Below are 72,089 nucleotides of genomic sequence, written 5' to 3'. Positions count from 1 at the left end.
TTAGATAATTATATCAAACATTTTTCTCAATTCAGAGTATTAGATATGCAATGTTTTTATATACAATTTTTAGTATAAAAAAATTTGTTAATTTTCATATAATTTATATTAATCTCTTCACTAAATCTCATAATATTTTTAAAATTTATTATAATAACGAACTAATTAAACTCTTACTATTCACCTAAACTTGAATGAATGATGTATATAATTTAAAGAGATGATTTTTTTTTTTAATATTAAGAAAACTAGTGATTTAGTAGAGACATTCAACCTTATAAAAGTTGACTGTCGGCATGCGCTGCCCTGCCGTCTTGCCAAATGGTGTCTTTTTTTTTTTTTTCTTTCTTCTTTTCTTCTTTCTTGTTTATTCATTTATTAATAAAAGGGTTTCCACATGCCTATTGATAGTCTTACAAAAAAAAAAATCAATAATAACTACATTTAAAAGAGTTGTATTAAATTAAGTGATTAACACATAACCATTAATTTTAAATATTAAAACAAAGATGAGTATTATGAAGAGTTCACCAACTAAAGCAAAGTTGTTAAGCATCATAGATGCATTACTCTTTATTAAACCTTCCCTATTGTATCAGTCATCTTTATTCTTGACTAAGTAGTAGTCTTAAATTTATCAAACTTGAATTATGACTAAGAATAACAAGGAATGAATATTTGCACATAACCATGCATTCAAATATAAACATGAACTTTATCAGTTTGTAAGTTATAAGTTTTTTGCATGTTCTAGTTTTTATTAGTGCATTTTAAAATAAACCCAATTTTTATGAAAAGTGATCTCACTATCACACTCAAATATGTAATATATATAAACAATACTCCATTACTTATCATACCTCACTCATGAGAGTTATAAATTCCATAAATAATAAATTAAGGAAAAACTCAATCTCTAAAATATTGTAAAAAGAATGCACTCCGGTTGTAGGAATTGAGAACAAATCTTATTTGTTGTTAAGTTTTTCAATCATCAACAAGAAAAACTCAATCAATGAAAATGATAAAGAGGAGCTTATAAGAGTTGAGAAACAAGATAAATGCGATATCCTCATAAGCATAAAGATCTTGAGGTAACTCAAAGTCTTTTAGTTATTAAAGAGAGTTGTAACGACCCCGAAAATACTCAAAGAAAATAGATAATAACTTAAGTGCGGAAGTGAAATAAAATGGTTAAAATTTACATTCTTTACACAATAACTTAAAAGTATTAAACAGCATTACGAAATTCACCATTTTGAAAGAAACACAAGAAATAAGGAAATAAACGGAAAAGAAAAAATATCTAGCATCTACTCGCAATATTCTTGCTGTTTGGGCTCTGAAACCTGATCCTCTTGATCTGAAATGGTTAAATAATGAATGAGCTACACTAGCCCAGTAAGGATATCACACTATATCACGGATACATAAATAAAAGAGGGTACAAAAATTAAAATAACTAATGGAACACTAAATTTAGTAAAGTCATTTATCAATTATAAAATCATTTACCGTTCACTTACCGCAGTGGAATTTATGAAAACAACCTATACAGATAATAATATCATACGGATCATAATTTCATGTAGGATTAGCAACATAACACATATCATAAATCTATACACATCGTCAAATAACCAAACAATAACTGTCATATTTTTACCAGCCTACTAGTATCCATGGGGGTTCACAGGGATGTCCCTGCTACACGTGACCCCTTTCATTTAACAATCTCAATTACGGGCCGTCCCCATACCCCGTCCGGTATGAGCACCAAATTATAAAGTCTCCATACCCCGTCCGGTATGAGACAGCGTTCACGGTAGGGTTTTTTATGTACCCGGTCCGTCCACCATCTCCCAAGATATCTAGTAAGACTGTTGTTCCATCTGTTTATTTAATCATACAACTTTCCTATTTTTTTTTAGTCTCCATTTTTCAAATCAACCATGATCACATAAGCAAACAACCATGCATCAGGGAATACAATCATATATCAAGTTTTCAATCAAATAGTAGTCATGTAAGGCAGCAATTCATAAATTTAAACCATAAAATTAATAAACCAGATAACATCATATTTTTAAATTATAAAATAAATCAATAAAAATTAACAGAGAATAATTTTCAGTTCGGACTCCATTAGCAATCTGTAATTAATTATGCACATTTATTTAATTTGCACAAATACCATATTATTATTTATTTAGACTTCAATTCTATGATAGAAAATATGATGAGAAATTCTTACTTGATTTGATGCCCGAAAATTTAAACTGTTTGACTGTGTCTATGGACGATTCCTAGGTTCCCTGAATTTTTCGTCGGGAATAAAAACATGCTAGTAGTACCTACAAATGTCTCAAAATAACCCAAAATCAGTCTCGAGGCCCACTTGGCATATTTCAGAATTCCGACACGGCAGCTCTGCCATGCACCGACAATGGTGTCGTCACCCGCGGCGGCGGTCCGCCTCAGATCGGCTGTTTTCGACCGATTTTGCATCGATCCCTATGAGAAAATACATTAAAGTGCCTCGGTTGGCCCAAAAAAATATAAAAAATCGAAACTTATCGGCGGCGGGGCTCTTCGGTACGGCGACTCCTCTAGCTCACGTTGTGGTTGGATGTTTTGTTCTGGCCAACCTGTAGAGAAGAACATGTTGATCACAACGATGAAAAAATTACACAGAATGGGAATCGGAGACGTTTTGTGAAATTCCCCGCGGCGGCGCTGCCGGGCTTCACCGGCGTTTTTTGGCCAGTTGGCCAGTTGGCCAGTCTTTTTGCTCCGATTTTGTCATTGGTGAGCTTAAAATTTAATTTTGAGTAAAAAGAGAAGTTTTTACCTTTTTGGAGATCTAAAAGGGTTCCGGTGCGGCGGGGGGTGGCGATGGCTCCTTTCCGACGGCCATGTCTTCTTCTTCGGCGAGGGGTTCTGACGGCTAGGGGTTAATGTTTGGTGCAAATAAGGGTTATTTATATATGTCCGCTTTTGATATGAGTCGTCCATCGTATTTGATCTGGACCGTCCAATCGCGATTAAATAGGGAGTGAATCTGGACCGTTCATCGCGATCCAATCTGGCTCGTCCATCGCGATCCACTCTGGACCATCTGATCGTGTTCAAATCTGACTGTCCAATCGTGTTTGGGGAGGGGACGCATCTGGGCTGTCTGTGCGCGCGAGAACGGATCTGGGTTGTTCGATCGTGGGCAAGCGAATCGTCTGCGTGGCCTCCCGCGTGGCACCGCGTCAGCGTCCGCTGCCACACTGTGCGTCCTGATTCATCGGGCCTACTGATCGGGTGTCTGACGTGGTGAAACTTTTTCAAATTTTATTTTGGCCCCTGCTTTCTGATTTTTCTTTTAAAAATATCGTCATAACTCAAAATTTCACCATTTTTTTCCAAAATTATTTTTAATTTGATTCTCAATCAATTTTACTTCATTTTTATTCTAAATTAAATGAAAAATAAATTATAAAAATTATATTTATAAATTTTAAATTATATGCAATTTATTTTGGGGTGTTACAAGAGTTCTATAAAAACTCAACTAAAGAGGAACCTAAGCCAATAATTGAATCTTATGATTTTTAACTCAAGGATGAAGTTGGTGTAATTAATTTGTATTAACATTTTTCTGTCTTTTAGAAATGTTGTGTATGGGTAGCTTAGTTGTAAATAACCTTTTTATTTCAAGAGTTTATTATTTTTGTTATTATTTTTACAGCTAAGGTAACATATGACTCGTAACAGCTGTAGCTAGGCCTTGTATATAAACAATTATTTCACACATTATTAACTAGATTTTGGTGGAATAGAATAGAAGATTCATTCATTCTCTCAAAATTTCTTTCTCTACATTAGTCAAACATGGTATCAGATCTACATTTGATCCAAACGCTAGTTCTATTCTACATTTTTTAGTCATTTTACCATTAATACAGTAAATTTTTTTATTCTGTTCATCATGCTAGACAATTGGAGAGGTAGTTGGATCACAATCCTTGCAAACACAAGGAGTAAATGTAATTGCAAATCATGATCCATTATTTTTGCAAAGTTCTGATCATCCAAGTATGGTCTGAATTACCTCACCTTTAACTGAACATAATTTCTTGTCATAGAGTAGATCCATGAAGATTGTGTTGAGTGCGAAAGTGAAATTGGGTTTTATTAATGGAAAGTGTCCCATGCCAAAAAAAATGCTCCAGAATATGAGAAGTGGGTGAGAGTTGATTGCATGGTTACTTCCAGGATCCTTAATTCTATTTTAAAAGACATTGTTGACGCTTTTCTGTATATCACAAGTTCTAAGGAGCTGTGGGATGAAATTGTTACTCATTTTGGTGAATGCAATGACATAATGCTTTACAAATTATAGAGAGAAATTATTTCTTTATCTTAAGGAAATTTATAAGTTATACAATATTATACTAAGTTGAAAAAATTATGGAATGAATTGAGTTGCTTAATGCCTTTTTTTGAATGTACTTGTGGAGCACGAAAATTAGTAACAATATGAATTCATTTAATAGAATTATGCAATTTTTGATGGGTTTAAATGAGTCTTATGATAATATTTATAATCAAATACTTGTGATGAAACTGTTTCCAAGGGTGAACAAAACTTATTCAATGGTGTTAAGGGTGGAAACACAAAGGGAAATTCATACAACATTAACTGATGTTATGGAAAATATTGCACTGTTAGTAAAAAGTCCAGCTAGTAGAGGAGATGAGAACCTGATAAACAATTATAAAAGAGAAGTAACTTAAAAATTTGATAAGCATTGTAACCACTGTGAGAAAAATGGGTATACTATAGATAATTATTTTAAGTTAATAGGGAATTTTACTCATTGTGGAAGCGAGAGTCATGCTAGAGAGAATTGTTTCAAATTTCATGGATATCTGGAGTGGTATGAAGAATATAAAGGAATAAAAAAAGGAATGTTGGAAATAAAGTGGCCAATTTTGCTGATACTCCATTATAGATGAATGTTGAGCTTAAAAATGATTTCTAGTGGAATACTACTCTGTCTGATATGCTGCAAAAATAACTAACAAAGTTCAAGAAGGGAGAGCAGCCACAAATGGATGTTAACCAAGTTAATTTTTCCCATTTCAATGAATCTGCAGGTTCAACTCTCCATCATGCTTTCAATACTACTTGTTTTATAGTAAAATGATCATTTATTGTGAATACTGGAGCATCAAGCCATATGTGCTCAAAAATATCTCTCCTAAACAACTATCAAAAAATAAATAACCCTTCACCAGTTTATTTACCTGATGGTACGGTGATAATGGTCCATCATATAGGCACAATTCTTTTAAACCATAAACTACATTTGTTAAACAACCTAAATATACCAGAATTCAAATTTAACATTCTTTCAATGAACAAATTGACTGTTGATAATCCACTTAAATCTATTTTCTATTCTGATCATTTTATTTTGTAGAACCTACATAATGAAGAGATCTTGGCAATTGGAAATGTCGTAGGCTGTTTATATATTTTAGATAAACCTTGTTTTTGTAATAAGAGAATTTCTACATATGCAAAATCTTTACAATACAGTCTTTTCAGTTTCTAATTGTACTGATTCAATTTATATCAACAATGCAATAGAAATTCCTTTTTTATTGTGGCATCAAAGGCTTAGACATGTTTTTATTAATGTTTTGAATCATATTCCTGGTATTTTTAGATCACCTTTTACTTCTTTTGATCATTGCCCATCTAAACAAACTAGACTCACATTTTCTACTAATGTTACTACCACTAAAAAAAGCTTTTAAATTATAACATATTGACATATGGGGACCCTATAAAATACCTTCCAGAACTGGTGCACATTATATCCTTACCATTGTTGATGATTTTAGTAGGACTCTTTGGACTTTCCTTTTACAAAATAAATTTCAAATAGTCACCTTTCTACAACAGTTTTTATACATGATTAAAAATCAATTTCAAACCCGTGTCAAAGTGATTTGAACTTACAATGGAACTTAATTCATTAATCAATCTATTTGCTCTTTACTTCTTCAACTAGGAATTATTCACCAAAGGTTTTGTGTTTATACCTCTCAACAAAATGGGTTAGTTGAGAGAAAGCATAGACACTTACTTGAAGTAGCAAGATCTTTAATTCTCCAATCAAATTTGTCTTCACAATTATGGGGTGGTTTCATCTTGATGGTCATTCACATTATTAACAAACTTCCTACATCTATTTTATGTTGGAAATCACTTTATGAAAAATTTTATGGTAAACCACCAAACTATCACAATTTAAGAGTGTTTGGTTCACTTTTTTATGCCACAAATCATTTTTTCATAAAACAAAATTTACTCCCAGAGTCTTTCAATGTATTTTTCTTGAATACGATGTAGGACAAAAAGCCTACAATTTAGCTGATCATAAGATATATTTCTCTCGATGTTATCTTTCATGAATTTATTTTTTTATTATATTCCCAATCACATTCTTCATCACCTCAATCTGTACTACCTAAACCTATTGATTCTATTAGTGATTATTTAAATACTTCATCTCTTCTCTCTACATCTGTTCCTTCTTCTCTTATCATTCTTATAGATCCAACTTATTCTGATCCTTCATCACCTCTTATTCAGTCTCCAACAGTTCAGTCACTAAGACACAACACTCGAGTCAAAAAACTACCTGTATGGCTTTTAGATTATATATCAAATGTTTTTCAATTTAAATGTCATATGATTTCTCTAATGACCTATAACACCCATATTTTAATATTTTTATTTTTTAATTTATTTTAATTTATATTAGAATTTTAGTTTAATTTTTTAATATTTAATTTATAAGTTTTTAATTTAATTTAATAAAAATAAAAATAATAATAATGATAAAATATGATAAAATTATTTTTGGGACTTAATTGAAATTGATTTTGGAAAAAAATGGTGAAATTTTAGATTCTGGGGATGTTTTTGCAAAGAAAATCAGAAACCGGATGTCAAAACGCAATTTAAGAAAGTTGTGCCACGTCAACAGCCACGTCAGTAGCCCAGTCAACAGCCCCGACCAATCAGAACACGCCGCGTGGTAAGGAAGCTGACGCGAGAGGCCATGCGGGACGGAGCCACGTGGGCGATCCGCGTACAAGCGATCAAACGGTCCAGATCTCACGCGTGCGGATGGCCAAGATCTCACGCGCACGGACAGCCCAGATCTCACGCGTGCGGACTACACATATTGAATCACGAACGGACGGCCTAGATTGCATCGCGATGGACGACCCAGATTTATTCCCATTTTAATCGCGACCGGACAACCCATATTAAATCGTGATGGACAGCTGAGATTAAAAGGGAAAGATTATAAATAAACTCACCCACACCTGACCCCAAACCCTAGCCGTCAGTACCATCGCAGGAGAAGAAAACTAGTCGCTGGAGGAGCCGGCCGTCGCCACCTGCCGCCGCACCGGAGGGTTTTTCGACCGCCAAAAGATGTAAATTTTCTCCCATTGGCTCGTTTTTTTATGCTGAATCTGCCTATGGCCAAATCGGAGCCAAACCACCGGCCAATTGGCCGAAAAACACCGCTGAAGTCCAGCAGCACCGCAGCGGTTTCCCTCCATTTTTGCCTCCAATGAGGCCCTTTCCGGTTCCCGTTCGATGTAATTTTTACACCACTGTGATCATCGTTCTTTTCTCTACAGGTTAACTGGAGCAAAATACCAAATCACGACTCGTGCTGGAGAAGCCACTGCACCCGAGAGCTCCGCCACCGGTAAGTCTCGATTTTTCATGATTTTTTGGCCCACCGAGGGCCCTAGGGTTGTTTTATCGCAGGAACCAAAGCAAGTTTGGCCGAATTCGATTGAAAACAGCCAACCCGAGGTGGATCGCCATCGCGGGCGGCGGTGCCGTCGCCGGAGCACGGCGGAATCGTCGCTGGAGCACGGCGGAGTCGCTGTGGCAGAATTCTGATATTGGCTAAAAAAGGGCCTTGGGTCTGATTTGGGGTTTTTTGGGACACGTGCAAGTACCAGTAGTGTGTTTCAGTTTCCTGAAAAAAATTTAGGAAATTTAGGGACAGCCTGTAGGCACATTGTAGAGCCGATTTCAGATCCCGAAACAAGTAAGGATCTCTCACCCTATTTTCTATCACGGCATTAAAGCCTAATAAATGATAAAACGGTATTTTATAACTTAATAGATATGTATAATTGATTAAGGTTGCCAATGAAGCCCAAATCTGATATATTTTTGGTCAGGTGTTGTTTAATTTATTTTACAGTTTTGAATGTAGTATAGTGTCTGATGCGTTTATTCTATGGTTTCTATACATGAATCACGGTTTCATTTATTTTGCTTTGAATTATTGTGAACTCGATGTTATGTTGCCTTTGTTTGATGTTCATTACTGGTTTACGTGTTTATATTTGATTTGATAATTAAGACCAAGAAAAATGGAAAATGGTTATGTGAATTGATAAATGGATAATGTGGACAGCCTGACTAGATATCCTAGGAGATGGTGGACGGACCGGGTCCGTAAGGAACCCTACCGGGAATGTGGTCTCTCATATCGGACGGGGTATGAAGACCATATATATTTTTGGTGCCCATACTGGACGGGCTATGGGGACGACCCATTTCACCCTCATACCAGACGGGGTATTGAGGGTTATGGTTTTGGCACCCATACCGGACGCGGTATGGGGACGGCCCTGGAATCAGATTTTTAATGTTAATGGTTCACGTGTAGCGGATACCTCCTATGGATCCCCATGGATACTAGTAGGCTGGTAAAAGAGGAAATTTATTGTCTGATTATTGAAGTGCAAAAGTATAACATGTGTTATGTTACAAAGTGTGTATGATTTTATAATGGTTGTAATGTTATTATTTTCATATATTATTTTCACGAATCTCACCGAGGTAAGTGGACAGTAAATGTTTTTATCATTAATAAATGAGTTTGTTATAAATTATGCTTAATTGGTCGTTTTTATTTTCTACCAACTTTTACTTCTGTGGCAGTGAGATAGTGTGATGTCTTTACTAGGCTAGTGTAGCTCATTCCTTACTTAACTATTTCAGATCAGGAAGACGTGGTTCCCGAGCCCGTTATGCAGGAAGACGGCGAGTTAGACGCCTAAAGATTTTATAGTTCTATTTATAGTTTTTATTTCGAGTATTTCTTTTAATTAGCTTATTCTTTCATACGTTGAATACGTTTATGGTTATTGTGTAAGAGATATTAATCAGAATTTTTATTTTGCTTCTGCATTTAAAATTTTTAATACATACATCTTCATTTAAATTTTCGGGGTCGTTACATCACCAACAAGGTCTCTACTTCTGTAACTTCCCCTTATACCCCAACTATTTATCGTTTCTCCCATAATATACATATTTTTTATTCATATATAGCATTTCTTGTTAACGTATCTTCCATCAAGGAACCTTCCTCTTATAGACAGGCTAGTGTTCAAGCAGCATGGGTATATGTTATGCAAAAGGAGTCAATCTACCCGTTGGTAAGAAACCACTAGGTTTGAAGTAGATTTACAAAGTTAAGTTGTAATGGCTCTGGAAATTTAAAAGGAAATACATATAATAATCTGAGTGCGGAAGCGAAATAAAAAATTAAAGTTAACATCCCTTACACAATAACTTAAAAGTACTAAACAATATCACAGAATAAGTTCTCTAAAGGAAATACAAAAAATGAGGAAAATAAAGGAAACTATAAAGCATCTAGCATCTACTCGCCGTCTGCTTGTGGATCGAACTCGGGAGCCAAGTCCTCATAATCTGAAATGATTAAATAAGGAATGGGCTACACTAACCCAGTAAAGACATCACACTACGTCACCGTCATAGAAGTAAATGTTGGTAGAAAACTAAAAATAACCAATGGAGCACAAATTTTAAACCAATATATTTATTTAAAATAAAATTATTTACCATTTTTCTTACCCTTGGAGAACCTGTGAAAACAACCTATAAAGACAATAACATCATACAGATCACAATTTCATGCATAATCAGTAACATAAAATATATAATAAATCTGTATTCATTAACAATAATTGAATATCACCGTTTTTCATTTTTATCAGCCTACTAATATCCATGGGGATCCATAGGGGTGTTTCCGCTACACGTGAACCATTCTCCTTAACAGTCAAAATTCCAGGGTCGTCCCCGTACCCCGTCCGATATGAGCACCAAGACATTAAACTTTAATATCCCATCCGATATGAGGGTGAAGCGGGCCGTCCCCATACCCCGTCCAGTATGAGCGTCAAATGACCAAGTCTCCATACCCCGTCCAGTATGAGACGACATTCATAGTAGGGTTCCCTATAAACCTGGTCCATTCACCATCTTTCAGGATATCTAGTGAGGCTGTCACCTTATCTATTTTTCCTTAGTCTCTGTTACCAAGTTGAACATAATCACATAAACAATAAACATGCACCTGGTAATACAATCATGTCGTAAATTCCAAAATCACACAGTAGTCAAGTAAGACAGTAACACATGCATTTAAAACCATAGAATAGATAAACCAAATACCATAATGCATTTAAACTGTAAAATAAATCAAGTAGGAATCGACAGAGAATAATTTCTGGTTCGGGCTCCATTAGCAACCTTAATTAATTATGCATATCTATTTAATTTGTACAAAATACAATATTATTACTTATTCAAACTTTAATTCCATGATAGGAAATAGGGTGAGGAGTACTTACTTAGTTCGACGCTGAAAACTAGATTGTCACTGCGCCTATGGGCGGTCCCTGGGTTCCTTGAATTTTTTTTCGGGAATTGAAACGCGCTAACGATACCTATATATGTCCTAAATAACCCAAAAATCAGACCCAGTGCCTACTCGACCAATTTCAGAATTCCAGCAAGGGGGCTCCGCCGTGTTCCGTTGACGACGCGACGGTGATTCACTTCGGGTTGACTGTTTTTGGCCCTTTTTTATCGAATTCAGCCAAACTTGCATTGGTTCCTATGAGAAAACACACTTAGGGCCCTCAGTGGGCTGGAAAAATATAGAAAACTAAAACTCACCAGCGGTGGGGCTCTCTGATGCGACGGCTTCTCCGGCTCACATTGTAGTTGAGTGTTTTGCTCCGGTCAATCTGTAGAGGAGGAAACGGTGATCACAACGGTAAAAAAATTATATCGAACGAGAATAGGGAAGGGTCTCATCGGAGGCAAAAACCGAAACACCTTGCGGCGCCCAATGAGTTTCGGCAACGTTTTCTGGCCAATTGGCCAGTTCTTTCACTTCGATTTGATCATGGGTGGGTTTGGAATCAAATTTTGAGCAAATGATAAAATTTTTACCTCATTTATCGTCTGAAAATTGCTCTGGTGCGTCGGCGGATGGTGGCGGTCGGCTCCCCAGCGGCTGGGCTGTCTTCTCCAGCGAGGGGCTCTGACGGCTAGGGTTATGGTTTGGGTGCGGATGAGGTTATTTATACCCATCCGCTTTTGATCTGGGCCGTCCATCACTTTTAATCTGTATCGTCCAATCACGATTAAATAGGGAGTGAATCTGGACCATTCATCGCGATTCAATCTATGTCGTCCGTGCACGATTCAATCTGAACCGTCCGTGCGCGATGCAATCTGGGCCGTCCGCACTCTTGAAAACGGATCTCAGTTGTTCGAGTGCGCACACGCGAATCGCCCATGTGGCTCCCTTCCACGTGGCCTCCCGCGTCAGCGTCTCTGCCACCTAGCGCGTCCTAGTTGGTCGAGGCAGCTGACCGGGCAACTGACGTGGCGTAACTTTTTTAAAGTGCGTTTTGACCTCCGATTTCTGATTTTTCTTTCAAAAATACTCATAGAATCCAAAATTTCACTCATTTTTCTCAAAATTATTTTCAATTAAATCCCTAACTAATTTTTACCCATTATTATTATTATTATTATTATTATTGTTATTATTTTCATAAAAATAAATTAAATTCAATTAATACATATTTATATTTATACAAAATTAATAAAAATAATAAGAATAATTGGGTGTTACATAAGCTTAATCCAGATAGAGATGTTGATAGATTGAAAGCATATCTTATGGGAAAGGGATACAATGGAGTACTTGGTGTGGATTACTTTGATAGTTTTTCTCCAGTTGCAAAACTTGTCATTATTAGATTGTTTTTTGCTATCGCTACCATTAAATCCTGGCCTTTACACAAGTTCAATATAAATAATGCTTTTCTTTGTGGTTTTGTCCATGAAGAAGTCTATATGCTTTCCCCAGATGGATACACCAAAACTAAATCAGGTCAAGTCTGTAAGTTACTTCGTTCCCTCTATCGCCTAACATAAGCATATAAATAGTGAGATATATAGTTTACTACTCAATTACATTGTTATGGTTTCAAGTAGTCTCCACATGACCACTGTTTATTCATTAGATTCACTGATACTTCCTTCTTAACCTTAATAATGTACGTCGATGATATTTTGCTTACAAATAGCCATGAATCTGTTATTGTTGATGTTAAGAACTTTCTGCATTTTCAATTCACCATAAAAGATGTTATATATGCCAAATACTTTCTTGGCATTAAGATTGCTCGTTCAACCATTGATACTACTTTCAATAAAAAGAAATACACTCTATATATTTTACCAGATGCTAGCATGTTTAGTTTTAAACCTGCTAACACTCCCCTTCTAAAGAATTTTAAAGCTACTGCTATTGATCCTGAACGTTATAGAAGATTAATTAACAGATTATTGTATCTTAATCTCACACGTTCAAATATCAACTATGTTGTCTAACAGCTGAGTTAGTTTATCAATTCATCACCACAACAACATTGGGATGTTGCAATCCATGTGCTACATTACTTGGAAAGATGTCCCTCAAAGGGACTGTTCTTCCTTGCTATAGTTCTCTTCATTTAGCACCCTACTGCAATGCAGATTGAGCTTCTTGTGTCGACACTAGGTGTTCACTTACAGGTTATTGTATTTTTCTTGGCCACTTTCTCATTTCATGGAAGACAAAAAATTAATCAACAGTTTTAAGATCCTTCGCAGAAGTAAAATATTGGAGCATGGGCTCAACCATATGTGAATTATTATGGCTCTCTCATCTATTTGAAGATTTTAAGTTGCCTCTCACCTCTCCTACTTCTCTTCTCTATGACAACAAAGCAGCAATACACATTATAAAAAGCCCTATCTTCCATGAACACACTAAGCACCTTGACATTAATTGTCTCTTGTGTGTGACCATTATAAAAATGGATTCATTCAGCCTCAACATGTCTCCAGTGCTGCACAGCTCGTTGACCTTTTCACGAAGTCATTGTCAGCTCCCTTTTTTCATAAGCTATTGTCCAAGTTGAACTTGTGTGATATTTATTAAGCTCCACCTTGAGGGGGAAATGTAGAGTAATTACTTTATATTAGCATTTTTCTGCTTTTTAGAAATGTTATGCATAAGTAGCTTAGTTGTAAATAATCTTTTTGTTTTGAGAGTTTATTATTTTGGTTATTCTTTTTTTTTTACAGCTTGAGGTAACGCATGCATCATGACAACTGTAGCTAGGCCTTTGATATAAACAATTCTTTCACACTTTTATAAGTAGATCTTAGTGGAATGGAATAGAGGATTCATTCATTCTCTCAAAATTTCTTTATCTATATTAATCGAACAAGGTACAACTTTTCATGTTGCTTCAACAAAGTAGAGATGCAAGTCCTCTTTAGCATTGCCTTTCTTAGTCCTATACTTCCATACAATTGTATCTCACATCAAACATTGACCTACAAATCCTATCTCTAATTAAATTGACTAATAAAAAATTATCATCCTCAGGTTACCTGAAGTCTTAAGGATTGATTTGAGAAAATTATCAAAAGTATTTAAACTAAATGGATTTGGGGAATAAAATCTAGATATTACACATAATAGTCATCCTTATTTTCAATTTCAAGGGATTGCATTGGTTTATTTTTAAGTAAATATTTATAGTTATTTTTTTAACAAAATCATCGACTAAAATGATCAAAGATCTATCTACTCAAAAAGCTAAAACTCCATCAAATTCACAAAATATTAATGTGAATTAATTTTAGCAATTTATAAAATAAATAAATTAGTTTGACTTATGTAAATTACAATTTTACCTATCATTAGTCCAAATTTTTAGTTTATCAGAAAAAAATGGGATAGCAATCACTTTCCATGTTATCTCAATTTTTCTTTTGATGATTCAGAATTAGTGTCTTCTTCTCTTTTGACTTTCTCTCTCTCGTTGTTGATGTAACACCCAAATTTTTATTTTATTTTATTTTTATTATTTAATTTATTTTAATTTTTATTAGAATTTTTATTTAATTTTATTCTATTTTAATATTTAATTTATAAGGTTTTAATTTAATTTAATTTAATTTAATAGAAATAAAAATAATAATAATAATAAAATAGGGTAAAATTATTTTTGGGATTTAATATAAATTGATTTTGGGGAAAAGGGGTGAAAATTTGGATTCTGGGGGTGTTTTTGAAAAGAAAATTGAAAATCAGAAGTTAAAACGCAATTTAGAAAAATAGTATCATGTCAACAGTCACGACAGCAGCCCGGTCAGCAGCCCCGGCCAACTAGGACACGTCGGTGGCAGGGATGCTGACGCGGGTAGCTACGCGGGACGAAGACACGGAGATCCGCGTGAGCACGATCGGACGGTCCAGATCCGTTCCCGTGCGTACGGACGGCCCAGATCAAAGGCGCGCGTGCACGGCCCAGATCTCACACGTACGGACAGTCCAGATTTGATCACGCACGTACGGTCCAGATCACATCGCGATGGACGGTCCAGATTTATTCTCAATTTAATCGCGATCCGACGGCGCAAATTAAATCATGATGGACGACTCAGATTAAAAGGGGAGGGTTATAAATAATCGCATCCACACCCAACCCCAAACCCTAGCCGCCAGAACCCTCTTCGGAGAAGACGACCCAGCCACCGGAGGAACCGGCCGCCGCCACCTGTCGCCACATCGGAGGACTTTTCGGTCGCCAAACGAGGTAAAATTTCTCCTCTTGGCTCGTTTTTCGATGCCGAACCTTCCTGTGGCCAAATTAGAGCCAAACCACCAGCCGATTGGTCGAAAAACACCGCCGAAGTTCAGAGGCTTCGTCACTGGTTTCCTCCGTTTTTGCTCCGATGAGGCCCTTCCCGTTTCCCGTTCGATGTAATTTTTATACTACTGTGACCATCATCCTTTTCTCTACAGGTTGACCGGAGCAAAACACCGAATCGCAACTCGTGCCGAAGGAGCCGCCGTACCCGAGAGCTTCACCGCCGGTAAGTCTCAATTTTTTGGAATTTTTTGGCCCACCGAAGGCCCTAGGGGTGTTTTATCACATGAACCAATGCAAGTTTGGCCGAATTCGGTCGAAAACGGCTAATCCGAGGCTGATCACCGTCGTGGGCGGTGGCACCGTCGCCGGAGCACGGCGGAGCCGCCGTGCTGGAATTCCAAAATTGGCCGAAAGGGCACTGGGTCTGATTTGGGTTTTTTTGGGGACATGTGCAGGTACCGGAAGTGTGTTTCAGTTTCCGAGAAAAAATTTCGAAAATCTAGGGACTGTCCGTAGGCGCAGTGAGAATCCGACTTCAGACTCCGAAATAAGTAAGGATCTCTCACCCTATTTTCTATCACGGTATTAAAGTCTAATAAATGATAAAACGGTATTTTATGAATTAATAGATATGTATAATTGATTAAGGTTGTTAATGGAGCCCGAATCTGATATATTTTTGGTCAGGTATTGTTTGATTTATTTTACAGTTTTGAATGCAGTATGGTGCCTGATGTATTTATTCTATGGTTTCATATGCATGAATCACGGTTTCATTTATTATGCTTTGAATTATTGTGAACCCGATGTTGTGTTACCTTGTTTTGTAGCACCCGGAAAGGAGGAGGGGAAGAAAAAAAAAAAAAAAAAAAAAAAAAAAAAAAAAAAAAAAAAAAAAAAAAAAAAAAAAAAAAAAAAAAAAAAAAAAAAAGGGGGGCCACGTCAGCAGCCGCGTCAGCAGCCACGTCAGCAGTCCCGGCCAACCAGTGCCTGCCACGTGGCAAGATCGCGTCACTCCGAAAGGAGCCACGTTGGCGATCCGCGTGGGTGCGATCCGACGGCCCAGATCAATCACGCGATCGGACGGCCCAGATTCAATCGCACGGACGGCCCAGATTCAATCAAAAACGAACGGCCCAGATTAAAACAAAATGAACGGCTGTGATCAAAAGGCAAGGGGTTATAAATAGAACCCCCACACCAGACCACAAACCCTAGCCGCCAGCCGCTCGCCGGAGAAGACGAACCAGAGGCCGACCGCCGCCACCCGCCGCCACTCGCCGCCGCACCGGGGAAATTTCCGACCGCCGATCGAGGTAAATTTCATACCCCCGACTCGTTTTTCCGCACTGATTCCTCCTATGGCCAAATCGAAACCGAAATCCCGGCCAAACGGCCGGAATACGCGGCCGAAGCCCAGCGGCGCCGCCGCGCCCCCTCTCGGTTTTTGCCTCCGACGAGGCCCTTCCCGGCCTCCGTTCGATGCAATTTTTATATCACCGTGATCACCATTCTTTTCTCTACAGGTTGACCGGAGCCGAATCACCAAAACACGAACCTCGCCGGAGAGCCGCTGCACCCGAGAGCGCCGCCGCCGGTAAGCTCCGTTTTTTCCGTGATTTTTGGCCCCCCGAGGGCCCTAGGGCTGTTTTCTGACAAGGACCAATGCGAGTGTGGCCGAATTCGGCCAAAAACGGCCGAAAACAGTCAACCCGAGGCGACTCGCCGCCGCCAGCGGCGGCGCCGTCGCCGGAGCACGGCGGAGCCGCCGTGCCGGAGTTGCGATTTGGGCCGAAAGAGGCCCTGGGCCTAATTTGGATTTTTTTGGAACCCGTGCAGGTACTGTGAGCGTGTTTCAGTTCCCCGGGAAAAATTCAGGGGAAAATTAGGGACAGCCTGCAGGCGCACTGTGAATCGTATTCGGATCCCGAAAACAGGTAAGGACCCCTCACCCTATTTCCTATCACGGTATTAAAGTTCAAAATGATAAAACGGTATTTCTTGAATTAACGCATGTGTGAAATTGCTTAAGGTTGCTAATGGAGCCCGAGTCTAGTGTGATTAATGATTTACTGTTGTTTGGCATGTTTTACACTGTTTTACAGCTTTAAATGCATTATGGGGTTTGATGTGTTCATTTTATAATTTCGAATGCATATATTACTGTTTTATTAATTATGGGTTGAATGACTGAAGAACTGATACTGTATGTTGTCTGTTCGGCATGAATTACGATTTGCTTGTTTAAATGTGAATTGATGATGCTTATTGAGGAAAAGGAAAATGAAAGATTGTGTAGACTGATAATTGTATGATGGGGTCAGCCTGACTAGATATCCTGGGAGATGGTGGACGGACCGGGTCCGTAGGGAACCCTACCGGGATTGTGGTCTCACATGCCGGACGGGGCATGGAGATCTTATGGTTTTGGCGCCCATACCGGACGGGGTATGGGGACGGCCCGTTTCACACTCATACCGGACGGGGTATTGAGGTTTATGGTTTTGGCGCCCATACCGGACGGGGTATGGGGACGGCCCGTTTCACCCTCATACCGGACGGGGTATTGAGGTTTATGGTTTTGGCGCCCATACCGGACGGGGTATGGGGACGGCCCGTTTCACCCTCATACCGGACGGGGTATTGAGGTTCATGGTTTTGGCGCCCATACCGGACGGGGTATGGGGACGGCCCTGGAAACTGATTATGAATGTTAAAGGTTAACGGGTAGCGGAACCCCTATGGACCCCCACGGATACTAGTAGGCTGGTAAATGAGAAAAAGATATGTTGTACAATGATTGAATTACAAGAGGCGTGATAAGTGTTATGTTTTACAGCTTAGATTATTCAATGATTATGATGATGTTATTGTTTTTCTCATATTGTTTTCATAAATTCCACCAAGGTAAGTGGATGGTAAAAGTTTTATTATTGATAAAAGGTTTTATTGTAAATTATGCTCCATTGGTCTTTTGTGTTTTTCTACCCACCTTTACCTCCGTGACGGTGAGATATCGTGATGTTCTTACTGGGCTAGTGTAGCTCACTCCTTATTTAACCATTTCAGATCAGGAAGACATGGTTCCCGAGCCCGTTCCGCAGGAGGATGACGAAGGGGATACCTAGAGACTCTGTAGTCATACTCATAGTTTTATTTTCGAGTTTCTCTCTTAGTTAGTTTAATCTTTTATATTTTAAGTACGTCTGTTTGGTTTTTTCGTGTAAGGGATGTTAACTGAAATTTTGATCTCGCTTCCGCATTCGATATATTTAAATACTCATTTCATTTTTATATTTTCCGGGGCTGTTACATGTTTGGTGTCCATTACTGGTTTACATGTTTGTGTTTGATTGGATTATTGAGATTAAGAAAAATGGTAAAAAAGTATGTGAATTGATAATGAATAATGACTATAGCCTCACTAAATATCCTAGGAGATGGTGGACGGACCGGGTCCATAGGGAACCCTACCGGGAACGTAGTCTCTCATATCGGACCGGGTATGAAGATTTTATGTGTTTTGTCGCTCATACCGAACGGGGTGTGGGGACGGCCCGTTTCACCCTCACACCGGACGGGGCATTGAGGTTTATGGTTTTGGCGCCCATACTGGACGGGGTATGGAGACGGTCTTGGAATTAAGTTATTAATGTGAACGGTTTACGTGTAGCGGAGACCCCTACGGATCCTCATGGATACTAGTAGGCTGATAAAGAGGAAAATTATTGCCTGATGATTGAAATACAAAAGCATGATATATGTTTTGTTGTAGAGAGTGCGTGATCTTACGATATTTATGATGTAATTGTTTTCATGAATCTCATCGAGGTAGGTGGACAGTAAAAAGTTTTATTATTAAAGTTTTATTATTGAGAAATAAGTTTGTTATAAATTATGCTCCATTGGTCGTTTTGTTTTCTACCAACTTTTACTTCTGTGAAAGTGAGATAGTGTGATGTCTTTACTGGGGTAGTGTAACTCATTCCTTACTTAACCATTTCAGATTATGAGAATTTGGTTCCCGACCCCGTTCTGCAGGAAGATGGCGAGTAGAAGCAAAAGAATTATTTAGTTTTCCTTACAGTATTCTTTCATAGTATTTCTTTCAAGTTAGTTTATTTTTTCATACTTTAATTCGTTTTGATTATTGTGTAAGGGATATAAATCATAATTTGTTTTATTTCGTTTTCGCACTTAGAATAAATATATATACATTTCTTTTTAATTTCCGGAGCCGTTACAGTTGACTTTTTGACTAAAATCATTACAAGTTTACTACTTCTCGCTGGTGGATTATATGGATATCAATCTTTTCATTTTCTAAAAAACAAATTAAAATAATGAGATCATTTTTAATGCTTTAAAATTATAACTAAAGAATAATTTTAACTAATTGATTAAATTATTATTAATCTATTCATTTAATTAATTACTTAAGTTTATTTTTAAAATTATTTAAATATAATTTAATCATTTATTTTTTTTTGTTTAAAAATAAAAGAAAACTAAAAGTTTCAAATAAATATAAAATTTTATGGACCAAATCATGACAAACAAATATTATAAATTAAATTATAATAATTGTCAAATTTCAAAATAAAAATAACCATAATATAATGACATAAATTATTTTCTTTTATGATACTAATTAATAATAATTCTAGATAACATGAGATAAACATATAATTATAATAATAATAATTATAGAGATTGCAATATTAATATGGATTATGGTACTCAAAACAACAACCGAAAGTTTTAAATTTCAATTCTTAGACATTTTTTTTTAGTATATGTTCGTAAATAGATTTTTTTTAATAACATTACTATCTTTAATATAAATTAAATGCAATTGTAACTATGTAATAATTTTTAAATAAAAGTGCAAAAAAGCGTTAACACGATATACTAATATAAATAAAAATAAATGTATCAGATTTTCAATAGGTATAAATATTATAGTATAAAAATATTTTATTTTTAGAATATTACATAGAGCAAAAAGTTTTGCCTATTTTTGTTTAATTGAAGAATCTGAACTTCCTTAACAAATTTTTTAATTATGATATACTTTTCGTATCTAGAAAATATTTATTTTTAATTAATCTATTAATTCTTTTAATTGTTTGAAAGTAAATATGAAATAAAAATTTTCTGAAAAATGATTTCAATAGTTAAACTTTTTGGAGTAATTATATAATATTTTTTATGATATAATTAAAATGATTTTTAGGAATATTTGTTTATCAATTTATTACATAATAATATATAAATTTTATTCATATTAATAGCTCATATTACTTCATTACAATTTTTTGTTTCGATAATATTAAAGATTGGAATATATCTAAAATTAAGTTATAAATTACTGTAACATCTTTACACTAGATTTACAAATTTCATTAAATTTATATGTATTCCCATATATATATATATATAAGTATTTATATCTATTTTGATTTTGAGGATATTAAGTATAAATTATGCAAAAGCCAATTTTTCTGTGTTAAATTTAAAATATATCCAAATTATTTAGAAATTTGTGAAAGAAAAAGAAACCGAACGTGTCGAGGTTGACCGGGAAAATCGTGTGTATATATAAAAATATGTGTTCCCATGTATATATATATATCCCTGTTTTGATTTTTAACATTATTTAACTTTATACATTATAAAAAAATAAGATTAATTTTATTTAAAGAGACAGATTAAAGATAATATGAAGGTGCAAGTTTTGATAGAGAAGCAAAAGGAAAACATATATTACAATATTAATGTTTATTTTGTAATATCCAAACTCGAAATTTGTCCCGAGATTAATTTTAAAATTTAAAAAATATATAAAAATTTAATTTAATGTGAATTAAGGAAAAATCAAAGGTTGAATATAAAATTGAAAATGATTTTAAAAATAATGGATGAAAATTTGGGTTCGGAGAGTGTTTTTGAAATAAAAATCGAAAACTGAAGGTTATAACGCAATTAAGAAAAATTACAAAACGTAGGACCGTCCAGTCAACAGTCTTGACGAACTGGAGCGCGCCGCGTGGCAAGACACGCTGACGGTTTCACGTGGGAGACCACGCGGGTGATCTGCGTGCCCCGCGATCGGACGGTCCAGAAGCGTTACCATGTGCATGGATGATCCGGATTCGTTCCCTCCTCAAGCACGATCAGACAGTTGTGATTAAACACGATGAACAATACAGATTTGTTCCCTCTTTAAACATGATCAGATGGTCGAGATCAAATCGTGATGAACGGTATACATTCATTTCATCTTTAAACGCGATAGCACGGTCAAAATCAAACACGATGAACGACTCAGATTTAAGCGATATGAGTATAAATATTTCGCACCACACCAAACCCAAACCCTAGCCGCTAGCCTCTTGCCGAAGAAGAAGAACCAATCACCAGAGAAGAGAGCCGACTGCCATCCCCCGCCGCGCCGGAGCCATCTCTGACCGCCGCAAAAGGTAAAAAAATTTTTATATGCTCGGAATTTAAGTCCGAGCACCCCATGGCCAAATCGAAGCAAAAAAAAAAACGGCGAGTGAGCCAAAAATCATGGGCAAAACCCGAAAACTTTCTCCGGTGAGCCCTTTCCCATTTCGGATTTCGTGCGATTTTTTCACCATTGTGTTCATCGTTATGTTTTCTACAAGTTGACCAAAGAAAAACATTCAGTCGTGAAGGTGAGTCGGTTGAGCCACCGTACCGAAAAATTTTGCCGTCGGTAGGTTTCCATTTTTTGACTTTTTTCGGTCAACTGAAACCTCCTAGCATATTTTTTCGCAGAAATTGATATAAAATCGGCCGAAACCGGCCAAAACTGGCCGAAAATGGCCAGGCCAAGGCAAATTGCCACCGCCGACGGCGATGCCGTTGTTGGAGCACAGCAGTGCTGCCGTGTCGAAATTCTAAAATTAACTGGAAAAGATTTTTAACACCGATTTTGAATTTTTTAGGGTATTTTTAGGTACGTAAAACGTATTTTAATCTCCGCAGAAAAATTAAAAAATCCTGGGACCGCTAGTAGATACAGTAGAAAGTTTGGTATTTTTTAATATCGATTCGGGTAAGAATCCCTCACCTTATTTTCTATTATAAAATTAAAACTTAATAATCGGTAATATGGTATTTTGTGTAATTTAAAAAACTTTGAAAATAATTACATGTTACCAATGAAGTCGGAACTGGTTAGTTATTTATTTGTTGTCCTGTATAACTGATTGTTAAATTTACAATTTTAAATACATGATGATACACGAGAATGATTGAATGATTCAATTGTGCTTCCTTGATATATATATTATTTGTCTTGCGTGATTTACGGTTGATTAGTAAAATTGGAAATTAATATGCAAACAGAAAATTGATTGATCATGTGAATTAATGAATGGTAGCCTTATTGGATATCCTGAGAGATGGTGGACGGATCAGGTACATAGAGAACCATACCATGAACGTTGCCTCATACTAGACGGAGTATCGATGAATGATATTTTTGGCACTTATACCGGACGGGTTATGGGGACAATCTGATTCACCCTCATATCAAACGAGGTATTAAGGGATGATATTTTTAGTACTCATACTGGACGAGGTATGAGGACGACCGGTTAGTTGATAATATTGAATATTAGTTCATGCATAGTGGGACATCCCTGTGGATCATCAAGGATACCAGCAGACAAATAAAAAGGAAAAATCGTTGTTGTTATTCACTTGAATATGATATCAGAATATTATTTGAGTTATTATTTTTGTAATAAATATAAAAACTTAAAATTAGAGAAATAAAAAAATCGTATTGGATTAGATGAAGGTTAAAAATTTAGGGGTAAAATCGTCTTTTCGAAGTTTGTAAGAAGCCTTTTCTTTAAATTCGGTTGGTATACGGAAACTAAAAAACCCCCAAAAAATTCAAAATGTTTTCAGAATTATAATTAAATTAAAATCTTATTTTCTTTTTCTTTTGTGTGTGAAGCACAGAAAAGCTGCATCTTCTCCACACGCCTTCCATTTTCTATTGATTTTCTCTCCACTTTCTCAGAAACCAAACGCCTCTCATTATCGCATATAACTCTGTAACGAGTTTATACTATTTCTCACGGCCTAAGCTTTATAGTTTTCTCCTTTTATTATCACATATTACTCTCTAACGAGTTTATACTATTTCTCACGGCCTTAGCTTTATAGTTTCCTCCTTTTATCTGTTCTTCTCTTCCTTCTTCAGCGCCCTGAACTCTGGAATGATAATCTTCTAGTATACTGAGATTGGTCAAAGCTTGCAGAAGTTGAAGTTTGCTTGTTTTTTTATTTTCGGACTGGGTCAAGGTAAGTCTAAAGAGTATAGTTTTTCAGTTATTGCTTTTCCTTCTTCCCTTCATTTCCTTTTTCTTTTTGACTTTCTTTTTTTTTTTTAAATAGCTCTTTACTAATTTGAATGAATTCCATGACTAGATCGGTTTGGATTTGACAGATTCTGTGTTTTACGTTTTAATACTTTCCTTTCTTCGGGAGATAAGAAATGAAGAAAAATCAAATAATTTTGAGCATCATGATCGTTATGTTATGGTTTTAATGCTTGTTTTCTAGGCCAGAAAGTGAAAGATTTTCTGAATGGTTTATGTTGCTTTATTGTTTGTTATTTACTGTTTTCCGAATGGTTCTTCTGCTGAAGTTTCTTGACAACGAAGCCGAGGGACCTATTTCTGCAAAAGAAGTGTAATAAGCTTGAAGATTATTTTCCAGATTTGAGAGAATTTTAATGTAACTTCTATTAGATCAGAAATTCGTTTTTTGTTTGCCGAGCTATTTCGTCGTATCCAGTTCAGGTATTTGCCGAATCTATCTTCTTTTAAGCTTTTAAACTAGCTAATGGCGACTCAAGACTAAAGAGCACCAAGGTCTGCATCTATAATTATGGTCCCCGCCACGTTAATCAACTGGAGAAGTCACCCAGTGGGGTCTTTAGTTAAAGCTTGATAGGACTTTTTGATGAAAACTGGAAAAGTTTGCCTTTTGATCTCAATCTTTTATCTGATTGAGTCTGTCCCAAGTTCTTTTTTGTTGAAGAGTTTACTCCAAACTTAATCCTGAGGTTTGATCTTCCAGAAAATGTCGCAGAAAATTCCTTCTTCTTTACAGTCGATCAAATCATTGCCTGTTGATTTTGAGTTCGTTGGTTCACCTACCTCTTATCCGATTGAAATGAGCTCCCCTAGCAGGGATGTATCTAGTTTGAGTATTCCTGAAAATGGTGAGGCAAGGAATGAGATTGTGGAAGAAAAGGAAAGTGATGTAGAGGATGCGGAGCAGGCTAATGATGAGTCGCCATATTGTGCGAATACTCTTTCAGTTGAAGACGGGCTGTCCATGGGTGATGAAGATTTGGATTCTGCTGCTTTGCCTCTGACTTCAATATCAGCATCTCGGGATAGTGAACGGAGATGGAGCGACACCACGTCCTATGCTGCAAAGAAGGTATATTTTCACCTCTTTCTTTCTTATTCTCTCTCAAGCTCTATTATTGGATTGAGGATACATGATTTAGGATCCATTTCTGTTCACAGTGATGATCATCCCGTCTCAGTCAGCTTTGTAATTTTGCTATAAAAGTTTAGGTGATGTTCTGCGTTAACTTTGTCGCAAATTGTTGCGTTTGGATTACTTATAAGATTCATTCTTTGGCTTCATATAAATAGGAAAAAAAGGAAGTTACTAAAGCATGCATATTCAGCTATTTGACCATGCTGTTTTAAGTAACCGTAAATTTTTTCTCATCTGTGACTGGAGAGGTAGGTCTCGGGGAAGAGGTGAGTTTTTTTTGAGATTTTTGTCCCTGAAAAAGGCCTATTCTAGAATTATTGAAGAGTTGAATGGTGGAGCTTTCTACCCTTCAAATAATCCATATTCTTGATCCGTGACTGATCATGGATTTACCAAGGTGTGCTGGTTCTGTTGCCAAAATTCACCACCTCAAGCTTCAAAGTTAAACTCGCAGACACGTGGAGTTTGCATATGTTTCACCAGAAGTATGCATGCTTGTTGACTGTCTAAATGCATACCTAATAAACTATGGTGGCAATCTGCATTCATATCTGGGAGTTGTTCCCTTTCTCTATTTTATTTGAAAACTGTAGGGTATTCCATGAATGTGATATAATTAGAGTCCATGTGCAACTATGAATTCTGTTGAATTGAGTTCTGCAAGTAATCTAAAGTGCTTTTGTTAGCTAGTGGGCAAAGCATTTTTTGCTCAATATAGCATGTGCCATGAGTTTGTGGTACTGAACTTGTTTGATTGTTGATATTAAATCTGTAGGGAAAAGTTGGACCTTTACATAACTACTGTAGTTGTTAAATTGAGCTATTGTTGTTTGCTTGTGTGTTCTTTTCATGTTAGTTTAGATTTAGACATAGTATACATTTTTGGAATTATATAAAGATTTCTTACTTTAGTTTTATATCATATTTGCTTCATTTATCTATAGCTTCTTTTGTAAAGCTCACTGGGCAAAGCATAAGTTGATATACAACAAATCTGTTGCTGCTTGAGTGAAGCTTATTATATCTTTTTTAATTTTTTGAATGATGTACTATATAAATTAACCTTGTTTATTCTCATATACTGATTATTTATCATAAAACAAAATTTTGCATGCATCTCTTGTTGACCCTTCAGATTTCTTTGTAGTGCTGTTTTTGCTCACGTGTTCGATTGAATTTGGAGACTTGGAAAAGTGCCAAAAATGCTTCAAAAGCTTGTATATAGCTGTAACATGGTTTTCAATCAATTACAATAAAAGAATGATGGTTTGGTTCATATTATTAAGATACAACTCTTTGATTTTTTTTCTCACCAATTGATGAAACATTTACCATTTTAGAAGCTTCAATCTTGGTTTCAACTTCCAAATGGGAACTGGGAACTGGGGAAGATATTGACTACTTCAGGGACAGAATCTGTTATTTCGCTGCCTCTGGAGAAGGTAAGTAAAATCTTAATAGTTCTAAAGTGATATTTTTATAATGTTTTGACGTTTGACAAAATATAACTGTCCATCTTCAATAACAGGTTCTAAAGGTGAAATCTGAGAATTTGGTACCAGCAAATCCTGATATCCTTGATGGTGTGGATGATCTGATGCAACTTAGTTACTTAAATGAACCATCAGTATTGTACAATCTCCAGTACAGATACAATCAAGATATGATTTATGTAAGTGTATATACTGGTCTTTTGGTTACTTTTGAACCTGTTACTGCAGCTGAATGCCTATTTTGTGACAAGAATTTGTTGTATTAGACAAAAGCAGGGCCAGTGTTGGTTGCTATAAATCCCTTCAAGGAAGTTCCTTTATATGGAAATGGCTACATTGAAGCATATAAGAACAAAACAATTGACAATCCACATGTGTATGCCATCACAGACACAGCCATCCGAGAAATGATAAGAGGTGGTTCTTGTACACTGTCTTACTTTTTTCGAAATTATAATAATTGAATGGGCTTTTTACAATAAATTTTCTTTCTTATTTCCAGATGAAGTAAATCAATCAATTATTATAAGGTCAGTATATTTACTGACAAAGTAACCATTTATATCATTTATTACTAGTAGGAAGAGTACATGGTAGATACATATTGCATGGACCTATCATTAAGAGCATCTAGGTCAGATGAGATAGTGCTTTGAACTCCGCCCCTTTTCAAAAAGAAAAGTGGGTTATCAGGAGTATATTTAACCATAGCTTACCTATCTCATCTTTATTTCAAAAAAAGAAAAAAAAGCTGACCCATCTCGTCTTGGGATTCATGAAATCGCATTGTTCGTGTTATATGAGACAATGAGTTAATCTCCTGGTGCCTTTACAACTTATTAATTTGTTGGTTGCGTTTCTTAACACTGTATTCAATAGGTTATACGATTCTTCCATTCTTGTCATGCTTCTTCTTGTTGTTATCTAGATGCATGTTTGCAGATTGTTTTAAATTAGGGAGGGGATGCTGTGGCATTTCTTTTATATGTATTTTTGCATTGGGAAATCCTGCAGGTTTGTTGAAACCCATCTCCTTCGTAGTAGGTCCGATTGATTGTAAGAAAGAAACTAGACACAATAAAATACTTTCCTTTTTCTTGTTTTACTGGATTCTGGTAGCGTAGCAGCTTTTTTTTCCCTGTTAGATCTTGGAGATATCTTCTTATGACTGATTATGTTTCAGAGTTCCTTCTATAACAATTGAGATTCCATTTTCTTTCAAGAATTTTTGAGGTCGTTCTTTTTGTCTTTGGCACTGTAGTGGCCTCTGGACATTTTGTAGGTAATAGGAACCTAGCTCCTTTCCCAATAGCCTTCTTGGTAACTACTTATTCATCAAAGTACAAAGAAAAAGAGAAACACTTTTGTATCTTTTGGAAAAAAAAAAAAAGGAAAAAGTTTGTTGTAAACTTTGCTGCTTAGCACATATCCTGGTGTGAACCGAGAAGCCTTGGTTCCACACACCCGGGCCCTCTTTTTTGTACAATAGACAACATATTACAAGGATGCTGATTGCTTACAGATGCTGCCATCATAACATGATTTAACTAATAACTAGTATTTGAGGACGTAATATGTCAAATTTTTCGTGTTTAAGGTAGAAAGGATCCCTGCTAATATCTTGATGTTGTTCAATTTCTTGTTCAGTGGTGAAAGTGGCGCAGGAAAAACTGAGACAGCAAAGATAGCAATGCAGTACTTGGCTGCTCTGGGTGGTGGTAGTGGGATAGAATATGAAATATTAAAGACGAATCCGATTTTAGAAGCATTTGGCAATGCAAAAACATTGAGGAATGACAACTCAAGTCGCTTTGTAAGCTCTCTATTTGAACTCAATCATCTCAGACGCATATAATTTTAACTAGTTCTTGTTGTTGATTGACAATTCAAAGAAAAAGTATTTAAGAAGGCTCGTTGGTTTATATTTAAAGTATTTATAGCTTTGGTAAATGCTTTTGTCTTTTTTTGAATAGGGAAAGTTGATCGAGATTCATTTCAGTGAGACTGGAAAATTATCGGGTGCCAAGATTCAAACTTGTAAGACATCTTTTCAGATAAAATCCTCCTCTCCTCTTTTCTTCTTTCCATAAAACTGATTGTGTTCTCATATGCACCCCGCTTTTGTTCCTGCGAAACTGACCTTGATCTCGAATTTGCGGTTTGCTCCTGTCAAAATCTGTAGTTTTACTTGAAAAGGTAATTTTTTTTCCTGTATGATTTTAGTTTGTTTGGTTTTTCCTTTTTCCTTGTGAGACATGTTGCACATATCTATTGTCTGAACAGTCAAGAGTTGTTCAATGTGCTGAGGGAGAAAGGTCATATCATATTTTTTATCAACTTTGTGCTGGGGCTTCACCTACTCTCAGAGGTATTCTGTTGCTTATTTTTTTTTCTATAGCATTTATTATTCGGGAAATAATTTTATATGTTCCATTTAAGCATCCTGCTCTGATAAACTTTTGTTCCATACTAAGTTCCCAGTTGTGGACTTGTGATAATGTGTTGATAGTCCTTGTCATTGAGCTTTCGTAGTTTATCTTAATGTCACCAAAATTTGAATGAAGGAGATAAGTACGATATTTATTTTATTATTTTAAAAAATAGAGACATGCAACATTAAACTGATTGAGGCTATAAATTATTCAGAGGGAGTGCATACTTGGAACATTTGTGCAGGATAGATCTTTTGGTAATCTGATATTTCACCCTTAGAAGCTTACCTTTCTTGTCAATACCTTCCCAAGAACAGTTGTACTGAACTATCTAGTACCCACTAGCTGCAGTCAGCAGATCTCTTCTACTTTTACCATTGCTTGTTATTGTGATGGAGAAAGAAACTGTTGCCTTATCCTAACAAAAGAGGATCAAACATGTACCACAAGCTACAAAAAAGCACTTGGATAACACTTGGTATTGACACTGAAAATACTTTTTTGATTTTCCTTAACTGATATTTGACAGGGTGTAACAAAATAATAACTTAATGATGTAATTACTAAAAGATGTGGAATTTTTCAGTGAGAGTATGCCACTTGTTATCTGTATAATTAATGTAATATTGGGAATTCTAAATAGTGCTGCTGTTCAGACGTGGAAATAAGTACAGCTACATCAGCACCATAGCGGGTTATGGTTGTTGGCGTGCAGTGATGATATAGGCATCAGTTTTGGTGACTGCCATAATATGACAAGATGTTTTGCGGGAATGGTCATGTAGTTGTTTTAGGGAATATTCAGTTCTTCCTGATCTAAAGTTCTACAATAGCACTTGGATTGAATCCTAGGCCAAGAGCTTGTTGTGTTCCTCAATACTCTTCGGCAGTTTGCCTGTGTTCCTACTAATTTGTTTGAATAGCTGCAACACACCTAACTACATCCAAGCAACAACATGAAGTTATTATGTTATTCTCAAGAAGATGACACTATCAACAGCTAATTTATGACAACCGTGATTGGCCATTTTCCAGCTGTATCCTCTGTATGCAGTCCCGCAACTTTACAATCAGGTTCACTTTGAGAGCTAAAATTAACAAAAGGAAAATAGATGAAAGATATAATCAATCTATTGGTACACTATCCTTCACCATTTAGAAAAGAAACCCAGGTGAAAATTCCCATCGAAAACCCAACCACACTAAAATAACCAAGGCGATGGTAGTACCAAGAAAGCACAAATCAAAATGATAATTATGCTCAGATGTGAAAACACACATCTATCCCTCAAACTGAGGCCCTTTCCTGCTGTAACAAGCCCTAGGCACTGATGGAACGGTCCTGGCAAAATTCCCAGGCTCTCCACAGTTGTAGCAGGTACCACCACCATCTCCACTACAGTCACCGTACCTTCATTGCCAATTACGGTAAACCACTGCATTTAGTAAAGTTTCTTGAGTAATTGATGGGAAGTGTTGGTGAGTAATTATTGGCTTATTTCTCTGAAGTATTACTTTCTAAACGTTATTGTAATACTCTTTTTCTTTTTTTTTGGGCAGTAATTTACTGTAATACTCTTTAATATTTGTTTTTGCAAATTATTATTATTTACTGGAAAAATCTTGCATGCATCATGATTAGCTAATAGTCTTAAAATGGTATTTCCATAAACTTCTTTGATCTTACTTGAAGTTTCTCAGAGGTTGACTTTTATTCACCAATTTCATGTTCTTTTTCTTCTTTTTTATGATTTGTTTCAAACTCAGAGAAGCTCAGTTTGAAGAGTGCAAATGATTACAAGTATCTGAGGCAGAGCAATTGCTATTCAATTGCTGGAGTTGATGATGCCGAACGATTTCATATTGTTTTGGTAATTCTTTCCTCTTGTGAAGCAACGCTCTTCTGTTTATTGTAGATTTGTATGGCACTATATTCATTCTGAAAGTCAGAGGTTGAGACGAGGGTTAACTTTACTGTGCCTTTTGCAGGAAGCTTTGGACATTGTTCATGTCAGCAAGGAAGACCAAGAAAGTGTGTTTGCAATGATTTCTGCAGTACTATGGCTTGGAAATGTCTCATTTACTGTGATTGATAATGAAAATCATGTTGAAGCTGTGGCAGATGAAAGTAAGATTCTTCTGGTTGCTTGGAATTTCTTTTAAATTTAAATTTTTTATAGTTAGGGTGATCTAATGCCACACCTTATTGTTTTGCGTCTTGCCTAATAGCACACCGAGATGTTAATAAATCTCTCCACCTCTACCACCAGTCACGAAAGGAAAACAGGGAAAGAAAACTAAAAAGTTTTGATTGTAGAGCATACTTTGTTGAGCAACCCACAATCAAATACTTGATTGACACTTTTTTATTTTTATTTTTTGGTAGAAGGAATTTGATATAACTATTAAGATTTTATTAGAAGAAATCATCTTCATCTAGATAGATTTTGGCTCTGATCCTGATGTAAAAGTGGAAGCAGATCTGTGTATGGTAATACATATATACGCTCATGTTACAAAGAGATGAGTATGCGAATGCCTGCTACTTATATAAGGGGGTGGAGGAAAATTGTAATCATCTGCTTCTATGGAGTATATAGACTTTGGACCACGGTTTACAATTCACTTGGTATTAGTTGGGTGTCTGCTGGCTCGTTATGAGAGGAAATTTGCGCTTGGAAGGGTTTGGGGTGTAGAAGGAAACAAGCAGAAGTTTACTATTTTTGGGGTTGTGTGGAAGAAGAGAAGCAAAAAGGCTTTCGAGGGGGTTGAGGATGTTGATGGATATGATTTACTCAAGAATAGATGGTTGCAGATCCTTGGTTTTTTGTTAGCGGGTCTCTCTATTAATTCATCTTTAGAGTTAGGGAACCTTCTAGATAACTTAATTAATTTGTAAATATTTTTGTAAATGGATGACCCTACCTTGATGCCAATATTAATACATATTCATACTTTTTATTTTTTTAAAAAAAGCTACAAAGAGATGAGTATGTGAGTCTAGTAGATAAACGAGGACACATGTACAATAGATGGAGATGAAGGATAAGGGATAAGGGATTGGACGAGTGAGAGTCTAGTTGTGAGGACTTTAATAGGTCGAATATTTTACAACACCAATGGTTTTAATAAGAATCATGAAGTTTACTTAGTGGCATATCAATTTTTGTTTCCAGAATTATAGTATGTTCGTTCTTTCTCTTCTTTATTGGGATGAGTGTTGTCATTCTATCAATATTCAATTACCTTTCCATGCACCCCCAATTTAATATTTTCCCATATTTTTATTATGATATCTCATAGTTTTCATTTCAGGTTTTAGTTTAACAAATTTACTATGTCAAATGACTTCTAGCAGAGATGGTAAAATCTGGTTCATGCAATAAACCTGAGTCGACCAACTTGAAATTGGAACGATCTGAATCGAGGTTTCTATAACTCAAAACTGAAGTAATGGGAACAAGAATTAACTTGATATCTAGTATAAGATTTTGGTGGTTAAGAAGAAACCTTAAGTAGTTAGATTGTTAAAAAGTTAGGAAATTAATTGTGCATGCAAACTGTCAAAATTCTAGTGGTTTCAAGCTATAAATGGCCATTATTGGAGTTGTAAAGCATCCAAAAAAGGAATAAGAGTTATCTCCTTTTTCTGCTGTTGTTATCCTCTCTATCTCTAATTATTCTCTTCTATACATATTTTTTCTGTATCATTGATATGAAAGCACTTTTCCGGGCAATCCTGGTAGATTCCCAGTCACACACCAAAAGAATTGCATGAAATCGATGAAATTGCAAGACAAGTAAATGACCTTGGAAAGAGGCCGGAGCAAGTGAACTAGAGGATTGAAGAAACCGAGATTTACTTGGAGAAGAAGGTAGATGGAAATATGAACAAAATTCGAAATTTGTTCCTAAATATGAGCGAGAAGACTTCAGCAGCAGAACCTACTCCAAATCCCCAAGTTGAAAGAAAATCGATATGGAAATTGAAGATCTTCAGAAGATCCTGGGAAGCTAGGAGATACTAGGCAAAGGAGGACACATTGGCCAAAGGTGGAGTTCTTGAAATTCAGAGGTGAGAACTTTTTTTTTTTTTGAAAGAGAAAGTATAGAAATTATATTAATATGGTACCAAATAAGAGGGGGTACCACCTATATATAAGATATTTACAAATTAATTAGTATATCAAGGACATCTCCAAAATCCTCATTCCTGATGATGTCATGACCAAGTACAAGAAAGCCAAAATAATTGAACCATCTCTCTCTTAACCTGTTAATATTATTCACAACTCTCTCAAAAGCTCTCAAGTTCCTCTCTTTCCATAAAATCCAAAAAATGGATAAGGGTATAAGTTTCACAATTTCTGTTTTTAATCCAACACCCTCCCAAGCCCGAATTTCATCCTCAATCGACCTAGCAGGGACCCAACAAATGTGAAGCAGACCATAAACCAAACTTTATAATTCAAAAGCAAAATGACACCTAAGCAAAAGGTGGCAGCAGTTTTCCTCATCCCTAAGGCACATGAAACATCCATTTGAAGAGTAATACCCCTCAACTTCAGTTTATCCAAGGTTAAAATGCTTTCCCTGCAAGCCTCCCAAGTGAAGAATCCATTCTAGGTGGTGCAGAGTTTTTCCAAATTGCTTTACTTGGAAAACATGAAGAGTTATTCCGCTTGTACCCCATTAACATGCGGTAGTAAGAGCCAACAGAGAACTTGCCATTTTTACTCTCCCTCCATTGCACCTGATCTAGGTTGTTACCCATTTTAACTTCAGAAATTTTCTTCAATAAATTCTCATACTTCTCCACTTCCCAATCATTCAAATTTCTGTTCACATTAATAGTCCAAACACATCTACTACACTCCCACGAATAAGCCTCTTCCACCATCATTTCTTTGTTTTGTGCAATCGCATAAATTCTAGAGTAACTCTGTTTTAGACAACCACCATCTAACCAAGAGTCATGCTAAAATCTAGTGTCATTCCCTCTTCCCACTTTCCAAATCAAATTCTTTTCAAAACCAGGCCAACCCATCTTGATTTTCTTCAATAGAGCCAGTCCATGTCCTCTCCTGTCCACCCTTCCCTCACCTGTGAGAGCACAATTCTACCATCTAGCCGTTATCACCCTCCTCCACGTTCTACCATCTTCTCCCAAGCATCTCCACAACCATTTTCCTTGCAGAGCTTTATTGAAACCAACCAGTGATCGAATTCCCAATCCGCCTGCCTGTATCGGTTTCTTCACTTCTTCCCACTTAACAAGCTGAAACATCTTGCTTCCCTCGCCATCGCCCCACAAGAATCGACATTGGATGGATTCCAGTCTTTTTGCAATATTAACTGGGATAGTCAAAGTTGTGAGAAAGTAAACGGGTAAATTTGCCAAGGTGCTGCTTATTAAAGTGAGTCTGCCCCCTTTAGACAAGAAATTCCTCTTCCATCCTGCCAGTCTAGATTCAAACAACTCTATCACTGGTTCCCAAGTTTTCTTCTCCTTATACTTAGCACCCAACGGGACCCCAAGGTATTTGATAGGAAGGTTTGTAGTTTTACACCCCAGCATCCTTGCAAGAGAGTTAACATCACCTTTGTCTCCAAGATTGACAAGTTTAAATTTATCAAGGTTGATGTTCAACCTCGAGAGGCCCTGGAAGCATAGCAGAATGCACTTCAGATGCAGGAGGAGTCTTTGTTTTGGATGGCAAAACAGTAAGGCATCATCAGTAAAAAATAAGTGAGAAACTTCCATCACCCCTTCACCATTGCCAATCTCCACACCTCTAAGGAGTTGAAGCTGTTTCACCCTAACTAACAAGACATTCAAAGCCTCCATAACAACAATAAATAACAATGGGGATAGTGGGTCCCCTTGTCTCCAACCTCTGGACCCTGAAAAAAATTTGGAAGGTCCTCCGTTTATTAAAATAGCAAATGAAGTAGTTCTCATGCAAGTGCTCATCCATCATCTCCATTTGTCTCCAAACCCCATCCTACGCAACAAGTAATCCACAAAGTTCCAGCTCACGTGGTTATACGCCTTCTCCATGTCCGGCTTACAAACTAATTCTTCTTTTTTGTTCATTGAAATATCATCAACAATTTTATTGGCCACAAGGACAACATTTTGTATTTGCCTTTCGGCTACAAAGGCGTGTTGACATTCATCAATAATCTCATTCATAACTTTGGAAAGTTTATGAGTCAACACCTTTGCTATGATCTTATATATACATCCCACCAAACGTATAGGTTTGAATCCTGAATATTTTTTGCCAATTTCTTCTTAGCAATTAGCACCAAAAAGTTGGAATTCAACGCTCTAACAAACTTTCCCGTTGCATGGAACTCATAGAAAACATCCATGATATCCCTTTTTACAACATCCCAAAAGGTTTTAATGAAATTCAAATTAAAACCATCCGGTCCAGGAGCTTTATTCCCATCACACGATTTCAAAGCCACATAAACCTCAGCCTCAAAAAATTTGTCCTCCAAAGATTGCCTACTACTTTCCCCAATTTTTTTAAAATGCAATCCATCCTACTGTGGTCTGTCAGGGAACTTTTCCTCATACAGCCGCTTGAAATGTGATTTAGCAGCCTCTCATACTATCATTGTCTCTGGGTTTAACCCGATCCACCCACATTTTCTCAACAAAATTACATCTTCTGTGATGGCTTGCCAAAGAGTGGAAATATCTAGAGTTTCTATCTCCTTCTTTCAACCACCTCTCCCGAGATTTCTGTTTCCATGCGAGTTCATCTAATTTCGCCTTTTGAGCCAGCAATAATTTTATTTCATCTCTTCGGGCAAGTTCATCAGACTGCAGCCCCGGCCTACCCTCCTAGATCCCCCAATTTAGTGAGTCGTGAGTGCACCTCTTCCCCTTCCCTCCGAATCTCCTCTTTCACCCATGTTTTGCTGTCCTCCTTCAAAAACTTTAGCTTGCACGCCACTTTGTAACTTGCGGTGCCCTCAACCACATAGCTGCTCCACTTAACTTTCACTAACTGTCAAAATTTGTCATTACACAGCCAACGGTTGTCTAAACGGAATGGAGTGTGCTCCTAATGAATATCCTCTGAACTCAATCAGATTGGGAAGTGATCAGAGATTGGTCTTTGAAGTGTCTTTTGGGTCAGACCTGTAAGCTTAGAAAGAAGATCATGAGAGATTAAGAACCTGTCTATCCGAGAGCAGGACGGATTGGCCCTCAGATTGGTCCACATCCATGAGCTGCTAGTTAATGGAAGGTCGACCAACTTCAGCTCCTCCAACGTATCTATGATTCCAGAAAAGATTCTCCGGTCCTGTCCTCCCTCCTCAGAACAATAGTGAAGTCCCCCCCAACAATCCAATTGCCTCCCCACCTTCGTTTGCATACCTTTAATTCTTTCCAAAGCAATTCTCTTTCCACCTTGTTACCTCTGCAATAAACGCCCGTTAACATCCATTCTTCCGCACTTCGCCCGCATGTGAACATACAAGAAATGGTAATGGCCCGCTTCACCATATCTACACACTGAAGTACATCAGTGTTCCATAGCACCAAAATCCCTCTAGCCGCTCCATTAGAAGGGTTGAAATTTGCCCCCACATTCTTCATCTTTTAAAGACTTTTAATAATTTGGGAATTGCAGAAGTTAAGCTTGGTTTCTTGCAAGCAAATAACCTCCGGTTTCCATCTTCCCAGACAACCTTTAATGATATATCTTTTCTTCAACTCATTAATCCCTCTAATGTTCCAAGATATAACTTTGTTTATCATCAATAATCAAATTTAATTCCCTCCGGTTCCCCACCTTTATCCTTTCTTCTACCTTCATAGTTGATCGAGCATTCTAGTCGTTTGAGTTCTCTTGACGTGCCTGCTCTATTTTTTTTTCTTCCTTTCTCCTCATTCCCTATTCTCTTCCCCTTAGCCATTCTCCTTTTGTAAATTTCAAAGAAGAATACAAATACCTGATCTTCCATCTCTTCCGAAGTCACTCCCATTAACTTGCTGAACTTCTGGATGTTTTGGAAAATCCGAGCAGTGTTCCCCTCTTCGCTTTCAATAACCCAATCCTCGTTCGCCTTGGTCAACCAAGCTCGGTCTTCACCGTCCCTAGCCCTCGAATCCAGGACTTGAGCCTCCTCCTCTATGAGGATTAAGGCTCAGTCATCCCCACCCCGTATAATTCTTTGGCACTAGACCCCTCGAACTCCTTCTCACCCCCCTCTTCGCATCTGCCCAGTCGCCTTTCTCTGTCTCAGTGTCTCCGTCCCCAAACAATCGACTGAGATGGAGCCCATCATCCAACATGCCATCACTAGCTTCTCCCACGCCACTAGAAACCCTAACCAAAGATAAATCTCTGTTCTTTGTGGTAAGGTTAGCAAGATCATATTTGGCACCTGAACACTCACCCTTGGTCAAGATGTTTCCCACTGCCCTCCACACATGTTTTCTAATTAGGCTTCTACCCCTTAATCTCATTCCCGCATCTCCCTCATCCGCTACCATTTTACCCTTCTCAACTTGACTTAAACGGTACGGTCTCTTGAGCCTGTAATAACTTGAAGGGCCTAAACTTCTATATCCTTGTTGATGGGTGTCATCCACCCTTCCAGCCTTTTGGGCTTGCAGATTCCTGGGCTCGGAATGGGGCAAAGCCATTGTCTGCCCTACCCGATACGCGTATCCCCCACTAGATCTCAACGTCGCCACGTAGCTATTGACTCCACCCATCCCCAGAGAGAAGTGAATAGTAGCATCATGATGCGGACAATTAAAAGATGCGTTCCACGATCCCAACCTACCCCCGGCTACACGATGAGCATCCTCTATCTTCTTTCCCCGTCCTCTCCCTGGATCGGGGTTCACCACCTTCCTATCCACCAAGTCGAAAACAGCTACCATGAACAACCACCATCCTCTGCCTTGATACCCTTCCGGGATAAATATACGTCTCACCTTCTTCTCCAACACTTCCGAGATCACTAGATACGGTCCTTTTCTATTTTTCCCGAATGAAATCCATAGAGTGCTATTTGTCCCCAAAAAACGTCTTGCCCATGGCAACTTGTAGTTGAACCAGTAGAACTCCTCTAAAGCCCTGAGCAACCAATCCACCTCGTCCTTTACCAACGAAATGGATATGCGGAATCCCTGGCCATTCTCGCATATTTTCATTCCATCCGATTGTGTTTCCTCACTAACCAAGTCAAAAGACTTCTTCCCGATTACCAAAAACTTGCGGCTGCCCAGGGAAGGCATATCTCTGATGCCGGCCAAAGGCCGAAAGACTTTGGTTGGGCACAAACTTGTAGAGAGAAAGAGAGAGAGAGAAAAGAAGTTAATTATCACCCAGAGGTGAGAACTTAAAGGGCTGGATTTACATGGCTGAGCGGCATGTGGAAGATACCCTGCCAAAACTATAAGGTGAAAATAACAGCCATATATTTGGAAGGGGATGCACTTGAATGGCACCAAATATTTATGAGGACAAGGAGTGGAATGGAATGGTAGAATTGGAAAGAATATCTAGGATTCTTGAATGTTAGATTTGGAGAAACTCCTTACTATGATCCCATGGGAGAACTGCCATGATTAAGCAAATCGGCACTTTATAAGAATACTTCAAGGTTTTCGACGTTCTCGAGAGTCGAGTATTCTTGCCAAATGAATAGCAACTTAGCCACTTTTTAATAGCCTTGAAACTGGATGTGCACCCCTTTGATAAGAGTTAAATACCCGTTAAACGTTCGCCATGCAGATGCCTTAGTCTCTCTTAAAGAATATCTTCTTGCATCATTACAAGGACCACCTACCAGTACTTGCCTATCCTATTCTTACCACCCAACCTCACAACTTATATATCTCAAAAATCCCACCGAATCTAAACCAATCAAGAATTACCCTCTCTCAGTTCCCTGAGCCAAGCCAGTAACCAATGCCTACAATCAGTATACACCATATATCCTAATAAAGTGATCCTCCCATCTAAACAGTCCATCATTCTGTACTCGGCACCCAACCTTATTATCACGTCCTCCTGCCCAAACCTTGAAACTCTTATCTCAAGATATTGAAAAAAGATGGCTTGTAAAGGTTGATGGTTACAGAGCCCAAGGGAATATACGAATGGGGAAAGCAAAAGTTGGATGAAGCAAGGTGGCTTACCAGGAGATAGAAGATGACAGGTCCCACATATCCCTCTATGTAATTGATGAATATTAAAGGAAGCTGACCGATACAACCAAATCCATGATGACATTGGGAATAGATGGAATAAAGCTACATGTGCTGGTAGATTCAGGAAGTAGCCACAATTTTATTGATAGTTGGGTAGCAAAAGCTCTCAAATTGATGTTAATAACCATTCAGCTAATAGCAGTAGAAGTGAGCGGACATGGACTGGAGTGCACCCATGCTTGCCCAAGATTTTTGCTGGAAAATGCAAGGAGAAAGCTATCAAGTCAGTTTCTTGATTTACCATTTGGAGGAACGTAAGTGGTCATTAGATCAATTGTTTAGCTACCTTGGGCTATATAACAGTGACCTTTTTCTGGAAAACAAAAACAGCTTGATTGTGATTGGTATAAGTGGAAGAGAACGAGGAAAATGCAATTGAAAATGAAGTGAATAGGGAACCTCTGTTTGATGAAATCGAATCACTTCTACAGAATTATGAAGATGTGTTAGGAGTACCTGAGGCCCTAACTCCCTTATCGATCTAGTGGCCATAAAATCATTTTGACTAATTCCACAAAAACGTTCAATCTCCATCTGTTCAAACATATTATATATTAGAGAGGTGTGTTAGAAGGGATGGTGAATGAGCTGTTAGAATCTGGAGTGATGAGCACAATAACAGTCCTTTTGCATAATCTATCCTGCTTGTCAAGAAGGCAGGTAGCTGGAGAATGTATGTAGACTACTGGGAACTTAAGGAATGGACTGTTGAAGAACAAATTTTCAAATTCCAGTCATTGAGGAGCTGTTGGATGAGATTGCGGCAGCTGCCATATTCTTTAGGTTGGACTTGACATCTAGGTATCATCAAATCAGAATGGCACCAAAGGATGTGGAGAAAACAACATTTAAAACATGCAACGACCACTATCAATTTTTGTACCACAAAGAGCATTTGACTTGCAGTTTGGAGCTACTGAGGACTGTCAATTTTTGTACTACAAAGAGAAGCAAATGTGTCTTTGGTACCACTTCAGTGGAGTGCATAGGACATTTAATAACACCAGAAAAAATTGAAAGTTATAAGAAAATAGTTGAAGTAGTCCAGAAATGGCCATAGCCAACTACAGTCAAATATCAGGGGGTTCTTAGGCTTAATTGGCTACTACACACAGATGATTCTATGATATGTTAGCTAAGCCCCTCATTGAGCAACTTAAGAAAGATAAATTCCAATTCTCCCAGGAGGCAACAAAGGCTTTTGAAAAACTGAAGGAAGCAATCACTAAGGCACTGGTTCTTGTCCTGCTCGATCTTAATGAGGATGTTATGGTCTCGACTTAGGATCTAACAAAACGATTTTGATTAATAATATGAGTTTGTTACAAGAACCTAATCTACAAGAATCCAAAGTTACTCAAGAAGTTTTTTACAAATATTTTCTGCCTATCTTTTTCTGATTTTTATACAAGTAAAAGTAATTTCTACTAAGAATAATAACTTCCCTAGTTAGAGGTAACTAGCAGGACATCCTAGAAACTGCCTTCACATTCTAGAAGCTATCTTCACATTTATCCCCCACATTCCTAGAAATTATCATCATACTTATCCAATAACAAATTATATCATTAAATAAAACCAAATAACTAAATAAAATAATAAACTCTGTTCTAGTAGCCATGTATCGTTCACTCAAGGAGCCATGTGTCGATCATTTCTAGTAGTCATGTGGCTCATAAAAAGAGGAATTTGTTTGTAGATAGATGCCAACTAGGAAGGCATTGGAGCTGTACTGATGCAAAAAAGACAACCATTAGCCTATATTGGTAAGAATTTATCACCAAAAGGCAAGCTCTTATTCCTCTATGAGAAGTTGATGATTCTTGTATTTGCACTCACCAAGTGACAACAGTACTCAAAGAAAGAAGATTCATCATCAACATAGACCACAACAGCCTGAGGTATCTTCTAGAACATAGAATGGGCATGGATAGCCAAGTCAAAATTGATGGAGCTTTATTATGAAATAAGATACATTAAAGGTAAGGAAAATGCAGCTGTAGATACCCCGTCCAGGATGCTGGCTGCTCATATTTTAACAACAACAGTATCTTCCATCCATTTTACATTATGGCAAGATGATGGAACATTGTAGTCATTAATAAAGAGAATAGAGGAGGTCCAGCTTCCCAAAACCCCATTTGCATGGGAGCAAGGCTTGTTAAAGCCTTGCTAAAGAGGAGGATAGACTGGTGCTTAGAAACAATACAAATTTAGTGCAAGAGTCATTAAAGAATTTCATGCTCAACAAATGGAGGATTCTCAGGAATTCAAGCCTCACCCCACAGGCTGTTAGTGGTTTTTCATTGTGAACAAATGGAGAGAGACATCCCCAACTTTATTTGGAACTGTAACACCTGTCAAATGTTGTAAACCTGATCTAGCAGCTTATGCGGGACTCTTACAGCCTCTGTCAGTCTCGAAAACCCCGTGCAGATATGTTTTAATGGACCTATGTCGAGGGGGAAGGAAGTAGTATTTGTTGGTAGTTGGTTGCCTTGCCAAGTATGTACATTTTATTGCTCTTACTCACCCATATTTTGTTGCTACAATTATTCATAAATTCATAGATATTGTTTATGCACTATATGGTCTATTGGAACCTGTAGTTAGTACCCGTGACTCCTTATTTTTAGGTGCAGTTTGGCAGGATTTGTTTTAGTATTAAGGGGCTTCTCTCAACTACTCCACAATATATCACCCTTAGTCAGATGGCTAAACAGAAGTAGTAAATGGATACCTTGATACTCAAGATGGATGTGCTATGATACACCAACTGAATAAGATCTATATCTTAAGTAGTTGATTAAACTGATTATTTCAAAAGTTTCAGCGAATAGGGATCCATCCAATCAATTATTATACTATAAGACACCCTTTCATCATACCCTCGCTAGACTGACGCACACACTTGTCTATCATTGTGCCAAATTTGTTTTAAAGAGAAATGTAATAACTAGGATTTGAAAGTTGGATTTTTGGCCCTCATACCATTTTAAATAATTTACTAAACCAATTATCCTAAAAGTTTAAGTTGGTAGGAAATGGTCCAATCAATTGTTTATACTCTAATAATATGGTAGAATGCCACTTATCATTGAGCAAATAATATCATACCCATTTAACTATTATGCATCCCATATTTAACTGGAGATTCTAAAGTTCTTACATTCGATCAATACATGATAAGCAGACAAGTTTCATATAGAAAAAGCCCATCGCGACCACACCGATCGCACATTTCAGGTGGGTCAACATGTATATGTGAGATAACAACCTTATTGACATAATACTTTGGAGCAATGCTCCAATCATAAGCTTAGTCATCTTTACTCGAACCCCTTTAAGGTCATACTATGAGTAGGTAAGGTAGCTTACAAGCTCCAGCTACCATAGATGGTAGAATTCACAACACATTTCATGTGTGGCAGATTAAGGCATCGCCATCAGATGCTCAGCCACAAGAACGACCTATGGACCATATGGCAATTCAACTTACAAGAACGACATATTGAATTTCGTGTTTGGAAATTTTTGACTGGTTTAACTGTTAGATACAATCTCAATGTGATTTATACCTATATATTTATGTTTCTTTCACATCTCTTATCTCAGCAGTGAATGCTTTTATTATTAAAATCCCAGAGCATATTGTTCTTTATTAGACAGTGCTTTAGCTTTATACTATTTAACTGAAAAGCACTTTCAAATATTCAGGCCTAGTCAATGTCGCTAAACTGATTGGATGTAACACCGAAGACATTAAGCTTGCTTTATCAACTCGCAAAATGAGAGTTGGTAATGACAATATCGTGCAGAAGCTAACATTGTCGCAGGTAAGAACAATTCTTTTGATACCACATCCTTTGTCTGGTACTTTTAGACTTGCATACGCAAACATTCAATTAATGCAAGCACTCAATAGGAGGGGGTATCTTCAGTCATGAATCAATGAATTTCATCTTGAAGGGGAGTTTAAGGCCATCTTATTGGATTAACAGCATGTTCAATTCTCTTTTTATTTTTTCAGGCCATCGATACAAGAGATGCTTTAGCAAAATCAATTTATGCTTGCTTGTTTGATTGGCTGGTTGAACAAATCAACAAATCGCTTGCTGTTGGCAAAAGGCGAACAGGCAGATCCATCAGCATTCTTGATATTTATGGCTTTGAGTCATTTGATGTATGTTTCAGTTTCATCATACCATTGCTTTTGTCCATCTCTTCTTATACACAAGCAATAGTATTTATGGCTTTGGATCAGTTGATGTATGTTGCAATTTTCTGCAGAGAAATAGTTTCGAGCAGTTCTGCATAAATTATGCAAATGAGAGATTGCAGCAACACTTTAACCGTCATTTATTCAAGCTGGAGCAGGAGGTAATGTAGGGCATTGAATAGTATGTGTTTAACAATATTATCCAAAAAAAGAAATTCCTGGATCAGTCTTGTTTGATTTCTTATTTTATTCAAAGTTATTCTTGTTCAGATTCTTCAGATCAAAGCATAATACAACAAGAAAATATGGATTTCCAAAATGTGTCAACCAATTCCTTAAGTGAGGTTTAGTATTTTACCAGATAGGTCATAGAGTAAACACTTCATAGTACTAAAACATTGTCGTCAGAGCCTTTAAGTCAAGTGGCTCTTTTGTAATTTGCATGAGGTAGCAATATGGTTAGCATATGAAAGGCTTGGGAGCCTTTTATCATTTGCATAATATGGATATTATGGTCACAATTATAAAAGTTAAGAGAGACAAGTACTGTAAATTTTCAGAATAATTTCACTTGGTGAATTGTGATTTTATTTGTGATGTGTATTTATACAAAAGTTACAAGTAAGACTCCACCTTGAGGTGGAACTCATTTAAAAATAAAATCCGAGAATAGAATATAAATCTACTCTATCATCCTCCCTCCATCTGCACATGGAAGCGTGCAAAGATTGATCCTTAATAAGTGAAAAAGCTTTGAGATAAGATCTTGGGTGAAGATGTCAACTAATTGGTCTTGACTCGGGATATAATGAATTTGTAATGTTTCGGTTTAGACTTATGCGTTAATGAAGTGAATATCCAACTCAATATGTTTAAAAAGGCATATTGAATTGAATTAGAAGCCTTTTAGGCAGTTTTAGTATTATCACACCAGAGGACTGGTTTGGTCTCTAAGGGAACATGTAGTTCACGAAATAAATTTTTGATCCAAGTTAGATTTGTCACTGCATGATAATCCACTTAAACACTAGAATGGGAAAAAATATTTTGTTTCTTGGCCTTCATGAGATCAAGTTGGATCATAAAAAGATGCAATACCCAGTTGCAGAGCATCATGTGTCTGGACTCCGCCATAATCAGCATTAGAGTAGCTAGTGAGTCTGTAAGAAGAATTGGAGTACAACTGAAGACCATGATCGATAGTGCCTTGAACATAAATTAGTATGCGTTTAACGACCTGAAAATGATCCTCGCGGGAGCATGCATTTGTTGGCGTGCTTGATTAATAACAAAGCATAAATTAGGGGTGAGGGAAAGTGAGGTACTGTAGTGTCTCCACTAAACTGCGATATAAATATAGAGTTTAAATGAGGGAAGAGATTTTGACCTGGAGAGGTATTAGTAAAGGGAAGAAACATGTGAGTCTCATTCCCCTTGCTAACTTTTGGGTGGTGGGGGCGAGAGGAACATAAGAGCTTTTGAAAGGGGTGGAAGATGACTTTGATAGGGTTAGAGATAGATAGCTCAAAACATTGGGATTTTCGATTATGAGTCATCCTCTTTTTACAATGGAGAATTTTGAGAATCTTATTGATATTTTGATTAATATATAATTTTTTTTTGTACATGGTTAGCACCCTCTTGGTGCTTGTGGATTAATGAATCTTACCATACTTTTTATTTTTTTAAAAACCGCTGCGATATAGAGTAGGTCAGAGACAGAAAAGGTAATGAACCTTGAAGTTGATATGGTGAAGAGATTGCTTTGCAATTTTCAGAACCACTTTGCTGTAATAATTCCTGAGCATTTTTGAACTAGTCTAGGCAGTGGAGTTTTCGGTTAAGAGTGACTTTGATACTCCTTTTATTTCAAAAAAATAAAGTGACTTTGATACTCAGGGACTAGTTTAAGGTAGTAAGATTATTTGTAGCAAATTCATTTTCGAACTACAAGATGCTTTGCAACAAATTTTCAGAGGTAGTGAGGATGTTGTCATCCACATAAAGCAAGGTAATGGCCATTCCGTGATTGCTTCAATAAAGAAATATGGAATTGCTTGCTATGTTGCCATGGAAACCAAGGGAAAAAATAAATGCTGCAAATATTTGATAATCTGGATGTTCAGGATCTTTAAAATCCTGCTTTTGGTGCATGTAAACATATTCTTTTAAGTAACCATTGAGAAATGCATTGTTGACATCCAAGTGATGAATTGGCCACAAAAAAGAGACAACAAGGCATTGACTGAGACGAATTGATTTGCTTTTCGTTATTAGGTTTTATGTCTCATCATAGTCAGTCAAATGTTGCTTGAAAGCTTGTGCCACTAATTTGGCTTTAAGTCATTTAAGTGTTCCACATGACTTATCTTTGACACAAGAGACCCACTTAGACCCTGCAATACTGATACCATGGTGAGGAGGAACCAAGGACCAGGTTTCATTTCCCTTTAAAGTATTGTACTCAGTTGCCATTGCCCGTTTCCAAATAGGTGGTTTTTTTGCTTCAACAAAGGTTTTAGGTTCAAGAGGAATAGTGTTGGAATTGGTGGAATTTGGAGGAAGCTCGACCACAAAGGTAGAGAGTATTTTTAGTTTGTTATGTCTAGTTCTGGGTTGGGTGACCACACTATGCATGGATGTTGTGACAACAGATGAGGATGAATTTGAATTGGGACTTTTGGTTGAGATAGATGATTGGATTCTGATTGAGAAAAGGGTGGCAGATGAGAAGATTAGGGTGCGACAACTGGAGCTGGATAAGAAATTAGCAGAGGGCAAAGGGAGAATCGATAGCTGGAGAGAAAATCAGAAGTTTGAACTCTCTGCGACCGTATATTATCAGGGTTTTGGAAGTTTAAGTGTGAGATAATATATGTAGTGCATAGGAGTGTTTAAAATTTGAAGCAGAGCATGCTTGATGGAAGGATAATTTTTGATAGGATGAATTCAAGTTTGAGCAGGCTGAAGATAATGATAAGATTTGGTTAGGAAGAAGATAAGGAGCTGAGAGAAAGGAGGAGAAAAATTAAGGGAGGTAGCCGAGAAAGGATGATCTGGGGTTGGATTTGAAAATAGAAAATAATGTTCTTGAAAATAACTGATTTGCAGCATAGCATACAAACATGCAAATAACGGATAGAAGTGACAGTTCATGGGATCTTATGGCCTTAAATTAGGAATATAACTGCGACCAAATACATGTACGAGAATTCTGGGTGCTGGCGGAGCAACATCTTGAAGGGTGTTACGTGGGAGGTTGTAACTGGTGGCAATTGATTCAACAAATAGAGACAAGTTTGCTATGTTTCAGCCATAAATATTGGTGGCATGGAAGCTTGAATTAGGATAGTTTGAGCCATTCCAATTAATGTTCCATGCGTGGGTTTTGCTTTACCATTTTCCTGCAGTGTAGGGACAAGAAAATTGTGTGTAGACCATTTTGAGAGGCAAAATCTGAGAATTACTTATTTAGAGATGCACCACCTTCATCACATTGAAAATTCTTGGCTATAAGATTGTATTGAGCAAGAAATAAATTATAAAAATGTATGGAAGTATCAAAACTTGAGATTTTTGTGTTAAAGGAAAGACCTAAATTTAATAAGTGAATTTATCTAGAAAAATAACAGAATATCAAACACATGGAAAGGAAGGAATAAGACATGTCCAAACATCAATGTATATTATTTCAAATGGATTAACTATTGACATGAGAAGTAGGAAAAGTTTGTCTAATATTCTTTTCTAAATTACAAGCAGAACAAGAAGAAACTCCAGAGATGGATCCCAAAGGAGGTGTTGTTGGTAAGAACTTTATTTTTGCTAATGTGGAGACACCTCAATGACCAAAATCCTGATGCCAAAATTCTTACATGGTAGATGCAAAGTTGGCGGATTTTAGAGGAGCTTTGCTAGAAGAGGATATGACAGTGAGAGAGGAAGAAGTATGTATCACCTGGACAATTTGAGCCATGTTGTTAGATCCTTAACGCAAAAATTAAATGGTGCGAACTGAATAGAACAATTATTATCTCTTTGCTAGTAGAAAATTCTTAACTATGTCTTTGTAATCAATAGATAAGCGTTCAAGGATTTGAAATAAAAGATCCTCTTATTGAATATGGAAATAAGCAAATCGTATAAAGTTTTAAGCTTTTGGAGGTAGACATCTATGGAGAGGTCATTTTACTTGGTACTATAGAACTCATATTTTAGGTGGAGTGGGGCTTGTGGTTGATCATGAAGAAGGTTTTCAATCTCTTGCCATGTTGGATGGGTGGTTAATGTCTGATTGGGTTTGAGCAAACTACGTAGGTTATCAGAGGAAACAATGGCTTCGATCCAAAAAAGGATAAAAGAATCGGGTTGTTTCCAGAGAAGAGCATCTATGTTAGGTTCTTCCTTGCCTGCTTCATTTGTATCCATTAAAGGAGGACGAACACTTTTGCCATCAACGTGTTCAAGTATGCCATAACCTAGATGAGATGAACAAGGATTTCATATCTAAGAAAGTGAAGTTTAGAGTTCACTGACCTAATTTCTTATGTTGGAAACTCTAAATGAAGGGAAAGAGGAAAAAAGAAAAGAATTTCTGGAAGGAAAAAAGGAAAAAGAAGTGGAAGACATGACAATATTAGTGTTGTAGCTCATTTTGGATGAGAAAGTCTGATACCATGTAAATTTTTAGAATAATTTCTCTTGGTGAATTGTGATTTCATTTTTTATGTATATTTATGCAAGAGTAGGTGGGGTGTTGTGTAAGGTAGACATGGAAAAGACTTATGGGCATATCAATTTGGGATTTATGGACTAGATGCTCACAAGAATGGGGTTTGGAATAAAATGTAGGAAGTAGATTAATGCTTGTGTCACTACATCCTCCTTCGTGATCATGGTGAATGGGGAACCTTCGTCATTCTTCAAGGCAATTAGAGGTATCAGACAAGGGGACTCACTATCCCCCTTTTTGTTTATTATTGTCATGGAGGTTTTAAACAAATTGTTTTTATGGGTCAAGAATTTGGATTTGATCAAAGGGCTAATACTGGGAGAGGAGAAAGGGGCTGAAGAGGTTTCACACCTAGTTTTTGCGAATGATATTTTGGTAGTTTGTCAATCGGATGTTAATTCTCTTCTCAACCTAAGATGTGTTCTACTTTGTTTTCTAGCTATTTCTAACCTGAATATTAACCTCACAAAGTTTGACATGGTTAAGTTGGGTGATGGAATGACACTACCTGGTTAGCAAAAGTTTTTGGCTATAAGGTAGTGAAGCTACTGATTAAGTAGTTGGGCATGCCTTTGGGTGCTATATATAAAGCTGTGAAGACGTGAGATCCAATTGTTACTTAATTTGAGAAGAGGCTATCTGGGTGGAAGGGAAGTTTGCTATTCAAGGGAGGACGATAAACTCTCATCAAAAACACCTTATCAAATCTTCCTGTTTACTACATGTCACTTGTAACATTGCCAGCAAATGTTACCAAGGAATTAGAAGTCATTCAATGCAGGTTCCTTTGAGATGACTCAGAGGAGAAAAGGAAATACCACTTGGTGGTGTGGGATGTGATGAAGTGATCAATAAGTGAAGGAAATTCTGGGTTTGAGATCTATGTTGGGGATGAACAAGGTGCTTAAGGGAAGTGGGTGTGACGATTCATGAAGGAGAGAGATGCTTTTTGGGCGAAGGTCATAGCGGCAAAGTATGACATGATGACCGAGGATGGTATTCTAGAGTGTTGGTGGGACCACATGGTAGAGGGATGTAGAAAAGATTATATATGGGAAAGGACAAGTTTTAGGAGTGTTTGCATTGGAGAATTGGAGATGGGAGTAGAATTGGTTTTTGGTCAGATTGTTGGCTAGAAGATGGAGCATTAAGAATCAGCTTTTCGTAGATTTACACTATTGCTCGATATAAAGACATACCTGTTAAAGAGGCTTTTGGTGATGGTGATGGAAGCAGGGAGTGGCACATGGAGAACTTGTGGAATCTCAACGATTGAAAAATTAATGAATACAAAATTCTGTTGAGTACACTGGAGTCGGTTTCATTGAATAAGGACTATGACCAACCGGTTTGGATGCTCAACACTTCCGGGCAATTCACTGTTAGGTCTTTTTACAGATACTTGGCTAAGAAAGAGCTCATGAAGAGCAGTTTCTCTTACCGATAGATTTAGAAGATGAAGGCCAATTTTCTTTGTGTGGGAAGCAGGTCGGAAGTGCATTTTGACCATTGATAAGCTAAAAAGGAGGGGAAAGGTTATGGTGAACTGATGCTGTTTATGCAAGGGGGCGGAGGAAACCAGCAACCACTTGATACTTTGGTGTCCCATTGCACACAGTTTGTGGTCAATGGCATGTGGATTACTTGGCGTTAATTGGGTTATGGCTGGTACTTTGAAGGATGAATTATGAGCTTGTAAGGGATTGGTTGTTTCAGAAAAAATAATTGGGGTTTATTCTACTGGAAATATTTTGTATTGTGTGGAAAGAAAAAACTGAAGAGTTTTTGTAGGGGCAGAAGAGGGTATTGACAAAATCCATGAAAGATGGTTTCAGACCATTGGTTTGTTGGTTATGTGTCAACTGTTGTATTACATGAAAGATTTGAGAGAAGTTATTGATATCCTTACTGATTTGTAAATATTTTTGTACATGGGTTTATACTCCCTTGGTGCCTATATTTAACGATACACTTTATACTTGTTATTTAAAAAAAAAATTATATTTATGCAAGAGTGACCAATCAAAGTCCACCTTGAGGTAGAACGCATTTAAAAACAAAATCTGAAATTTGTTACCATAACAGAATATAAATCTATTCTATCAAGAAGAAGAAGAATTGACTAATTATGTTTACCTCACAGTTTTCTATTGTCATCTTCAGCCTAGTTGTATTACCTGACTTTATCCATGGAAGTAAGAATTGGTTCTAATTTCTTATTCAAGTAACTGTTGCCTTGTGCCCTCTTTAATGCTGAATTCATTAATTTTTTTTTTGAAGATCTGCTTTGCATTAATGTAATGATAACATAGACCAAGTTGTGGAAAATTAATATCCTTCTAGATGGCTATCCATAACTTGAGAAGTATAAATTGAAATTGGTTGTTGTATATATTGAAATTGGTTGCTGTTTCTGCTTCTTATTTGATCTCCACATTTTTTAATGACAAATAACTTTACTGGATATGTCTGTGTTATGATTTTGTGGGAATACTGAAGCAGTGAAGCACATGTTTATATTTCCTCCTTCTCATTTTCTCAGGAATATATCCAAGACGGAATTGACTGGAACAAAGTTGACTTCGAAGACAACCAAGATTGTCTTAATCTCTTTGAAAAGGTAAAATGCTTCTGATGTGTCCACTTTGGTCCAAAAGAAGTCACTTCTTTTTCTTGTATTCTAGGAATAACTATTTAATTTAGTATTAGTGCTTAAAAATCATTTGGAAACTATCATAATAGGATATTAAATAAACTTGAACTTGATCTTCAACATTCTTTTTAAAGGTATTATTCTAAGCTGGACATACGAAGAGGGGCATATCTTCTTCTAATTTGTACCATGCTTTTGAGATTGTTTTTTTTTGTTTTATGTAAAGTTGGTTTGCTTGGTTCTACAATTAGTTTCAGTGCTAAAAGGTTGTTGTGAATGAAATAGGTTAATGGTTGTGAAAAGCTTTTGAGCTACAAGTTATCTCGTGACTCAATATTAGCAAATCTGAACAAAATTATTACTTACTATTAATGCCTTATGAGTTATGAGTCCATCAAGGTAATTTTACCTTGTTTGATTTAAAGGAGAGAGAACTTGTTCAGTTGATATTATGTATTTGGCCAGATCATCACTGATTTTTTAGCCCTTTTTTCTTGGGGTTGGGGGCGCTTAAAAGTTGATTGAAAATAGTTAAATGGAAAATGGCGTTGACTTCCCTGTGATGTTTCCTTTAGACGGGAATGTTGGTAAAACCAAATTTTTTGGTCATGTACTCTTTCTGACATTCTGCAACTAGATTCCCCACTCCCTGAGGGATAAAAGGTATTTCAAGTGTCTGTCCACACTTGGCACCTCCACTGCATCTATCTGCCTCAGATTGCATTCTGCATATTTTGGACTCGGTAATATTTTGTCAAAGTTACCTTAAATTTTTCTGTGGGTATATCTTTTTGTTAGTATTTGAAGCATGTACATTAATTCTGCTATATAGTCTTGCTAACTTCTGAAGTAAACTTACTAATTCTCTTTAGTGTTTATTATGAGGATTGGCAAAATGGCTTCCATGAATCTAATACTTTTGAGGCTTATGCAGAAACCATTGGGCCTGCTGTCTTTGTTAGATGAGGAGTCCACATTTCCTAATGGAACAGATTTAACGTTTGCCAACAAACTTAAACAGCATCTAAATTCTAATTCTTGCTTCAGAGGAGAACGAAGTAAAGCTTTCACTGTCTGTCATTATGCAGGGGAGGTAGGTGATCTTTCACACACACGCATGCACACACTCTCTCATTTTTAACAAAATTGTTTTCAGCGTGTACCAACAAAATTGACATGCTAATCAAGGGGGTTCATCGTTGGTCTTGCTGCCTGACTTGCTGATTGACAGTTTCACTTGGTCCCCTGCTCAGGTTACATATGACACAAGTGGATTTCTGGAGAAGAACAGGGATCTGCTGCATTTGGATTCTATTCAGCTTTTGTCTTCATGCTCCTGCGTCCTTCCTCAAATATTTGCTGCTAGTATGCTTACACAGTCTGTGAAGCCTGTAGTTGGTCCATTATATAAAGCAGGCGGAGCAGATTCCCAAAAGCTGAGTGTAACAACAAAATTTAAGGTACATTGCTTTTCCAATTTTTGGAGTTTAATAAATATGAACTATTTAACTTGATTCGTGATCACAATATTCGTAATGTTGACAAAGTTCTTGGAGGAATTTTAGACAAATGTATTGAAAATGATATCTTTTCAGTGTTCTGATTCATATTTAATAACTGACAAGAATAATATCAATTCTTTCCGGGCGTATGATATAATGCTTTTGAGCTGAACACAATTTTTGGTGGAAGCATTTTAGCTAAGCAGCTTTGTTGACTGTTTTAAATAATGCAAGAGATAACATGGGATCCTTTATGTGAGCTCATCTCTTTTTTGGAATAAAAAGTATCGCATAATTCATTAATTCACAAGCACCCAGGGGGTGCCAACCCATATACAAAAAAGTATTTATATGTTAATCAAAATATCAATAAGATTCCTAAAATACTCCATTATATAAAGAGGATAACAAACACCTAAGGTCTGAAACGATCTATTTCCACCCCCTCAAAAACTCTCTTGTTCTTTTTTTTTCATACTACCCAAAAGATAGCGAGGGAATTGAGACTCACATTTTAATTCCCTCCACTAATACCCCTCCAAGCCCAAACTCTTTTCCTTACCGAATCAATCATTGCTGATTCTTAGTAACTTGTAAGCCATGATCCATAACTTATATGCAAGCAGACACTAAAGAGGGGTGTAATTACAAGGCTTTGCCTCCCTTTTGCACAAAAAACATCCACTGGCCAAAATCTTTTTCCTCCTCATCAGCTTTTTAATAATTAGGATATACCCACCTGTTTCCCATGCAAAGAAAGCAATTTTGGCTAGAGCATTAACCTTTCAAATTTGCTGGAAAGGAAAACTGCTTTCCGTGGTGTCATTCTTACTCAAATAATTATAGAAAGACCTGACTGAGAAAGATCCTCCGGTATTGAGACTCCAGTCTCTTGGTAACACTCATTAGGATTATCATAAAGGGAATGTAATAAATGAGGAGGTTGGTCAATGTACTTTTAGTGAATGTGAGTCTCCCCTATTTAGATAAGAGGTTTCTCTGCCATCCCGTCAATCTCCTCTCAGGCCTTGCCATCACAGGATCTCTCATCCTCACATCCTCATATCTTTATATTTGGTTCCCAAAGGTAAACTCAAGTATTTAATCAACATCTCCACACTTTTACACCCCATTACTCTCGTCAATCTAGGTAGCATTCCTTTATTTGAGCCTAATCATTTTTAATTTGTACTCTTCCATTTGGTTATGATTTTCATTCTTCCATGTTTTGTATTGACGAACAATTTGTGAATCCTGTGTTTGGCAAATGACTTTTGTAATAATTATTATCTGATTGTTTTCAGATAGTTTCCCTTTTAGTTGGGAACCCAATGTAAGGAGATTAAGGACACCTAAATCTTGTTCTTGCCTTTCAATTATCCAAACTGGTAAACTTTTATGGGAGTTGATAAATTTATGGAGATTGTAGCTCTTTTGAGGTTTAAATTTTAAATGGAAGAAATATTTTATGAAATTTTTATGGATAGGTATTTTATTCTTAAGATTCTTATCTTTATTTGACCACAATCAAACTTTTGGAAGGGCTCTATCTAGAATGATATAAATCTAGTGTCCTTTTCTTTTTTTTATTATTGTGTGGAAGTAGTTTCAAACAAAATTTCTTTTTTCTGTAAATTGTGTAGCTTAGAAATTTTACTCTTATAAGGATTACTTTTTACCTAGGGACCAGATTTCTTTTGGTAACCTTATTTTTCCTTTTGTGTTTGATTACTTGATGGGTAGGGTCAACTATTCCAGTTGATGCAACGTTTGGAGAACACAACCCCGCATTTCATTCGCTGTATAAAGCCCAACAATCTCCAATCTCCTGGATTGTATGGACAAGGACTTGTACTGCAGCAGTTAAGATGTTGTGGGGTCCTAGAGGTAGTTCGGATTTCACGTTCTGGCTTCCCGACCAGAATGTCTCATCAGAAGTTTGCCCGAAGGTTGTAGCAAGCCTTCCTCCAGAACTTTCTTTCTTTGTATATCAAATTCAAATATTTTATGCATTCAGAATCTACAATTACTTTGGTGGATCTTGAGGGTTTTGTTGTGAATTATTGCCTCAGGTATGGTTTTCTTCTGCTGGAGAATCTTGCATCAAAGGATCCACTTAGTGTTTCGGTTGCAATTCTTCACCAGTTTAATATTTTACCTGAGATGTATCAAGTTGGCTACACGAAATTGTTTTTCCGCACAGGACAGGTGAAATAGAAAGTTGTTGTTTTATGATTCCTGTTGGTTTTCTTTTCTTTTTACTTCCGGGTGGGTAGTTCACTTCCTATTTTCTTCCCTCTTTGGTCAAAATGAATGATCAAACATGATATGAAGTGACTTGCTAAAGAAAGGAGACCTTTCATTTACTTGAAGATGGTAGAGGTTAAGTGGTGGGGTAGCAAACTATTTCGTATCTCATGGGCTGAAAATCAGATATGCAGAGTGCATATTATGCCTAGTTAGCAACTGAAAATTTATAACAGGTTCAAGTTATTCCTTATTTAATGGGTATCTTTTGGTATTTAGCTTATGGAGAGTCCATGCTGTTCTTCAATTTGCTGTAACTGTTCCTCAACCGAAGGGCTCAAAGTATTTTTAATGAGAAGAATTGACTTTAACACTGATTCACCAATTAATTTCGTGGGGCCAAAAAGGGATTTCTATTTCTTTATTTTGAAGAAATAACACTTGTTGCAGATTGGGGTTCTCGAAGATACAAGGAACCGTACCCTCCATGGAATTTTGCGTGTCCAAAGCTGCTTTAGAGGTCACCAAGCTCGCAATTATCTCAAGGAGCTCAGAACTGGGATTGTAACTCTTCAGTCATGTATTTCCTCCTTCCTCTTTTAGATTGAGTCACTGTTTTCCTTGTGAGAAATAATCAAGCTTTTGTCATAAGAACTTAGGACATTGATTCTCATATATCTTGTTTTACAGTTATTCGCGGGGAAAGAACGCGAAAGGAATATGCAATCTTAATACAGAAACATAGAGCTGCTCTGGTCATACAAAGCCAGATCAAAGGAAGACTTGCTAGGAGAAAATTCATTACCATTTCTCATGCATCAATTTTGATTCAGTCAGGTAAACACTTGGCCTTTTGGTCATGTAGTACTTCTCAATCTCCATAAAATTGAGGTTAGAGGTTGGAGGTTCAAGTGGCGCTTATGAACTTTGTGTTCAAAGTATTGGGGTTGCACAAAAAAAAAAAAAAAAGATCTAGTCAGGCATACTATAGCTTGATATTAGCTGGAGTTCTTGGTCTGGAAGCAAAATTATTTTGTTTATATTTGTGTGGTTGGAATTTCAGTTGAGCCTTTGTTCAGCCCAAGTTCTTAAATCATCATGTTTAACTTGGAGTAAAGACATATCAGAGATGTATTTATATCTCTGTAAAGAAGCCTGAAGCGAGACTTTAGTTACAGGACATTCAAAACCGGATTCAGACAGGGAGAATCAGTTTTTTGGCTGTTCAAAGCCAAAGTCTTACACGATTTTGAGGTTTTAATTCTCCTGCATGCTACTGGTGGCAGTGCTTATTGTTTTTTATTCTCTCTGACCTTGTTGCAGTTATTCGTGGCTGGCTGGTCAGAAGATGCTCAGGAGATATTGGGTTTTTGAAATCTGAGGGGAGCAAGGTACTGTCTTATCTTGTATGTTAGTGTACATTTCTTTTTCACTTATGAACTGATCTGCTTATACCAGCTGTCAGCACCATTTGACTCTTCCCGAAAAAGTTACTATTGGCTCTTGTTTTGTTATCATGTGCATCATTTTCACTTTGCTGGTGTTTCATACTGTTGTCCTTTTATAGCTTTATATAACTTTATCAAGGGGAAGAAGAGTGAAAAAGCATTTTAAAGAAATTTTATTCAACAGTGACTGTGGTCAATAATTTAATGGGAAAAGCTTGAGTGGCATCAGTCCCCCTTTCATCTTGCTTCAGTTTCATATCACCCTGTAGTTAGCTGGCACTGGATGTTTTTGGAGGGAAAGGTTTAACTCATTTCCTCTGTAGCCAATGTCAACAGTTGAACACAATTCCCACATTGTTTATACGATGAGATTAAGGTTATAATTCACCCACAAGGAGAACTGAATATTAATTGAATAGCGTCAGAACAAAAGTTTGGCTTTGTTTGATAAAAAACATTTTCTAGTTTCTATTTCTGAACTTCATTTATGTTTTTGCGAAAAAAACATGTGCGGTAGCTGGAAATGAAAGTAATGCTTGGGAAATGATAATAAAAATGCAAAGCAACATAAATTAAAAAGAACAAAAATTTGTTCTGGTGTCTTTTCAGAAAATTGATTTTTATTTATCTTACATGCACGTACTTTATGGATAAACATATGTCAATTTGGGAAATAAAAATGTAAAAATAGTATGCCTATATGTTAACATATAGAAACGTGTGGTAATTGAAAATGAAAACAATGTTTAAAAATTTGTCACTGTTGGAGATCCCTGGTTCTAATCCTGAGTATTTTGGAGATAACATATATGTTTGTTAGTATGGGTGGCACCCTCTCTTAGTGCCCTGTTTATACTATTTCTACTTTCTTTTTTTCTCTTTTTTTTGAAAGAAAAAAGTTTAAAAAATTATAATGAAAATGCAGCATAAGTTTGAAAAGAGTTAAAAACTACTCTTAATATTTTTCAGTAACTATATATTTGAGCATATCTATATTTATTTTTATGTATAAAAATATGTTATTCTAAGAATGAGAGCTGAAATACTTTTCATGTACGAACGAAAGCTAAACCAGGGTTGGTGTTGATTGTTTTTGGTTTACTTTCCTCTCTGATCCTGTTGGTGTTTATTGCACACAATACTGTATACTCACTGCTCTAGTACTAGTTACCAATTATCAATTCTCTTATGCAGAAGAATGAGTCAGATGAGGTGGTGGTCAAGGCATCATTTCTTGCTGAACTGCAGCGACGAGTTCTTAAGGCTGAGGCTGCTTTAAGAGAGAAAGAAGAGGAGAATGATATTCTTCACCAAAGGCTTCAACAATATGAGAGCCGCTGGTCTGAATATGAGTTGAAAATGAAGTCCATGGAAGAAGTTTGGCAGAAACAAATGAGATCTCTGCAGTCCAGTCTTTCGATTGCAAAAAAGAGCCTAGCAATTGATGATTCTGAGAGAAATTCCGACGCATCAGTGAATGCAAGCGATGAAAGAGACTGGGAGACAGGAAGTAATTTCAAGGGCCAAGACAGCAATGGTGGAGTGAGACCAATGAGTACAGGTTTGAGTGTCATAAGTCGGTTGGCTGAAGAATTCGAACAGAGGAGCCAAGTCTTTGGGGATGATGCCAAATTCTTGGTGGAGGTCAAATCAGGTCAGGTTGAAGCAAGTTTGAACCCAGATAGGGAACTTCGAAGGTTGAAGCAGATGTTTGAAGCCTGGAAGAAGGATTACGGAACAAGATTGCGAGAAACAAAGGTGATTTTGCATAAACTTGGAAATGAAGAAGGTGCAATGGAGAGGGTAAAAAAGAAGTGGTGGGGAAGGAGGAATAGCTCAAGGTTCAATTAGATCATTTTTTTGTAGTTGGATAGCAGTTATTGCATATTTTTTGCACTTGCTGCTGCCGGCTTTCTATTTTTGGCCAGTAATTGTTACATAGAGAAGAAAGTGTGAGGTAGTTGTATTATTGCGAGGGATTAAGAGAAATGCAAAAGTTAGAAATCCAAATATATATGTATAAAATTTTTCTAAAATTGGAAGGCAAATTGTGTGTAAAATCATATTGTCACATCTGCGTATTATAGTTGGTGTATGATTTCATGCCTCATTTCCATCTGTTCCGTTTTTCCTTTTTATTTTTAATTTATTTATCTGGGTAATGTTGCTGTCAGCCAGTACGATTGCTGATGATTTTCTTTTTGCCACAAGAACCCTTGGAAATTTGTTTGCGTTTAACCATTCCAACTTGACTTACTTTTTTTAAAACGTGATTTTCTTTAAGATTTTCGGTTGAACAGAAAAATTCTTGTATTTGGGTGACGCAAATCAATGAAGACGATGTATGAACATAGTCCCAGTGAGAGGAAAGAGAGGCTTTGATATCTCCGTGCCTGGGCAAACGCGGCAAAGACCTCTATTCTCTCATTTAGTTATCCTTTACTGCTTCTCTAATTTATGTCGGTTCCATAAGTGATTTTGCAAGTTAATTTTTTGGTAAGCTAAGAAACAAATTCACTGATAACTGGATCCTCTACTGAAATTGAATACAAGGTAAATTGCAGATATGGCAACTGAAGAAGTTTGAATTTAGTCTTTTACTAAAAGAAATTGGAATCATGTTACCAACAACTCTAATCCAGCGGCGTGATAACGTTATATAATTTTTTTATGAAAGAAAAAAGTTAATTTTCATTTATTCATGAATTTATTGTTGCAAAGAAGTTCAAAGTTCAATGATCAAATCGCAAGCTTTCACAAATTCAAAGACAAACTTGCGATGTTCTTTCATTTGAGGGAGACTATTTAGAAGGTAAATAAACAAATAAACAGAAGAATCTTAGACATGATACTCAGTTTGTTTTTTGGTTTTCCAACTTATGCATGTGGTTTTTAATTAAATATGTATATTTGAGGTGTAAATAAATCATTAATGCAATCATAAAATATCAACAGTGAAATTGGGTCATTATGTAGTTTGAAAAGATGTTAAGGCCGAAGTTTGAAGAGAGGCCGCGTTTGTCTAACGTGTTCGGCCGAATTTTCTATACACTGATTCACCTACAAGATTAGAAAAAGACATCTGTTGATTATATAATCAAACATTTTTCATTGACCAAAAATATGTTTAGAATTTTAATCTTCTCTCTTAATAATCAAGATGAAATTAACTTAAAATTAGAGATTGAAATTGAAATTGAAATTGAAATTTTTTAGTTAATAAAAGAACATATATCTGATTGCAACCATATTTCCAAAATCTCTACAACTACGATAAATTTAACTCTGAATTGCCCACATGAAAATCCTTTTTTCCCCTTTAATAAAAATTTGTTCGTGCCTATAAAATAATTACATTAACATATTTTAAATTGAATTTCAAAGATTTTTATATTTAGTACCAATTGAAAATCTAAGTTATGCAAATTTAGAATTTATAATAAATTAAATGATATATATATATATATAAATACGATGCATATATGAACAAAGACATTGTAATAAATAGTAAATCTTATTAACACATGTTAATTATCAATTATTAAAATATTAATTATGTTGTTTTCTTCTTATCACTTCATAGAATGAACTATCTTTAATAGGACAAATCATATATATAGGAGTAAAGATAAAAACTTAATCTTTAAATAATTCTTGGTCCTCTTGTAAGCGGCAATTTGTTGAGTATTATGTAAATCTACACTAAATTATCAGTCATACATCTTAAATTTATAAGATACGAATTTTGATCACATAAATTGATTAATTTAATTATCTCTAAAAATATAATTTAACCTGTTTTAACAAATCATAAATGTGCTATTAATGTATTCTTACATCTTCCACTAATAATTTTACCCCAACAACAATAATCTTGGATTCTATTCCAAGATTATTGTTGGATTTAAATTAACATTAGCTGCCACTATTACTACAAAGTATTCAAAAGAAAATTACAAGGCAGAATGATCTAATTAATAAGTAAAACCATTCTCTGATACACGGAGAATATGATTGTGATTTCTACAATATCGTATGACATGCTATAAAGTCGACAAAGGGAAGTTTAAGGTCTCTAGTGAATCACTGTTGTTTCAGAATTTTGCAGCAATAAACACTAATTTATCTTGTTACAGAATTTTACAGAATTCCAGACAAGTTTGTCACTCCATCTCCTGGATGATGTCTAATTCTTGGTGAGTTTCAGAGATGGTTTCAAGTTTCCGGTGACCGTGCCTTAAAACCGTGCTTGTAGTAGGTCCTTTTAGGCGTGTAGAGGCGAAAGGATTCGGAGGCATTGTTAGATCATATCCTTCATCCAGCATTTGCACAACAGCCTTCATTGAAGGACGACCAATTTGGTACCACTGTATGAACCACAATCCAACAATTGCAAGCCTTTTAGCAATTTCAGAATCTTCCTCTCCCTCCATATGAATTCTCAACTCATCTCCTTGTTCCAAAAGATTATATATCCACTCTGGGAAGTAGATTTCAGTTGTGTTGTCAGACATCTTCTTCCCTCCCACCATTTCAAGCAATAACATTCCAAAACTATAAACATCCGATTTGTGAGATACCTTCCCAAAGTTCCAAGAGAAAACTTCAGGAGCAATGTAGCCCATTGTCCCTCTCGCTGCTGTCATTGACACTGCACTTTGATCCTTGGAACACAGCTTGGCCTGACCAAAATCCGAGATTTTAGGATTGAAGTTTTCATCTAGTAAGATATTATGAGGTTTGATATCAAAATGGAGGACTCTTTGATCACAACCTTGGTGCAGATACTCAATGCCTTTGGCTATGCCAATAGCAATATCCTACAACTTATGCCAGCCAAGAAAGTTGCTATTTGTGTCTGCAGAAGATATGAACTTCTTCAGCGAATTGTTTGTCAAGTATTCGTAGACGAGAGCTTGTCTGAAGCCATCAGCACAATAGCCAACCAAGCGACCCACATTAACATGGTGGATTCTACCCATCATCTTCACTTCATTTATGAACTTTTCACCACTCCCTGTAGAATTGTTGAGTATTTTTACAGCCACAAAGATTTCATTTGACGGCTTTCCTTTATACACAATTCCATAGGCTCCTTCACCCAGATTTTCCATAAACTGATTAGTGATCCTCTTAAGATCAGCATAGGAATATCTTGTAGGCTTAAGAGCTCTAAAATCCTCTGGAAACTGTTTTATTTTAGCTTGGTTTTCTTTTTCAGCTTTGTCAGAAGAGTAAAATCTATACCCTCCATAGATCATCACAGCAAGAAAAAGCGAACCTAATATTGACCCTGTGGCGTATTCAAAATTTTCAAGTCAAGATCCTTGCAAAATAGCCTAGGTAGAAAACTGCACATTTATGAATACTCAACTCACCTGCAACCACTACCCTCTTCCTCCACCCTCCTGCAAGATGTAAAAGATATTATTATCTTTTTTCTGTTTTGTTCAAACATATAAATGCTAAGTATTATTCATTAATGGATGTAATCCCACCAAAGATGAGTACCTATACTATTTCATATACATATTAGATAATTGTTTTTAACGCCATTTAGTTATGATAAGAAGCTAACATCTTATATATCTCATATATTGTTCATGCCTAATGTTGCCCTACCTCATACACATTAAGATTTCATAACTTGCTCCTTCCTAATATTCCTTGACTCCCTTGGTAAGACTATACTTGTTTATAATATGATTTTGGATAGGAATACAAGAATGTGGAAGAAATCAAATACCTTTGTATTGAGAGTGGATGCTGAGACATTGTATTGCTGGTTTTGAGGTACTAATCTTCAATCTGCAAATATTTCCTTTGGCTTCGCAACGCCTACAAGATGGTTTTGACCAAAATAAACTATGGTTTGGGGGTCCATAAAATACAGAATATGGCACAGATGAGAGGTTGGTACAATAAATTAGAGGCATTTCATCTATAATAAGCTTAGAAGAAGGAACAGCTAAAACTTCAGATCCTGGCACACTTACGCAATCTATGGCCTGGAATACGCTGTCTAAAATCCCCAATGTTGATAAGCAACTGAATGTGGTGAAATCAGAGAGGATATTATCATAAAATTCGAAAGGGGAAGCAGATAGAGTGAGTTTTTGAACCTGCTTGGGAAGACAACCATGAGGGTCGCTCACGTAGATTTTTTGATTCTGGTAATCGATTTCTGTTACAAAGAGCTTGACTGAAAATGGAAGGTGGAGCAGTGTCTGGTTGCTTTCAGTACAAGAGAGATGGAATCCAGGATACCCACACTTCTCTGCCTGTCTCTTTTCCAGCCTAAATGGAAATCGGACCGTCGGCTCCGCACCTTGATTCTGGGCACTGGTAGGGATCAACTCCATGGCCGTATTCTGTACGGAGCAGCAGCGACAACAAAAACAAGTAGAAGAACATGTTAAAGGGATGTGTAATACGAGTAAGAATGGTGATCTTTTATGGATATATACGTAGATACTTTTTGGTGGTATGGTAATATTTGTTTTCAAGGGCTTGAACTTTCGTTGATTTTTCATGGGTTGTATAATTAAGAGCTGAAAATGACTTGCGTTGCCGAAGACTTGACAGAGGAAGAAAATTTTACTTTATTGACTTCTATTGGCGTCTTTGTCTGCTTACCATTCAACCAAAATATTCAATCAAATTTATCTACACACTCTCTGTGTTTTCTTCTTCTTCTTCTTCTTCTTTTTCCGTCTCTTCCATTCCCTATCTGCTTTGCCTCTTCTCTCTACTCTCCGATCTCATGATTACACTAAAACTTCTCTTTCTTCTTTCCTGTCTAATCGTATTAAACCAGATCTGCCATGGCAAGGAAAACAACACTGCCTGCCTTTCTTCCTCCTGCGGCAACATCAAAATTACCTTCCCCTTCATATTAAAATCTCATCAACAAAATTGCACCAGGGAAACAATTCCATTAACCTGTGAAAACAATATAACACTTCTACACAAGGAATCAGGTACTTACATCGTCCAATCCATCGATTACAACAGTCTCACCATCCGTTTGGTGGATGCCACTCTTCATCATACCAATAATTGCTCTTCCCTCCCTCAATCGTCTCTCAGCCCATATAACGCCTCCCATTATTCTCAGATCCTGATTTTATTCATTTTCATCTACCAAAGAAATCCTCCCCATCAGAGTTTTATTTTTGTAAAGTGCGGGCATCGAGTGAGGTCTCCTCGCTATCTAGACACGGGTCCTTGTATAAATGGATCAAGAGGCCATTATTCTTATGTGATAATTGGAAGAATGGAAGTAGGGGGGAGTTGCAGAAATCTTGCAGAAGACAGCTCATTCTCATGACATCTTTGCCGCTGGAGCTGGAGGATTCAAACACCATCTCCTTCCCACAAATCCGCAACCATCTCCTTCATGGAAGCCAAATTCTGAATTAGGATTCCTCTCTATACTTTTTAGCCTCAATGGTACAGTAATAACATCCTTTCCTCTCATTTTTATCTATTTTTATGTTTATACTTTAGGAATTCGACTGTGATGTTAGGTTAACTAGTATACTTTGAGTTGATATTCCACTCACATTTATAATTAGAAAAGGAGATGATTGCATTGCATTTGTCCGGCTAGAGTTTACTTCCTATAGATTCATATAAAAAAAAACAGAAGTTGCCTTATTTTCTTGGGATGCTATAAATACATAATATCTCTTTGTGCCATAACCACCAGAATCTGCATCACATGACTTTTTAAGGGTTAAAAGAAAGGAGATGTTGATTATATTATAATTTTAAAAGAAATATATAGATTTAAATTGATTTTAACACTAAGGAGACTGTGAAATGTTGCATTCCTCTTTAGTTCTTTCCATATTTAGCTTAATTAATTAGGTTTTATGTTTTTACAGTGTTGTACAACATTGTAAGATCTGCAGTTTTTAAGTAATTATTCACTTAATTTTGATAAATATCCATTATGTTTAAATTAATATTTTATAGTAAAATATCTGTATTAAGCAAAAGATTACATCTCCCAGCAAGAATTTTTATAATTCATGAACTTCTAATTTCAATGGATGCAGTAATGGTGCTTGCAGAAAGAATTTTATGTGGAATACCATGTGTGGCTTGCTTTTTAACATATAAGTGGAGAAGGAGACATTGGTCGATGGATAATATGGTTGAAGATTTTCTCCAAAGCCAAAACGGTCTAATGCCTATTAGATACTCATTCTCAAACAAAAAAAAAAAAAAAAAAAGACTAAACACTTTAAGCATAAATTAGGAGAGGGTGGCTATGGATCTGTCTACAAAGGGAAGCTTAGAAATGGTCGCTCAGTAGCAGTTAAATTATTGGGCAAGTCTAAAGCTAATGGTCAAGAATTCATCAATGAAGTAGCCATAATTGGTACGATTCATCACACTAATGTGGTGCGACTAATAGGGTTTTGTGCTCAAAGATCTAATCGTGCTCTTGTTTATGACTTCATGCCTAATGGATCGCTAGAGAAGTACATATTTTCAACAGAAGGAAACATCACTACTCTTAGTTGCATGTAGATGTATGAGATTTCCCTTAAAATAGCTCACGGGATTGAGTATTTGCATCGGGGTTGTGACATGCAAATATTGCACTTCGATATCAAGCCTCACAATATTCTCCTTGATGAAAACTTCACTCCCAAAATAGCTGATTTTGGACTAGCCAAGTTGTATCGAATAGAAGACAACACTGTTTTTCTCACAGCAGCAAGAGGAACGATGGGTTATATGGCTCCAGAACTGTATTACAAGAATATTGGAGGCATATCCTACAAAGAAGATGTGTATAGTTTTGGAATGTTGTTAATGGAAATGGCAGGTAGAAGGAAAAATTTGAACCCGCACGTTGATCACTTGAGTCAAATTTATTTTCCTTCGTGAGCATATGATCACTACAGTGAAGGAAAAGGCATAACAATTGGAGAAGTTACAGAAGAGGAAAATACAATAGTGAAAAAGATGATCTTAGTAGCCTTGTGGTGCATATAGTTCAAGCCTAATGATCAACCCTCCATGAACTGGGTTGTGGAGATGTTGGAAGGAGAAGTTGAAGGCATTGAGATGCCTCCAAGGCCTTTTTTATCTCCAGAAAAATTGGCAAAGGAAGAAGCTGTAGAGATCAACAAGAAATCATCAAACATTCTCGAATAGTAAGTTGCATCAAAATTAGACTTGACAACTTCTCACAACTTGGTTGAAAGATTTTAGTCTCATACAAGTAATAATTTTATATTTTTCAAAACATAATAGGTAGTTCGATTTTTTCTGCCTCTAATCCTAAATGAAATAGTGAATGTGTGCAGTGTTTTACTTGTGATCATGGTAATGAAATGTTTTTGTACCTTTATGATCCGGTATTTTAAGTGGAGAAGTGTTTTAGAAAATGACTTCCAATAAAAATAATTTTAAGTTTAAAAACTATATGATATTTAGTAAAATTTGTTATATATAAATATTTTTAATATAAAATGTGTGGAGGATTAATTTTTTTTCTTTATTAATATGTGTTCTATTAAATATTACAAATCTATATATATAAGTTTTCTAGAATGAAAAAAAACAATAGACAATTAATTTTAATTAATTACAAAAGATAAAATTTACTTTTATACCTTTTAATGTGATTTGCTTCATTTATAGAACTCTAATTTACTTCAGCTTTAACACTCCCGCTCAAACTGAGGAATAAATATTATTCATTCATAGTTTGCTAATAAGATTTTGCAATGTTAGATTGTTTGCACTTAGCACGTCTGCCAGTTAGGAATTGGAGGATACATATTAGGCTATTATCAGGTTTTTCTTCAACAAAAAGTCTATTAATCTTAACATGTTTAGTTTGGTTGTATTACACTAGATCATAAGTTATGTTTATGATTGACTTGTTGTTGCAGTGTGGGTGCATATGACTTTCCTACTTGATTTAAGATCTTCAATTTTTTTTTCTATAGTAGTTCACATACCTCTTATGCCATTCACAAAACTTTGATTCTATGCTTGATCTCACAACTATATTTTATTTTTTACTTCAATAACTAGCTTGCTTCAAGGAAGGTATAGTAGTATGCAATAGATCTTATGTATACAACCAACATTGCATAATTTGTCTCAATATAGACTTTTAGAAGCAATTTGTCATTTTTTCTTAACATAATTCCTTTCCCTAGTCCTTTTGCATATTGCAGTATTCTGTAGGTTATTTGCATGTGCAATTCTTTCAAATTATGCATGAATTTTCTTATAATATTTACTATACAAGTGATGTCTGGTCTTGTATGGGATAGGTAGATCAATCTTTTAACTAATCTCTGATATATTTAATTTTTTACTTGTTTATCTTCCTATGTTATTCCTAGTTTGTGATTAGGATCAATAGGCTTACCAATTGTATAAACCTCCTATGCAGGCTGCTTGTAAGTGTACTTCTTTCGGATTGTGTATGAATTGAGTTACAACACTTAGTACGTAGGCGATTTATAGTCTTGTGTGGGATAAGTAGATCAACATCCTAATTAATGTCTAAGATGTTTCTTTGTTTACTAGTGTATCTTCCCCTACTATTTCTAGTTTATGATTATGATTAATAAGTTTACTAACTGGTTTGCATGCTATCCTACTATTATCCTTTAACAAGTCATAAATACATTTTTGTTGAGAAATAAAAATTTTAAATTTGAAGCAAGACGACTTCAATTCTTAAAAAATACTTTAGTGTGCATAATTCCTTAATTTTAAAATTTTTTATTAGACATTGATTTAGTGTTAGTTGTTTCATCTCATCATTACTTGTTATGATAATGTCATCAATGCATCATAGGAGAGTTGTAACTCTTGTTATAACATAGTGTGATCTCCTCAAGCCTGCTTAAATGTCAGATTTATTATCACTTTTGTGAACTTGCCAAACCATGCTCTCAGTGACTGTTTGAGTTTATGAAATTATCTTATTCAGGTTAAATACCTTATTTTCTCCTATTTATTTGTCAGAGCTTGTCAAGATATCCATATAGATTTTGTCTTCTAAATCTCCATACATAAAAGTATTTTTTTTAACATCAAATTGTTATAATTACCGATGAAAATAGGAAGCTAATGATAATAAGATTCACATAGTGTTTATCTTGGTTATTAGTGTGAATGTGTCCTAGTCATCTATCCCACATGTCTAAGTATAAAATTTTGCCACCACTCTCACTTTATACCTCTTGATTGATATATCTGCTTTGTATTTGATTAAGTAAACCCATTTGTATCCCATCGGTTTATTGCATTTTGGTAGATTCACTATTTCTCAAGTCTAATTTTTTTTTTCAAGTGTCTATTTTCTAGTTAAACTTTATAATGATAAAATAATCTTAAACACTATACTTTCATAAGTCTAAAATATCACGGACCATACCCCGTCTTATAGGGTAATGACCAGAGTATACTTACTTAAATCAAATAAACTCAAGTTAAATAAAATAACTTAACTTTATTATAAACTCGAGTTAAATAAAATAACTTAACTTTATTAATTATAATAAAGTTGTAAAAGTGTTGCATCATTTAAATGTAAAACGTAACATATGTATGAGATTTTAAGTTTCTTATTTACATCACAAAATGAAAGTGTTAAACAGTAACTTTAATCTCAGAGTCTAGCTTCAAAACTTTTCTCCCTATCATCGGTCACTCTACATCGGTACCTTTAGTATCTAGAGGGTGATGGGGAGGGGGGTGAGATAAAATATCTTAACAAATAATATTATGAAATCACATCATAGTACATGCAATATATAGTTTTTTTTACGTACAATAAAAACATATATCATATACTCTTTCCAAAAACAGATATACAAATTAAAAGACAAATGCACAAATGAGAAAACAGATTCACAATTGCTTCTTTGTGTACTTCATCACTATTATGGTGGATCAATCAGTTACCATACATTACGCGTAGTCACACATACTTATCACTTGTTCTTAATGTACCCGAACGTGAAATAATATACATGAGTATCTTAAAAGACTAGGATCCCCCGAACACAAAGCAGTTAGGGCATGTAGATCAGATTGTTTTACCATACACTTGAACACGGAACGATTATGTATGATTACATACTTATCACTTTATCAATACACCCGAACTCAGAACAGTACATATGGGCACATTGAAGCATAGCATAATGCAGGTGCTTTCAAAATAACTCATTTCCATAATGAGTGATGCATACATATCAAAATCATATTTGGAAAACACAAAGCGAAATAATACTTATATCGAAGTAAAACTTTAACAAATACGAAAGATAAATTAAATACTTGCATAGTTTTATACTGAAAATACGTAAAATACTTCAAAGCTACATAGACTAATAAATTCATAATATCCACTTACCTTAGATCCTTAGCAGTCATAATGTTTATTCCAGCAGAGTTCTGACTTTATTAATAACCTTTTCCTCTAAAAAATCTATAGAGTTTTAGGATAATTTTTGACAACTTTCTTGACTTAAAAATATTCAACACAATACTTAAAAACTAATCACGAAAATTAAAGAGAAACTGAACTTCAAAACTTAAGAAAATACTTATATTTTTAACGGTTTATAACCTCTTTTGACCATGAACCTTCTTCCTATTCCCTTTTTCTTCCTTTACTCTCACGAATTTAACAGAGTTTCCGCAATGTTTTATCTAACACCTCATAATACTATAAAAAATCACACACTTCGTGCTCCTTCGTCTTCCCTCACCTTTATATCTCTCAATATTTTTCTCTCATCTGAAATGTCTCTTCCTCCATTCTCTCATCCCTATTTATAGACGTGGGGAACTACGAGAGAAAGGTTGCCACCATTCTATCACGTCACTTCATCTAAAAAATTATCACTTTTCGCATATTATTTTATCTAATAGGTTACCATTTTTTACATGTCACTTAATCCAAAAGGTTACAACTTTTTACATGCCATTTCATCTAAAAGTTGTCACTTTTCATTATGTTACTTTATCTAAATGTTACCACTTTTTATATGTCACTTTATGTAAAAGTTGCTACTTTTCGTTATGTCATTTCATCTAAAAGTTACCACTTTTTATTATACCATTTCATCTAAAACGTTTTTATCTTTTTCCATATCTCTTCATGTTTATTCTAGCTCCTTCATCCTTATCTATCCTTTTTTCTATTTGACTCTAAATTATATCTTTAACCTTATTATATATTTTCAAACACATATAAAGGCTAAATTAAATACATTAAATATAAGAAATTAACTCAAAGGTATTTTTAAGCTATTACATCCTCTCTCCCTTAAAAAAAAATTGGTCCTCCAAATTGGACTTACCAATAGTCACAAACAAATGTGGGATTTGACCTTCATTTCCTTTTCTAGCTTCCATATAGTTTCTTCAGTTGAATGATGCTATCATAGTACCTTTACTAAAGGGATTACCTTGGACTGTAATATTTTTTCTTTACAATCCACTATATGCACATGAAGTTCAATATAGGATAGGTTGTCCTAAAGCACAAGAGGTTTATATCAGAGTACATGTGATGAATATGGGTGATATTTTTTCAGCATCGACACATGAAAGATATTGTGTATGTTGGCTAACTCAGGTGGTAATGCTAAACGATAGGCGATAGTTCCTACTTTATCTAATATCTCAAAGGTCCGATAAATCTAGAACTAAGTTTTTCTTTCCTCCCAAATCTCATGATCCCTTTAATTGGTGAGATTTTCAAAAATACATGCTCGCCTACTTCAAATTTTAAATCTCTTTTTCGATTGTTAGTATAACATTTTTGCTTACTTTGAGCTATTAGAAGATGTTTCTTGATCAATTTTACTTTCTCTATAGTTTTTTTTACTAATTCAGGTCCAGCCAATTTTTGTTCTCCAACTTCTTCCCAACAGATAGGCAATCTGCAGGGTATTCCATACAAGGTTTCATAAGGTGCCATTTAAATGCTGGACTGGTAGCTATTATTATATGCAAATTTAATTAGAGGTAAATGATTGTCCCAATTACCTTGTAACTCAATGACGCAGGCTTGTAGCATATCCTCTAGAGTTTGGATTGTCCGTTCTGATTGACCATCTGTTTGAAGATAGAAAACCATACTAAAAGATAGCTTGGTCCTCATAGCATTCTGTAGACTAATATAAAATCTTAAAGTAAAGCGAGGATCTCGATCGAAAACAATTGTGACTAGAATTCCATGTAATTTTACAATCTCCTTGATATAGAGTCTGACCAACTTGTTTAGTGGGTCATTTACTCTGGTAGTTAGGAAATGAACAAACTTATTTAATCTATCAATGATAACCCAAATAGTATCATGTTGGGATCTTATTTTAGGTAGACTTACCACAAAATCCATGGTAATATGTTCCCATTTCCACTCTACTACCGACAAGGGCTGAAGTAGTCATGCTGGCCTCTAACGTTCAACCTTTACTTGTTGGTAGGTGAGACATATGAAAACGAACTCTGCTATATCCTTCTTCATCCTACTCCACCGATATTAGGTTCTCAAGTTTTGATACATCTTAGTGTTGTCAGGGTGCATAGCAAATCTAGAGCAGTGGACTTCTTCTAATATCTCATTTTTCAATTATTATTCAGTACATTTACCTTATTTCCAAAACTTAATACACTATCTTTTGATGGTGATGTGATATTGGATAACCCAAATTTGTTGTCAAGGATGCCAATCAACATCAAAGAGGAATCCAACAAGTCCCCACTCAAATAGGAAAGTAATTTCTAATTTTCTAAATGGGAATGTCTAGAATAGGGAAGTAATTTCGTTCCTGACTACTTTCTTAATTGGGATTATTTCAAGAGATGAGCTACGTTTGTCCAAGCTAGAAATCTTAAGTCCCAAGTACGATTAATGGACTTGAAGAACTGTGCTCGAGCAAAGAGGCCCACACATGCGCCGAACATACGACCCAGCTCGCACAACCTACCAACATGCTGCCCAACTTGCATGACCCACAGACATGCAGGTGAACCCATACGGACCGTGCACATGAGCGCCCATGCACGTGGCCCTCTAGGCCCACGCAGAACCGATCGTGTGCGTGGAGGCCCAAGAGGCTGGATGCACGCAGCGCATGTTGACAAGCCCACAGACCAGCCTGTGGACCAGCCCACGGATGGCCCGAGGGCCCAGGCTCGCCAGCTCGCTTTTCTCGTGGGCTTCCTCTTGTGTCAACCACGTGGACCGGCTGGCCCGACCCAATCTAGGTAGCCCAACCGGCCAACCCCTTTTTCCTTCAATTTAAATTATTTATTTTTATTTTAAATTCCTTTTTAAAATGGCTTGGTACCCACTTTTTACAATCCACGTGTGAAAATTAATTTTCACATGTTTTTTTTAATGAATTTCACATGGGATAAGGAAAAAATTGAATTTAATATTATTTTAATTAAACTCTATCCCTTACGATTATTTAATTAATTTATTTGAGATAGAATATTTATTTTATTTTGTATTTATTATAGATTAAGATGGAATTTTATCTAGGTTAATATTTTATTATTTATCTCAAGATTTTTGTACTAATCTAGATTACTCGGGAAAGGCTATAAATAGACATTTGCCCCTAAGATGTAAATCACACATTTGAGAATAAATTTGAGTAAATTTCTTGAGAGATTTGGCTTTTTTTCTTTTAATATTTTTGCTAAAATTAGCTTATTCAAGTTCTTCAGAAAGCAGGAGTCTTCAGAAGTCTTGTTGAGCCAAGGAGCCGCGCACTGTGCATGTGCTGTCCACACAGCAGGCCTACGCAGATAGGCTCTGTGCTCTTGGGGCCTGCATGCAGTAGGCCTGTGCGTGCGGCGCACAACACTCTTTGGCCTTGAGCATGCGGCAGTAGGCCTGTGCACCTGTAAGCTGGCTTGCAGTGTGCCACCGCTGCCTTGGGCAGTGCACCATCATCGTCAGTAGAGGAGGTCCTCCTCCCTTGTTTTTCATGCTGAACATCTTTTTCTCCTCTTTTCAATGTTCAGATGCTGAGCAACCTCATATGATGTAAAAGAATGTGTAAATCCTGGGTCTATTAAAACTTTAGCCAAGGTACTAGAGATAGTATGTATACCTTGGATCACCTCTTGTGAGGCTTCAACATCTCTCTTTGTAATATTATATACTGTTCCTTGAGTTTTTGGTCTAGTATGCTCTTTGTTAATGGAACACTCTTTGATTTGATGTTGAGTACTGCCATATTTGAAGCATCCATTTGTCAGCTTGTAGCAGGATCTGTTATCATGGTTCTTTCCACAATAGAGGCAGATCTGCTTTAACTCTTGTGCTAAACTTATACAACCCATCTTCTGTCTCTTAATAGGTTGTTGTGGCTCCTGGG

The 72,089-nt window shown here is 36.2% G+C and overlaps 1 protein-coding gene and 2 pseudogenes across 5 annotated transcripts; 2 read left to right on the top strand and 1 right to left on the bottom strand.

Moving 5' to 3' along the window:
- Window positions 1-23,099: 23,099 nt before the first annotated feature.
- Window positions 23,100-57,802, top strand: ATM1 (myosin 1). 3 transcript variants are annotated; one of them, XM_022041168.2, is made up of 24 exons: window positions 23,100-23,499; window positions 24,280-24,648; window positions 26,055-26,156; window positions 26,243-26,386; window positions 26,474-26,624; window positions 26,710-26,737; window positions 27,855-28,020; window positions 28,181-28,244; window positions 28,390-28,403; window positions 28,491-28,575; window positions 30,407-30,510; window positions 30,629-30,767; window positions 42,609-42,727; window positions 42,922-43,074; window positions 43,182-43,271; window positions 50,385-50,462; window positions 51,430-51,588; window positions 51,749-51,955; window positions 53,741-53,946; window positions 54,070-54,205; window positions 54,695-54,824; window positions 54,935-55,081; window positions 55,568-55,635; window positions 56,887-57,802. In XM_022041168.2, exons 2-24 carry the CDS (start codon window positions 24,283-24,285, stop codon window positions 57,541-57,543), a joined length of 3,513 nt encoding a protein of 1,170 aa, XP_021896860.2. In that variant the 5' UTR covers window positions 23,100-23,499; window positions 24,280-24,282; the 3' UTR covers window positions 57,544-57,802. The 3 variants fall into 3 exon arrangements, with proteins under 3 accessions (XP_021896860.2, XP_088079354.1, XP_021896862.2); XM_088223228.1 differs by having other exon boundaries at window positions 23,846-24,648; XM_022041170.2 differs by having other exon boundaries at window positions 23,101-23,499; window positions 24,393-24,648.
- A 1,843-nt stretch (window positions 57,803-59,645) lies between these two features.
- LOC110813870 (rust resistance kinase Lr10-like) lies at window positions 59,646-62,423 on the bottom strand (annotated as a pseudogene). The gene is made up of 4 exons (XR_015821548.1): window positions 62,294-62,423; window positions 61,439-62,063; window positions 61,071-61,100; window positions 59,646-60,985 (listed from the first exon to the last, which is right to left on the bottom strand). The product of XR_015821548.1 is annotated as a rust resistance kinase Lr10-like (transcript).
- Window positions 62,424-63,003: 580 nt separating this feature from the next.
- Window positions 63,004-65,136, top strand: LOC110813871 (rust resistance kinase Lr10 pseudogene; annotated as a pseudogene). Its single transcript, XR_015821549.1, has 2 exons — window positions 63,004-63,144; window positions 63,756-65,136. The product of XR_015821549.1 is annotated as a rust resistance kinase Lr10 pseudogene (transcript).
- Window positions 65,137-72,089: the final 6,953 nt, after the last annotated feature.

This window comes from Carica papaya, chromosome 6 (assembly GCF_054855325.1).
Source record: "Carica papaya isolate Zhongbai chromosome 6, ASM5485532v1, whole genome shotgun sequence".
NCBI classification, from domain to species: domain Eukaryota; kingdom Viridiplantae; phylum Streptophyta; class Magnoliopsida; order Brassicales; family Caricaceae; genus Carica; species Carica papaya.
Note: the sequence above shows the minus strand (reverse complement) of the source record. Positions and strands in the feature narration are given on the sequence as shown.

Excerpts from the sequence above, each read along its gene's own strand:
- ATM1 (XM_022041168.2), top strand. The coding sequence starts at position 24,283 with ATGTCGCAGAAAATTCCTTCTTCTTTACAGTCGATCAAATCATTGCCT. Across the intron at positions 53,947-54,069 it reads CATCAGAAGTTTGCCCGAAG|GTATGGTTTTCTTCTGCTGG; the intron begins GTTGTAGCAAGC and ends TTATTGCCTCAG. Across the intron at positions 54,825-54,934 it reads GATTGTAACTCTTCAGTCAT|TTATTCGCGGGGAAAGAACG; the intron begins GTATTTCCTCCT and ends CTTGTTTTACAG.